At 34.9% G+C, this 68,788-nt stretch overlaps 2 protein-coding genes across 13 annotated transcripts; both read left to right on the top strand.

The window, feature by feature from the left end:
- Positions 1–10,284: 10,284 nt before the first annotated feature.
- Positions 10,285–37,024, top strand: LOC121731036 (alaserpin-like). 12 transcript variants are annotated; one of them, XM_042120350.1, is made up of 10 exons: positions 10,285–10,383; positions 16,701–16,786; positions 19,388–19,531; positions 20,208–20,411; positions 20,900–20,998; positions 21,185–21,325; positions 21,584–21,793; positions 22,288–22,429; positions 32,673–32,791; positions 34,979–35,061. In XM_042120350.1, the coding sequence occupies exons 1-9, from the start codon at positions 10,365–10,367 to the stop codon at positions 32,789–32,791; spliced, it is 1,164 nt and encodes a 387-aa protein (XP_041976284.1). In that variant the 5' UTR covers positions 10,285–10,364; the 3' UTR covers positions 34,979–35,061. The 12 variants fall into 12 exon arrangements, with proteins under 12 accessions (XP_041976284.1, XP_041976283.1, XP_041976279.1 ...); XM_042120349.1 differs by lacking the exon at positions 34,979–35,061 and adding an exon at positions 33,150–33,247; XM_042120345.1 differs by lacking the exons at positions 32,673–32,791; positions 34,979–35,061 and adding exons at positions 29,781–29,909; positions 30,608–30,807.
- Positions 37,025–65,588: 28,564 nt separating this feature from the next.
- On the top strand, positions 65,589–66,485 carry LOC121731204. The gene has a single exon (XM_042120559.1). It carries the CDS (start codon positions 65,589–65,591, stop codon positions 66,483–66,485), a length of 897 nt encoding a protein of 298 aa, XP_041976493.1.
- Positions 66,486–68,788: the final 2,303 nt, after the last annotated feature.

Below are 68,788 nucleotides of genomic sequence, written 5' to 3'. Positions count from 1 at the left end.
CATCCCGGAAAATTGATAAAAGGATTGTCTGACGTCATCTAGTCATAGATATTTTTTCCCACTTTAAAGGTCAAATGACTTTAAATTTATAATAAAATATTAGGTTAGCTCATCACGTATATATGTTGCAGCCAACTGGTTAAATAGCCGTTCAATCAAACAGCTAGCGCTTTGACTGAACAACGCCATTCGATCACAGGGCTATACGTAGTTTAGCTGACCTGTTGACTGCAACGTTCAACACTACAGCTAGACGACGCTTAGCTAACTGGTTAAATGGTATTTTAACCAGTGGACTGCGACATATTATATATTATAACTTAAAGGAAAGTCAAGTAGCTACGGAAGTCAAACGATTTTCAATTTCGAACAATAAATATCAATGTTCAGAAACAGTTTCAGAAAAGACGGTGTTTATTTTTGTTAATATTTATTGTTTATACGAGGATCGCGAGCCCCGAATGTCGATCGAAAGTCGAGGACAATATTTAAATTAGTGATCCCTCGAAAACAATCTGAGGCAGTGTGTTTCAACTAGCGGGTCGCGATCGCACCTCGCCAGAGGATTTGATAATTATTAAAAACACAATAAGGATAAAAATATAAATAAAAGAATAAGTAATATAAAATATATATACTGTATAGTTAAAAAGCAAATGGGGGTCGCGAAATATTTTTACCCGCCATTGATAAAATCGGTCGCATCATTAAAAAAAGGTTGAAAAACACTGATTTAAGGGTCTCACGAAATTTCAAGTATTTTGGTATGACGGGGCCTTCAATTGGTGGAAGATCATTTTAAAATTTGCAAATTCATTTAAAACCCTAAGGGGACGATCGGAACCCTTTCGAAATTGATGTTTAAAATTCTTGTGAAAGAATTTGAGAACATATTATATTACGGCATAAGGCATTATCGAGTCAATAACCATATTTTGTTTATTGAACATTAATTTTTAATTCAACTGGTTAGAGGAATATCTAACCAGTTGAATTAATTATTTGTCTAAAATTGAAAACCATATTATATTATTTACTTGCTTTTATTATTAAATTAAGACTTTTTAAAATATTATTATCACAATTGAAAGTCACCAAAAATCCGTTGGTATGGTGGATGGTACTTTTTATGTAAGTACATTTTATCAGAATTTAAACCTTTATACAAAGTTTGACATCACATCTGGCAAAAACTGTAAGAACCTTTCTTTTCTACCTCAATATTTTCATAAAATGTTCATCTATTAACAAAATATAGTGGCCCTTTGTTATAAAACTTTACCACAAATTAGGCAAAACGTGTGTGGAAAATCGAAGATGTATCGCTTTTAGATAAAATTATAAAAAATGTGAGGAAGTTTTTCGACTTAGAGCTGACGACCAAATCGGTCATGTGGCTTCAGCTGTATTAAAACTTCGAACAACCTTCTCTGATAATCTGCGTGCTGGCAGGCCGTGGGCGGTGGGTGTGGGTGTAGTGGGGAAAAAATGGAAAAAATGTAGGTTCAGCGACTTTAATTTTTTTCCAAACAGTTGCTCTGTACTTTCTGCCTACCTTCCGCGCGCAATTTTTTTTTAAATCGATCGGGTGGTGGGAAGGGGTTGCCAGCGTTAACTAGAAGTACAGGAAAATTATTATTATTTTCATGTGGGTTTAAATGTGTTGGCTTTTTTCCCTTAAATCCAAAAAAAAAATAACCAGACAAAAATATCGGTGGGAAGGTACCGAAAACAATTGTTGAAATCGGCGAATTACGTCCAAATTCAACGTTTACAGTTGATAATTTTTTATATGCCCTTCTCATCGTTTCACTTATTTTTGTTACACCCTGTGTATATATATATATATATATATATATATATATATGTATATATATATATATATATATATATATATATATATATATATGTATATATATATATATATATATATATATATATATATATATATATATATATATATATATATATATATATATATATATACATATATACAAGATATAAGATTTAAGGTACCGGGTAAAATTATTTAAGGTACCCAACAATCATCCAGAATCGTACAAATACTCTACTTTACTGTGAGAATTTAGTAGGTAGATAGAGATTATTAGTAGCAATTCTGTATTGTATTCACCTCTAGTAAAATTATTGTGCACCTACTAAAGAAAAAACAAAGCACCTCAAAATCATCTATGCGGTTGTAAGTAAGGTAAATACATATTCATTCTTAGTTTTATTATTCGTAGTCAATACTATTATCACAAATGCGAAAGTGTATTTTTCTATCTATTACCTACCTCTTCACCATCCAAACCGCTGAACTGATTTTGCTGTAATTTGGTATGTTATACTTTAAGTCCCGGGAAAGGACAAAGAATACGTCTTATTATCCCAAAAAATGTACGGTTTCCGCGCTATAAACTAAGTTTTTCCCAACGGAGTTGCGGACATCACCTAGTCTCAAATAAGCGCTTTTCGCCTAAATGGTTGCATTAAAATTACCAATTAAAGAACCTACTAATTCACATTTAAATATGCAAAGACCAATTTGAATACTACAGTGCGATTTACATATTTTAACTACAGGACAGTTCTACCTTCCATATTTTAATCAAAGATGAAAAATCTTTTCCTGAGTAACAGAAATAAGTGTGCCGTTTCAATGGGCCACTATAATGCAACCAATTTAAAAATGTTATGCATTTACTGCAAAATAAAGCATGATAGAAATGCACATTCATTCTTTAAAATAGTGTTACGTGCTAGGGTTCGAGGATTTGGAGAGAAAGACCTGGTGACTCTCTTGAAGACTTTATTAACACTGCACTAAACACTAGGTCACAACACTTAGCACTAAGTCCAAACACAAATCACTAGGTCCAATCACTAAGCACTATCACTGTCCTAGGTCGTAGCCAAGTCGCAGGTTTCACTGGTTCACTCACTATTGATCACTCCGAAATCGCCTTGATGATCGCTTAGATTGAACTGACTTCCGGGGCTGCCTGCGGCTCTTTTTATATGGCGAGACGAATTCCAGAAATTTCCCGATTCACGTAAACAAGTAAACAACCGTGGGAAATTTCTAGGCGGCTCGGGTATGTACCACAATAAAACTGCCGTCCTTGCGATAAGTGCAGTAAGTTGAATTTAATTTAGACCTTATGGACTCAGTCATAAGGTCTAAATTCAAACACGCTAACAAATAAAGGGTAAACACGTAAACAAACATTGGACCTTTTTAGAAGGTTCGAGTATGTACTTGCGCACCACGTGTCCGTATACCATGTACCGTAACACTACTCCCCTCTTAGAGATGCTCGTCCCGAGCATCATTGTTACTGCCATGGTAACGCGCCAGACGGTTCCTACGACTACTCCTGGTCTGTGGTCCCTTTACAGCAGCGCAAGTAATACATCTGTGGCACCAATCCTGCACATCATCTCTCCAATGCAACCAGAAGAATCGTTCTCGCACTTTCCTTAGCATCCTCTTGACGCCTAGATGACTCCCTGATACGCCCTCATGCATCTCGCGGAGAACATCTGGTACTCTTGCCCTTGGGACAATTATCTGAAAATAGAACTCTCTGCCGTTAGCCTTCTGCCATTTCCGGTAGAGTATTCCGTTTTGAAGTATCAGACTGTCCCATTGCTCCCAGTACGCCTTAGTGACAGCGCCAGTGGGTGCAACCTCACTCCAGATTGGTTTTATGTCACCCCGTTTCTTCCATGTGATGATGTGCCGAAGGTCGTCATCTTTTTCTTGAGCCTTTCTCATAGCTTCATTCTCCATGTGCCCCAAATTACTTGTTCTCTTTGTTCCGCTCCGTGCCTGGGAGGTAACAGTTACCGGGGCTTTCTCCGCGTCATCGAGTACTCGCCCCTTAGTTCTGGATTCTATTCGTTCCCCATGACTCCGGGTAGGGGACGAAACCGCTTGCTTCTTCAACTCCTCCATTTGTTCCTCGATCTTTTTTATCCTTGCCATCTGGGTCTTCTTCTGCGGACAGTTTAGCTGAAGATGGCCCCTCTCACCACACTTATAGCACATGGCTTCAAGTCTTTTCCTCGTAGAAGCCTTAACTTCCTTGACTTCTTCAGAGACCTTGTGGATCTTATGGGTCTGCCGTATGTCATGGCGCACAGCCTCGACTTCCAAAGCATGCGCTAATGCTTCCTTTAGCGAGGTATGGTGACCAAGTCTTACTGCAGCCCTGACCTCCAAGTCTTTGATTCCGTCGACAAATCCTTGAACAATATTTGTGTCGACCATCTTGGTGTCGGCTCCTGGATATGCCTTCCTGACGAGTTTTTCAATTTCCAACGCCCATTGTTGAAGTCCTTCTCCTGAACGTTGGACTCTGTCACGCAGTTGGGCACGGAACACGTGCTCCAGGTGTCGCTCCCCGTATCTGGATTCCAGTGCCTCCATCAGGTCTTGGAAACCATTTCCCGTATGTGGCAGTGCCTCCAGAACCGACACAGCTTGCCCTCTGAGTGCAACAGTGAGAGCGGTCAAGCATTGCTCCTCCGTCCATCCGTTTGCGGTAGCAACAGTCTGAAATTGCCGACGATAAGCGTTCCAAGAAGTAGTGCCGTCGTACGGTGGCACCTTTACTCTTGGTCCTTGCGCCACACCAGTGACTCCACTAGACACCGCAACTCCCGTAGTTTCTAGGCGCACTACTCTCTTCTGTAGTTCTGTGAATCCGGTTTTCAAATTTTCCACAACCGTCTCTAACCCAGTAACTCGTTCTTTCATTACGTCGACATCTTTACGAAGCTTAGTCACCGTGTCACTAACATCCTTTATAGCTCCAAGTGCTTTTTCTTGGAGGTCTTTTTGCTGCTCTTGTGATTCTCGAATCGCTCTGATTTCAGCCTTCTGAAATTCTTGCAAAGCGCCGAGCTTGCGGTCTTGTGACTCCATCATTGCCCTTTGAGAATCTTGCAAAGCGTGAATTAACTCAATTATGCTTTCTAATTGAGGAGCCATTTGAGGGGCCGTAGAAACAACGGGTGTGGCTGGATGGATGGAGCTGGTCGACGGGGCCTGAGCAGGCAGGACTTGAGTAGGTGGAGCCTGGTGGGCGGGGCCAGTGGGCGTGGTCTGAGTGGGCGTGGCCTGGTGGGCGGAGCCAGTGGGTGTGGCCAGAGTGGGCGTGGCCTGGTGGGCGGAGCCAATGGGCGGGGCTTCGCCCAAAGTGGGCGGAGCCTGGTGGGCGTGGTCAGTGGGCGGAGCCTGGTGGGCGGGGCCAGTAGGTGGGGCCTGTCCCTCAGTGGGCGGAGCTTGGTCCCCAGTGGGTGTGGCCTCCGCAACTCCTCTCTCGGAGTCAATGGCAGCAGCTCGCTGCGCCCTTGTCCTGACACTCCCCTTGAAGTCCTCTCTCGGAGTCAATGGCATCTCCAAATCTCACTTCCGACACCAGTTGTTACGTGCTAGGGTTCGAGGATTTGGAGAGAAAGACCTGGTGACTCTCTTGAAGACTTTATTAACACTGCACTAAACACTAGGTCACAACACTTAGCACTAAGTCCAAACACAAATCACTAGGCACTATCACTGTCCTAGGTCGTAGCCAAGTCGCAGGTTTCACTGGTTCACTCACTATTGATCACTCCGAAATCGCCTTGATGATCGCTTAGATTGAACTGACTTCCGGGGCTGCCTGCGGCTCTTTTTATATGGCGAGACGAATTCCAGAAATTTCCCGATTCACGTAAACAAGTAAACAACCGTGGGAAATTTCTAGGCGGCTCGGGTATGTACCACAATAAAACTGCCGTCCTTGCGATAAGTGCAGTAAGTTGAATTTAATTTAGACCTTATGGACTCAGTCATAAGGTCTAAATTCAAACACGCTAACAAATAAAGGGTAAACACGTAAACAAACATTGGACCTTTTTAGAAGGTTCGAGTATGTACTTGCGCACCACGTGTCCGTATACCATGTACCGTAACAATAGTTTTGTCGAGATGAAAAGTTTTTTGTTTTTTTGTTTTCGTTAGAGAACAGAGATACATCCCTTAAAATTTAATTGGTGATTTTAGGGATCCGTACCCAAAGGGTAAAAACGAGACCCTATTACTTAGACTTCGTTGTCTATCCGTCTGTCCGTCCGTCTGTCTGTCTGTCGCCAGTCTGTAGCTCAAGAACCGCTATAGCTAGACTTCTGCAATTTTTACGGATTGTGTATATCTGTTGCCGCTATAACAAAAAATACTAAAAACAAAATAATATTAATATTAAATTCCTATACAACAAACTTGGCCTTTTTTGCTCTATATCAATAATGGCAACAGGTAGGCACTTGAAATTTTCATAAAAGCTTTTAATGTGTTCTTTAACCCTTAACCACTGACATACGTGTGTGTGACCCACGCGGTTTTTCATTCAAAACTCAAAATTTCGCGGGAATTTCTGCGTGTCATTTTTGGTAGTTTCCTAGTTGCCAGTGACGCGTCGAAGGCAGGGGAAAGCGGATACTGTGCATATCTGCAAGCAGGTGATTTCGACGACCTGACGTATGAGGTACGTATAGTCAGTGTTAGTGTGACTTTTTACAAGTAATTACTTTTTGTTTGTTCGTAGATAAAAATGAATTGTAGGCTGTCTTATTCATCTTGGGAACTCTAAACGTCTAAAAAAGGCCAGTTGAATAGAATATTTCCAATAACGACGAACAAATTGAATTGATACCGTAGCTTTCACAAGAGCTCTCTAGTCTTATTGGTTGGCCTTGGCCAACCAATAAGACTAGAGAGGTCTAAGGGTGGTCAAAAAAGCAACAAAAGTCATAAATTTTACACAATTAAAATTTTCCATGTATATTTAAAAGAAAAACGTCGCAGAACCCGAAACTGATGTCAATTGCTTACATAAATCGGTTTGCTTTGCAGTGCTCTAAGTTGACCTGCAACAACTGTCCTTAAAAAGTGTCTTATAATTTGATTTGTGGTGATTGTAATTTTTACCTAATTAATATAATCTATAATGATTAATATAAACCAAAAAAAAGTTCCTATGGTTAGAAAATATTTTTTGTTAATTTTATACATATAAAAAGTATATCCCACTTTGTAAGTCACTAAGGATTTTGTTACATAAAAATTTATTTATAATAAATTTAATATATTTTTTAATATCTTTATGTAATTTATAAGTATCCAAATAAAAAGACTTAAATTGACACCAGAATTAAACTTTATCGACACATCAGGAGGCGTTCATAATTACATACGTATCCCATACGTACGTCAGTGGTAATGTATTACTTAATTGCACGTCAGTGGTTAAGGGTTAATAATTAATAATAATATAATCATATTTAAATATAACAAAAATTGAGCTCCCATACAAAAAACACAATTTTCGGCCTATTTTTGCTTTACAGCGGTACGGAACCCTTCGTGCGCGAGTCCGACTCGCACTTGGCCGATTTTATTTTATATTCAGTTTGATGTTTTTGGTTATTCAATTTCTTAAAATTCAAATGAGGAAAACATGCGTCTAGTAAATACTCAAGTATGTACAATGTACTCGAGTATTTGCTAGTCTTATATTTTTCCTCGATTTTTACGAAGAAATGTTATCATGGCTGCTTGTTTACACTCAATGTTAATAATGTGCAAGGGAAACCCCTGATTTTCATTTATGCTGAAGATGATTACAATCAACTTAAAAATTGGAAATACCATGATTAGCAGATGTAATCAGTGGTGTCAAACTAAAAAAAGATAATTCTATATGATTTAATTATACAGAGTGTTTCAAATAAGGTATACTTAGCCAAAAGGGGGTGACTCAGGCGTTCATTCTGAAAAACTTTTGTTCTATGACTTTTGGATATTCACGAAAAAAAAATAGATTCTCCATAGAAACTTTGTCGGTCACGTGACTTTTACTATGAAAAACTGGAAAAGGATTTTTTTCGCGAATTTCCAAAAGTCAGTTTCTGTTCAGAATGACCCCCTGAGTCCTCTCCTTTCGGCTTAGTATACCTTATTTGAATAACCACCCTGTATAAAACTGTATCTCAAAAATGGTCTTGAGCTTAGCGGTAACTGGTAAGAGCGTTTTATTAAAACGGGCCTAAGCTGTATTTTAATTTTGACCTTACAAGTTGCGATCGATATTAACATTTTTTCTGTTTGTAGGTAACAACAACTTCTTATCACTTCTTGGTGTAATTAATAAAAAACACTTATTATCTTTACAAGTGAATGAATGAATTTATTTCTATTAGTTTTACATCACCTTATATAACGGCATATACACTAATGTATATTACAACACAGAACAGCTTAGTTAAGATAATTTATTTTGTTATTTATTACTTGAAGATTAAAATGTTATTATAGCGAAGAATAGTAACAAGTACAGCTTGTTCCTATCATAATATAGAAATCCCACCAAAAACATTTCTTGTAAAATGTAACCGAGTCGACCACATAAGGTTTACCCTGTGAAAAAGATATGAGATCTCATGTAGAGCCAAGCTCAAGCTTCTGAATCTACACGGCCTAACTCTACCGACCCCTAACTTCAACAAATTCTACATACCAGTAAATACTCGTATGTATGGCTTCGCCGTTTCGCTATCGTCATGAAGGTGATGTGAATATTTAGTTTCTAATCTGAAGTTAGTAACAAAACAGCCGAGCCACACATATTTTACTATACATAATTTAAACAAATTCTACATACTGATATGTAGAATTTGTTTAAATTAGGGTCATTAGAGTAGGCCGTGTAGATTCAGAAGCTTGGCTGTACATGAGATCTCATATCTTTTTCACACGTCACGTAAACCTTAAGTGGTCGTCTCGGCTACATTTTACAAGAAATGTTTTTGGTGGGACTTCAGATTGTTTTGTAAGTTGGTTCATTAAATAAATTAAACCGTTATTTAAGTTTTTAATTTTAATTTTGATAATACATAGTGTCTATTTTATTAGACATTATAAATAGAGAGGTGAGCATAGATGTTAAAAGTAAACTCTTCAATATTGTCATCTTGGCATCCAGGGCTTAACTTACGGGTGTCAAACTTGGTCCTTATCGAGGAAAGATGAAGACAAGATAGTATCCATCAACGCAAAATGGAAAGGAGCATATTTGGCATAAAGATCTCAGACAAAATTAGAAATGAAACTATAAGGAAAAAACCAAAGTCTCAGACGTACTACAGAAAATTAGAATACTTAAATGGAAATGGGCAGGACGTGTAATCAGAATGGACAATGGAAAATGAACTAGTAAAATAACAGAATGGCATCCGCGGGAAGGACAGAGAAAGAGAGGGAGACCTAGAAATAGATGGGAGGATATATTCAAGGAAAAATGTGGATTAGATTGGAGAAGGAAGGTGAGAGACAGAAATACCTGGGGAAGACTGGGGGAGGCCTACGCCCAAGAGGCGACTACCACATCTTAGTGTCTAAACACACTAGGCTGAATAACGCCAGCGTAATTTCCGCCGTAAATGTCAAACGCATACAAAATGCGACGTAATAGTGTGTCACCCCTCGTATTCGGCCCGTATTTTGGATGCAATTTAAACGCGGCGTAAACGCGGCGGAATTTACGCCGGCGTAATTCAGCCTAGTGTGTTTAGAGCCTTAGGTTTATGAAAAATAATAATAGGATATTGTAGAAATAATAATACTATTAAAATCAATAATTTTATTTAAAATTGTACATTTTAAAATTAGTAAGTTAATATTATATTGTTTAAAATAATTGTAATATCAATAACGATTAATGTGTAATTTCAATATAATATGTATTATAATGAATGTAGCAATTTCTAATGCATGATGGTAGAATAAAGGCATTTTTTATTTTTAATACATAGTGTCACTATTACAGTAAACGCGAATGTAACGAAACGGTCTGAGCTAAAACTGTTCAGGCTGCAGAGCGTTTCAAACAATAAACAAAGTATTGTATAATAGTATTCAATACACATTACATTCTAGCATGGTCGTGTAAAATGGCCAGTAAAACATGTAACAACTATACAAGAAACCGATAAAGTTCTTCAATTAAATAATTATATACTTTCCTTGTAATAAATATCTTAAAATAAAGTGGAATAAGTGCAAGGAAAGTGTATAATTATTTAATTTAAGATGAATTTCCACCAAGAAGTGACAGTACATTCAATGTCATAATATGATAAAATTCTTGTTAAAAAAATCACCCTAGCTTTCCACGAAGCAGACCGAATAACATTTATATTATAATCGAAGGTCAAATTAAGCGTAATCTCCGCTGGAGCATACGGTAAATGATTTATTTAGCGGCAACCAAAGGAACTGGTTAGTTGGACACCGGCGGTCGAACTGAGCTGACAACATGCTAAGACTACTTCTTTGTAAGTTTATTTATACTTATTTAACCTTACAGCCGAACTCATATAGGAATAGTTTATCAATCTTTAAAGTAATGAAGATTTTGATTTTTCATACATCTCGTTAAGTGAGCTTTAAATGTCGTCTAATTTCTATATTATATCAAAAATTTTCTAATCTTAAAAAAGGCTCACAAAATAAGTTAAGGGTTTGTTCCATAACAGACGTTTTTTTAAATTGGAATAATAGACGTTAGATGCGTCGAAAAAAATATACCTAACTACAGCAAAGGCAAAAGAACTAGGAATTATTTCGGAATTCTGATTTTATAATTTTTGGTAGTCTAAACTCTTATCAAAACGTCTACTTTATCAAATTGGGTTCAGTAGATTAAGAGCCTATTCAATGCAAAAACTAATTTTTTTCTGTTCATTATAATTCATTTGGCTTTATAATAATAATATTAATGTTTGTTATTATATTATGTAACTAGTAACTATACAATATACATTGCAGTATGACCTCATACTGCGATAACTGACCTATCTTAATATCGTGGAGAATGTTTTGCTACCTGCAACATAAAATGTAAAATTATGTTACGTATATCATTATTTTGGACTCCATTCTGACGTTGACGGCATTGTATCCTGCAGTCGAGGTACCTACTTACATCCCACATCCAATCTATCTTCTTATATATAAAAATGGATTTTCAAATGTGTCAGTCGCGCTAAAACTCGAAAACGGCTGAACCGATTCTGCTAATTTTAGTCTTAAAATAATCCTTGAAGTCCAGGGAAGGTTTTAAAGTGACACGAAGTTCACGGGGACAGATAGTATATATATGTAAAAATGGATTTTCAATTGTGTTAGTAACGCTAAAACTCGAAAACGGCTGAACGGATTGGGCTAATTTTAGTCTTAAAATATTCGTAGAAGTCCAGGGAAGGTTTTAAAGTGACACGAAGTTCACCGGGACAGTTAGTATAATATAATTATTGGTGATACCAAACCTAATAAACTCTGTATACTATGTAAATAAATGAACAATCACACAAAACATAATTTAATAGGTACTTTCTCATATCGTAATAAAAATAGTAGAATTTATGACGATAGTTACATTTTTACACAAAAACTACTGGACAATGCAGCAAAGTCAGTTGTTATCTTCTTCTCTCGACTATTGCTTAAGTAATTTTTTAATTAAGCAATTGATGGAAACAATGGTGATAAGGTAATCGATGTATAATTGAATTGTCCTTCCGTGAAGCTATAAATGAATCACATTGAAACGAGGTAATGTTTTGACACATAAGTAATTTTTAGATTAGTTCTGCTATGTAATAACGTAATCGGGTTCAATTGAATGGAAACCGTAGTTTTACGATTGTGTGCATTGTGTGTATAAGAAAGTACGGCCGATAAAACAGCATTGTTCATTGAACAGTTAAGAGAAACATATTATACTATAACCGAAGGTTCCGGGGGAGACTCCGGAATGAAGCGCGCGTCACGTCGCCGTTAATTCGTGATAATGTGTAGTTGTTAAGTTTATATAATTTTTATGTATGTTAGTCATTAAGGTATATATTTTATGGGCCTACGTAGCCTGATTTAAATAAATAAATAAAAAAAATAACAAAAAAAAATACTATCCCAGACTTGTATTATTGTTTACTGTTTTTTTAGTATTAATCTATTTTTAAATTCACTAAAACGCTAAAAAACACTCAATATCGTCTTACACAATTGATGAAAAAACGTTTTTTTTCAGGTGTACTTAGGTATAATGCTTAATAAACAACTCCAATTCTGTTGTTAGTCTTTAGGGTAAGCAGGAATATTTCCGGCGTAGGACGGGAGTGTGGAGGCGACGCTATGCGAACCTCCTAAGTCTCGTCTAACGGGGCTCCGGGAGAGGATGAGAACCTCCCCGGCTTAGCCAGTCCTAGCGCCGAGGGGAACGCTTCGGCAAACTGAAGCGTTCCCTAACTTTGGTCCGGTCCCTTCTGAGATAGACCGGCCGGTCGTGGAGGGAGTCCTGTGTTTGTTAGATCTGGGACATCCCCGGGACATCATCCTTTATACGGCTGAAGGCGAACTGCAGTTGGTTTTAGTGAGTAAGAGTCTCACATACCCCCGGGGTGCTTCAGCTAACTGAGGCACATACCCAACCTGGGGCACCCATGATGGGTTTCCCCTGCGCATCAAAAAAAAAAAAGCAGGAATATTTGAAAATCATGTACTAGTTGTGTTATTGATTATAACACAACTAGTACATGGTTTTTAAATATATGGCTCAACACACCATGACGAAGTTCCGCGGCAGAAATTCCGCATGATTACGTCAGCAATGTCAAACGCATACATTATAACGCGACAGAATTTCGGCATGGTGTGTCATCGGTAATTTAAAATACATTGCAGGCGGAATCAAGCCGAACTTTCGCCACGGAAATTCGGCATAGTGTGTTTAGACACAAAGTCAAAATAAAGCTAAGTACACGATTACAAAAAATGTTTATCGAACTAACTTATTTGTCAAGTCGCTATTTATTACTCACTTGTTCTTGCATACTAAACAGGTTTTTATCTCCTTGAACTTCCAGAAGTTCAATCGAATTATTACATCACTGTTGTCACACGAATAAGGCCGTTTGTCCACTGCCGTCGTAACCGGCACTTTACCGACAAAAATACAAATAAAATGCCACTTTACGATCTAGGCTAGCACAGAGTAGACATAATTATAGAGTACTAGATGACGCCCGCAACTCAAAAAAATATCTTATGTCCTTTCTCGGGACTCAAAATATCTCCATGCCAAATTTCAGCAAAATTGGTTCAGCGGTTCGAGCGTGAAGAGGTAACAGACAGACAGACAGACGGACAGACAGACAGACACACTTTTGCATTTATAATATTAGTATGAATACCGACTTAGAACTGAGGTTGAAATTTTTAAGTTTGACGTATTATGACAAAAGTCGTCGCTAGGATCGTTACCTACAAATTTAGTTGTTGTTTATATTTTGGCACATGCAAAGAAAACTGTCAGAATTAAATTTCAAAATCTTCATTTTAAAAATAAATTATATCAGCCAGCGCCAGACCTTAACTTATCCTGGCGAAACCCGAAAGAAATGACAGGTAATACACGTCCGTCTCGGATTAACGAATACGGTTTGGCCCTACTAGAGATAGGAATAGCTCACATTAGACATTAGAGACATATATTTTATGTGAGCTATTCCTATCTCTAGTAGGGCAAAACCAGAGATAGATCAAATATTGGGAACGGCCGTTAGCAGTCGAAGTACTGGTAGTTATGTCTAGCGTGGCTGTGGCTAGCGTTTCTCAAAGTAGGCGATAACGCCCTCTTGTGGGCGAAGGCCTAAATGGGGGCGTTATGATAAGAAAGTAGTTGAAACTAATGGGCGCGCTAAAAATTTGTAGACAAAATAAGTTTTGGAACTCCTGATCTAGGCTATAGCTTTCATTTTCCTCTACGCCACTACAAAGCATCGGCGGCATGGGTCGATAGCCTAGCCTAGAGCAAAATGAAACCTATAGCCTAGGTCCTAAAGGGCATTTTATTTGAATTTTTGTCGGAGACGTCCTGGTGACGGCGCGGCGGCAGTGGACAGACGGCCTATGTCAATAAAAGTTTATTAATATATCTCTTTGTTTGTCTGTTTCTATAAGCCGGTGGTTAGAGTGCTTCGTTATCTGTTAGCACCAATTTGTAATAATAAAGTGCGATTTCTATAAAGGCATATTGCTACATGAGGAAAATTGAAAATTGTTTCTTATACTTGTATATTATCGAGAAAATCTTGTTAATAATAATTATTTGTTTCTCGGCAAAGGTTGCGTTTTTGGAAGAGAAAAAAATATATATATACAGAGTGTAACAAAACTAAGCGATAATACTTTAGGGTGTGTAGGTACTGTTTGTGTGTTCCTTGTAGAGAGTTCGTTGTGAAAGTAGCAGCACTGAAAGACCATTTTTTTCACTTTTTAATAATCAAGCGCCCCAGTGTCACGACTCACGAGTTTCCCTTACAAAAGTGAGAAAAAATTGGTCTTTCGGCGCTGCTACTTTCACAGTGAACTCTCTACAAGGAACACATACACACCCTATAGTATCATCACGTCTTAGTTTTGTTACATCTTGTATATCATCAGGGATAAGACATGAGGGATAGTTTTTTCTCTGATAAACCTTGTATTATTGGGTTTTTTCTCTTTCTTTGCAAGCAAAGCGCAGTCTCCCAGTTCGTTATTAAGAAATAATAATACTTCACATACCATAAAAATAATATATTAATACAAAAAATATTAAAACTTTATCAATAAATAACTTTGTCGGGTATTTAATTAAGTAAATGGAATTATTCTTGACCATCAATAACAGAGTCATTCAACTGGTTTCTATTCATTTTATTGTTCGTACCGGCGATGCTCCCTGGGGCTATATTTTTATTTACTGTTTATATCTAGTCATTCCTGTTTGGTATTCATTGCAGATGGTGTTCGATTACAAAAAATTGTAGTCACGTTTTACATACATACATACTTAATATTATATTTAATAGTGTGCTCACGTCGTGTTGGTAGTTTTTTTATTCAAAGGTGGGATAATCATTTTGGTATACAGTCTTGTTTGTGCTCACATTTGATAACAATTATTAATCAAATATTTGCGTGATTTGTTGGCCTTTTTTGCCTAGTTAGTTGCATTCGATAATTTCGACAACAAAATTAAATGTATCTAATTTTATACTTACTTTGCTGTCAAATCCAAGCAACTACTGCTGGCCCTGTTATCTTGATGTAGAATAATGATGATAAGTTGACAGTATTATGTGTCACCGCCATTTTTATGGTTAAAATGTATGCAAGCAAGTTAGATTCAAGGGCAAGGCTAAGTAATAAGCGTAAAAGATTGAGTGAATCATCACTGAAATACACACCTCATTGCACCTATTGTGTTCTTTAGTTTCAAACATGTTTTTGACTTTTGGACAGCACCTAATCGAAATCAATTATTTGTGTCATGAAGCTAGGAATTAAAAAATCGAAGTCTACTACTGTAGGTATAACAATGCAAGATCTGCCTTTTGCCTGACACATCGGAAAAGTCTCATGATGGAAAAAGACAACGCGTAAATATCAACTAAAAAGGAGAATAACGTAGTATAATAATGTGTAATCGGTTGTATTATTAATATCTTAATAACTCGATAAACTTAATTAACAGTCACAAAATTATACCATGAGTCTTGACAACAACAAATGCGATAACAGGTCTTGTCAACATGGGCAAGAGTTCTTAGCAATGTTTTAATTTATCATAGAATTCCCTTTGCTATCTTAAAATAAGAATGTACGCGATTATCATAGGGGCTCCGTACATTTTGCCTCAATAGGAAATAATGGGTAACTTTAAAAATGTTATATATGTCATATTATTTATTTGACGACCTCTGTGGCTCAGTGGTGAGCGCGTTGGTAGCTCAAGCCGGGGGTCGCGGGTTCGAATCCCGCCGACGGAACAAAAAGTTTTCAATGTTCCTGGGTCTGGATGTGTATTAAATATGTGTATGATATAATAAAAATCTTAAATATATGTATAGTATAAAAGTCTTAAATATATTTCTGTTGTCTGGTACCTGTAACAAAAGTCCTTTAGGTACTTAGCACGGGGCCAGACTGACGTGGTGTGAAGCGTCTATAGATATTATTAGATAGATATTATTAATATTTATATCGTTTTGATATTTGGAATACGTCCCCTATACATTTTGTTGCTATAATAAAATATTGCACTCAGCCTAAGGGTCAATTCAGAGCGCAACGCGACGCGTAGTTATGCATTTCTAAATTTGCGGTCTGAATTGACCCTAAAGGCTTTATACGTGGGAGAGCCATGCTTCGGCACGAATGGGCCGGCTCGACCGGAAAAATACCACGTTCTCACAGAAAACCGGCGTGAAACAGCGCTTGCGCTGTGTTTCGCCGCCGAGTGAGTGAGTTTACCGGAGGCCCAATCCCCTATTACCTTCCCTACCCTCACCAATTCCCTTCCCTTCTCATCCCTACCTTCCCCTATTACCCTATTCCCTCTTAAAAGGCCGGCAATGCACCTGCAGCTCTTCTGATGCTGCGAGTGTCCATGGGCGACGGAAGTTTTCCATCAGGTGACCCGTTTGCTCGTTTGCCCCCTTATTTCATTAAAAAAAACCTCTGATGACGTCATGTACTTTCCATCTTCTTTCAACTTTTTCGTTTTTTTTTCTTTCAACAGTGTTAATGATGTTTTGTTTTACAGTATGTACCGTGGCGGTAGCCACCATGGCGGAGGAGAGTGAGCTGCTGACGACAGCCACCAATCAGTTCACGGCTCGCATGTTCTCCGTAAGTTCACAGTTCATTATCATTATTATACGAAACTAGCTGACCCGGCAAAGGGTGTTTTGCCATATAAATTATTTCTATACTGTACTCGGCGAAACATGGCGGTAGCGGTCATTGACTCCCTGTCAAAAACTTGTCATCTATATATATAAAACTCAAAGGTGACTGACTGACTGATTGACATAGTGATCTATCAACGCAAACGCCCAAACCACTGGATGGATCAGGCTGAAATTTGGCATGCAGGTAGATGTCATGACGTAGGCATTCGCTAAGAAAGGATTTTGATAAATTCTAACTCCAAGGGGTTAAAATACGGGATGAAAGTTTGTATATAATAATCCTTCATAACGCGAACGAAGCCGCGGGCAAGAGCTCGTTTTCTATATAAACCGCGATTGAGAATGAAGTGTCAGATGTTGTCAATCGCGGCTTTGTATAGAAAATGACAAGTTTTTGACAGGCCTAACCACGCCTAACGAATGTAAGTACCTCGAAAAATTTAAAACTGAAAAGAAAAAAACAGTCGAGAAAATTTATTCCTAGGCAGTTGAAAGACCAACGTCATTTGGTCGGATCATTTCAAATCAATGTTAATTGTGATCTGTCAGCTGGGTTTGACATAACGCGACCTAACTGCGTAGGACCCCTTAGGATCTGCCTAGGAATCAACTTCTCTGATACACAATTTCATTTAAATCGTTTGAGCCGTTTTGAAGAAGTTCGTGCACAAACACTGTGACACGAGAATTTTATATAATAGATTTGGTATATTAGAACATAGATCGAGAATTGGTTGCCTAAAGAAATTCTGGAAGACTATTTTTTTTTTTAAATGATTCACAAAAACACCCAGTATTGCTGGCAAGAAATCATTTCTAGGAATTAATCGGAGATGGCAAACTTCAGGAAAGTGTGTAGAGCAAAAATCTTAAAAAGCGATACAAAAATAAAGAAGCTTATTTTATTGTTTGCATAAAGAAAATCAAATCAGTTTCACTAACTTCATTAATCTAAGGGTACGTTTTGAACCGTAGGAAAAGTACAACATCACATGTTCTACTTTTCCTTAATAATACGTAAATATTATTGTGATAAGGTGGTCATCTTGATAGTGCCTAAAATATATTTGCACTCGGGTATTTTGGCATAGTCAACATCAGAAGAGTCAACATTAGAAGTAAAACAGATAAGGGAATTAGAAGATATGTATTATGCTATTTTTGCAAGTGGCACATGTAAACGGAAAAAGCCAAATATTTTTATTTTTAAAATACCGATGAAATTTTTATTTTGTTTTTTTTTTATTATCTGTAAAAAAGGGGTTCAAACAATTGTAGCAAATTTTAGGCAGAAACTACTACTTTCGCATAATATATTAATAGAGTAGATACTTACAGCGACCCGCCCCGGCTTCGCACGGCTATAAAATATACAGCCTATATCACTCACCCAAAAAAATGATAAAATTGATGCAGTAGTTTTGATTTATATTGATACCCGTGGCCCGCATTGCCCGGTACCGCCGACTGATATTACGCGCCGTGAGAAGCCAGCATTAGAACCTTAGATGCCTTAGCAACATTTTATTTTAATACAACATTGTATAGATCAACTTTAGCCTGTTTTATAAAGATTGATTAGAACGAGCATGTACCATCGAGGAAATTGATTCCTAGGCAGTTGACGAACCTACGTCATGTGGTCGACTTATGTCAATTCAATGTTAACTCATAGCTGCTGTGATCAGTCAGATGGGTTTGACTTAACGTGACCAAATTACTTAGGCCCGCCATCTGCCTAGAAACCAAATTCTTTGATAGTACAATATATATATTTTTAAGGATAAAAATAATTTGTAAACAGAGCACATAATGGAATTGTTAACTATGTAGACATATTGTATTGTTATGTTACTAATGACATTAATTTATTTGTTTTCAATGCGTGTGATAAAATTACCGGCACCTGGGAACGAAATAATTGTTACGCAGAAAGTGCTAGTAATTTCAAATTAAAATTAATTACAATTCATTAACTGATGAATAAATTAGATGAAAAATTATATTAAATGAAGAACATAACTATACTTCTATATTATATTATAATAAGGTTACTTCAATTTTATACAACGTGAAGAGACTGTATAACAGTTTATCCCATGAAAAAATAAATGAAGATAATAGCACAGAATATATAAGTATATTAGTAGTACCAAATAATAGTAAGTATTTTAAAAGATATAAAACCGAGTTCAAAATTGTATGTAATTAGAAATTAAAATTCTCTATCTCAAAAACTATTGCACAAATTTTGATAAAGCTTGCAGTATTCCCTAAATTGAACAATATCTACCTACAGTTTGGGCCGGAGATGTGCGAACACAAACATAAAAACATACAGACATCTGACATAATATACATAAATACACTTTTGAAATTGGCACATATTTTGTTCAGGCTATTCTAGACTATATAGACTAACATATACGAAATATTACATACATACGGGTCGAATTGATAACCTCCTTTCTTTGAAGTCGGTCAAAAATCAATAACCGCGTAAGAGAAAATGCGCTTAACTTTTTAATATTTGTTACAGGAAATCGTGAAAGAGAAGCCTGACCAGAGCGTTGTTCTGTCTGCGTTCTCCGTGATGCCCCCCCTGGCTCAGCTTGCTCTGGCTTCAGTTGGTGAATCGCACGACGAGCTTCTATCCAACATTGGCATGCCAAATGACAATGTGGTAAGTAGAGATTGTTTTTCTTGTATTTTTCTTGATCTTTCCGTTTTGTGATGATGTATGGTTCATAATATGTTACTAGATTTCGATTATTTTATGATCTACTTTGTCTGCCAATTTGAGGTACTTACAACATAAAATATGTCAATTCTAAGATTAGCAAAACTTTCATGCACTACGTCAAAGAAACGTGCATTCCACAGATCTAAGTTCTACAGTCTAAATCAATCAAACAGTAAATTTTCAAATCCAAGAATTTCTGGAATCAATCCTGTGAATCTTATCAAAGGTGTTATTTACCAGAAAAATATTATTATCGATCTTTGTATGAAATCAATGTCAACCATAGAGTCGTATTATCTATAATTATCATTTACGATGCAAAGATCGACTCAAACCACGATTATGTCTTACAAGATGCCGCCAAGAACAGCGTTGCGCCAAAATTCGTTTATTGCGTGGGAACCGTACATTTTTCTGAGATAAAAAGTATCCTATGTCCTTTCTCGGGACTCAAAGTATCTAAAATATACACGATATACCAAATTTCAGCAAAATCGGTTCAGTAATTTGGGCGTGAAGAGGTAACAGACGGACAAACAGATAGATATACAAACTTTCGCATTTATAATAAAAGTATGGATATGGGCGTTATAATAACACGTCTCCTCAATTCCAGACCAAATCCACGTTCTCCCAACTGAACAGCAGATTGAGGTCCTCAAAGGACATCGACCTGAGGATGGCCAGCAAGATCTACGTCGCCCAGAATTACGAGCTCAACAGCGACTTCGCCGTCGTCTCCAGAGACGTCTTCAACTCGGAAGTCAAGAACATTGACTTCGTGAAGAACACCGAGAGCGCTGCTGAAATCAACTCATGGGTATGTTCCAAATGTATGGCTTAAAGTCTAGAATCGTCAGGTCAAACAAAACGAAACGTTAAGCCCCCAGTTACAGGCCAGGCCAGGCCCACTGCAGGCCATCGTCAACTGTAGACCACGATCACTTGATATTTACACCGTCCGCCGTAATACCATTACCTCGCCTACACAATGTCGATTGCCTGTAGTGGGCCAGCATGGACCATTGTGAAGGGTCACCTTTACGTAGAGCGACATAAAACAGAATCGAAAGGTCTGAAAACGTGAATACGCTTTGCATTTTAATTTTTCATTTCATTTTGGTGTACACTGGCCCTAACAGACTCATTATAAATCAAAATTCTTTACCTTCTGATCAATAATAATTGTTAACTTTATTCCTATTCTAATAATGTTCTATAATAAATTCTAGCTTATTATAGAACATTATTAGAATAGGAATTATAAATTCTAGCTTATTGGCGGAAATAATGATTTATATTGTCCAGGTTGAAGACCAGACAAACCACCGCATCAAGGACCTGGTTGACCCTAGTTCACTGGGAGGAGACACAGAGGCCGTTTTGGTGAACGCTATTTACTTCAAGGTAAGTCACATTAGTCTTTTAGTACATAGTTTTATGTAATATATTAGTCCAACAGAAAAGTGGTCTAAAATGCTAAACTTTAATCTAAATTTTAGACACGTTCATTTTAGAAGTTAAATAGAAATTAATTTTAGTTATACGTATATATTCTAATTTTTTAGATTCAAACTTTGAAATATTTCTCAGGGAACCTGGAAGTATCCCTTCACAAAAGAGGCCACAAAGGAAGACGATTTCCACGTCAGCAAGGACAAGACAGTCAAAGTACAGATGATGTACAACAAGGAGGACTACAAATACGCCGAAAGCGAGGAATTGAACGCTCAGGTATTTTAAAAATAAATAATGGTTAAAAAAACATTTAATAAAAAAAAAAGCTTTGTAATAATAAAAAATCTTTATTCTTCTGCTATATATTAGCGTTAAATGATAGAATAACACTAGCACTGGCTGCTGAGTAAACTACTAGTAAAACCCAAATAAAGAATCTCAAAGATTGTTATTTATTCTGCTATCATCTCCTTCATGCGACCAATCTTGGTTTTTTGAAACGGTCTTACCAACTAAAAAAATGATCCTTTTAAGGTTATCGAAATCCCATACAACGGTGACGAGGCCTCAATGCTGATTGTGCTGCCCAAGGAAGTCGATGGCATCAAGCAGTTGGAGGAAAAACTCAAGGACCCATCTATCTTGGAGGCAGTCACCAAGAAGATGCACGAAAGGGAAGTGGAACTCTACCTGCCCAAGTTCAAGATTGAAACCACAACCAACCTGAAGGAAATTTTGTCAAACGTGAGTTCTTCTACAGGGTGTAACAAAACTAAATGATAATACTTTAGGGTGTCCCCTACAAAGAGTTCGTTGTAAAAGTAGAGGCGTTAAAGTCTAAAGAGTAACTTTTTTTCATCTTTGTATGGAAACATTCATGACGCGGTTGCCCCTTCAAATCACAAAACCAATTTTTCTCTTTCAGCACTGCTACTTTCATAGTGAACTCTATTACAAGGCACACATGCTCAGTGCACACCCTAAATTATTATCACTTAGTTATGTTACACTCTGTAGATGTAAAAGTTACTGTATTATTTATAAAAAAATAAATGTGAAATGAGAGCCAAGTTCAAGGACAGCTTTGACATTATAAAGAGGTTATCTGTTTTTTATTATCTTCTTATATTCTTTGAGCTTGAACTTGGCTGACACACACCGTATCTAGATATCGAAAAAAACAACAACACGTTTTTAATTATTCTAAATTTATTAATTTTCTATATTTTTTGTTATAGATGAACATCAAAAAATTGTTCTCTGGCGCTGCCAGGTTAGATAACTTACTGAAAGGAAAGAGTGGACTATACGTCAGCGACGCCATCCAAAAGGCTTTTATTGAGGTCAATGAGGAAGGTGCTGAGGCTGCTGCTGCTAACGGTATGTTCATACTTTACGTATTTCTTAGATATTTGAGAAAACTACCAAAAAAGGTTTAGGGCCAATTTCACCAATGTCTGTATAAGTTATTTCTCGGATTAGTTTCACGTTATCTCTTTCGTTTTTCATACCAATGAAAGAGAAGACATAACTGTTTAACAAGCCATTAAAACTAACAGACGTTGTTGAAATTGGACCTAGTAGAGTATAGGTTTCCGTAACAGTATATCAATTTTACTTTTCTTTAAATTCGTATTATTATTATCATCAGCCCAGCAAATATACATAATATTGCGTAATGTGTATAAAAAATTCCATTTTTTGAGTTTTCTAAACATATTTTTGTCACCACAGATAAGTTGTGCAGTAATATCGTTTTGATCTATTTTGTTATAGCTACGTTTAACACATAATCTATAGAATAATATTATGTTTTAATAGTTTTATCCGAAACAATATTACGGTATGAATAGTAAAAAAAGCTTATCTTCTTTACTTCATCGTCATACCTACTTTTGTGTTATTAGTACGATATATTTTTTTAAAATAATATATTTAATTGACGTTATTGTTCTGGTCATTATCAAATTCACAAAAAACTGGTATACATAATATCTTGCTCATACTATCGCCAGTGCCGGTTTTAACTCTACCGGCGCCCTGGTCGATATTTCTTCGGCGCCCTTGGTGTGGTAGTTCTAAAAGACGGAGTGCCCACGACATCCCTTTTTATCCGGCGCGGCGTACTAAGGGGTCGCTTAGCGTCGCCCCTCCTAACGCTGCTACTGATTATCGCCTTATTTTATTTCTTAAATTTTTAGGTTCTATTACATATTATTTTTCTTTAACACACGTTTCAGCTTTCTTGATAACTGAGATGGCATATTTCCCTGCTGTTCCAACACCTGTATTTAAAGCAGATAGGCCTTTCTACTTCCTTATAAAAAACAAGTCTTTGACTTTGTTCTCTGGCGTTAAAATCCAATAGGTAAATGTTTAATTTGTGATCTTATATATTTTATCGATAATGTTATGGTAGTAATTAGTGCATGATAGCAACTCACCTTGGCTCTTTCGTTCACAATACTAATTAATTAATAATAAAAAATATTTTAAAAGTTTGAAATAATGATTTATAAAACACAGAAATTTTAATACCATTCAATGCCTTAATATAAACTATGTCTAAAAAGTATAATGTAAAATTAACATGTATTTACATAATATATTTAATTTACACACACACACACACAAATATATATATATATATATATATATATATATATACTTTTTTATAATAGTGAATTTATTATTTGCACATACTACTTCTACCTAAATATTAACAGCTATAATAATGGGCTATAAATCATGATGCTCCGACACTTGACTAAAAATATGAATTGCACATTTAGGTTGGGTTTGGTTAAAGTTAAATATGGCGTCCAAGGACGCCATATTTAACCTTCGCTCATACGTATATCTGAAAATTTACTATGTTTTACAGTGTTATATTTTTCCTGACAATTTTTACGTATTGTTATTTTTTTTAATACCCTCAATCCCGTTACCTGTAGCTTCAATAAAAAAAATAAACGCAACAGACATCTGTGAAATTCTCCGGTTAAAGTTAAGGTTAAAGTTAAAGCTAAATGACGCCATATTTAACTAAAACTGTAACTTTAACTTTAACCACGCCTCTGGTGCAACCCAACCTTAGTACCAAGTTTCTTATAATTATGTTAATCAGGTTCACGTTTTTATTCCAGATTTTCAAGTATTCTATTCAAGCTATAAGCCCAAGCGAAAAGTATTTAAAGTAGATCATCCATTTTATTTCTCGATTAAATTCAAATCATTAACACTGTTTACTGGAATTAAAAGCAATTAAACGTGGAGAAATCTGCAAAATGAGTTAATCTTACTCCAATAGTTAAATATAATTGTGCAAAAATATTGCATTTTTTTATTTTCCCGATAAATCACAAAGATACTTAAAGGTTCTGTGGTATAACAAAATCAATTGAGCCTGGAAGTAAAACATAATATTGTACATTTTGTTCTATTTCGCTATAACAGCATGCCATTGTACCATCGAGGAAATTGATTCGTTACTTAGGTCTTTCATCTGCCTAGGAATCAACTTCTCTACCTAGTGCTAGCAGATAGCGCTCAGATATTTTCTTTCGAAAACATTAAAATTACTGAATTCTACTAATATTATAAAGGCGAAAGTTTGTTTGGATGTATAGATTTATGGATGTATGGATGTTTGTTACTCTTTCACGCAAAACTACTGAACGGATTTTAATGAAACTTTACAATATTATAGCTTATACATCAGAATAACGCATAGGCTACAATTTTAACCGACTTTCAAAATGGGGAAGGTGTTATGTTCGTTTTCTTATATTCAACGATTACTCCGCCGTTTGTTAACTGATTTTCAAAATGTTTCTTTTAGTATATAGGGTATCATCCCAATTTGGTCTTATATTCTCAAAAGTGGTGATCTGATGAAGGATTCATAAGTAATCGAGGGAACTCCTCAAAATTTATAGGGAAACATGTGGTGACTTCGGTTTCATGAGAAGTATTCTAAGCATATGCTACCAAAAAGTAAGATTTTGCACCGAGGTATACCTGGTATACCGTTTTTTTTTGTTTTTGCTGAAGGCTGGTTAAGTGGCCATGATGCCACTGCGACCCTTGAGGATCTATTGTGACTCCTTGCTCAATGCTGCTCATAAATTAAACGATGTGGTTGGGGTTGGTGCCACGAATTTCCTCGGTGGATGTGTATTCGTAGCAACCAAGGTGTCTGTTCCTGCTGTGTAGTAGAGCAGGGCAGCCAAGGAGAAGGTATATAGATGTTTCATCATCCTCCTCGCAGAATCTGCAAGTCATTGAGCTACTAACACCTATTCTGTTAAGGTGCTTATTGAGCTTGCAGTGCCCAGTTAGGTTTCTGGTAAGGATTCTTAATTTAAATACCCATGGTATACCGTGGTTCGGAAGGTGCTGAGAGAACTCCTAATTCTTTATAGATACAAGTTTGGGAGTTTCAGCGTTGTTTTAAGAACGGAAAGCATATGCTACTATGCAAATTACATTCATCATCATCATCATCACTACCATATTATACCATGCATTGTCCCATGGTTATGACTTACGAGCCTATATAATGTTATTGGTACTTTTCATAATCTTTGAGATCAAGTTTGTCAAGCGATAATTAAGTATAAAAACTTATACCTACCTTAATATTATAAACCTGAAGAGTATGTTTGCTTGAACGCGTTAATCTCAGGAATTACAGGTCCGATTTAAAAACTTATTTCAGTGTTAGATAGCTCATTTATCGAGTAAGACTATAGGCTATATATTATCACGCTAAAACTCATACGACCGAAGAAACTTAGGAAAATATGGGAAAAACGGGGGAAATATTAGAAATTACGAACTACTGGAGCAATTTTTATGGCAATATTTGGCACAGATCTAGAGTAGACCAAGTGAAGGGAGTAGGGACATAAGCTATTTTTATGGGAAAATTACGGTTTCCGTAAAATTCCTAATTTACGCGGGCGAAGCCGCGCGGGACATCTAGTCTATACATCTTACATTATAAATAAAATTGGAGTGTCTGTTTGTAATATTGAAAGAATTTTACTCAATGCATATGAATGTATATAGGGTACAGACACCAAAACAATTTTTTTTACTATTTTTGTCTGTATGTCTGTCTGTCTGTCTGTTTGTTCCGGCTAATCTCTGAAATGGCTGGAGTGATTATGACGGGACTTTATTAGGCACATAGCTGATGTAGTAAGGAATAACTTAGGCTACTTTTTAACCGACTTCTGAAAAGGAGAAGGGTATATTTCACTGTTTAAAGTGAAATATACCCATATTTCACTTTTTTTATAAGTAACTTAGGAACCCTAAAAAGGGGATTTTGTTTCTCTTTTTTATTATCTTTGTTATCACATTTTGCTGATGCGGACGAAGTCGGGGGCAACAGCTAGTAATACATATAATAATGGAACTTCTTTTTTATAAATCGTCAATTTAGTTCAGCTGCAATCAAAAGTGTACATAATTTTGATCAATTTCTCTGATTTCGGAATTATTATACATTGGATATTATGTAAATTCCTTTTAGGATATTAGATGATCTACAAGGTGTAACAAAAATAAGTGACAATACTGCAGGGTGTGGATGTGTTTCTTATAGAGAGTTCACTGTGAAAGTAGCAGCGCTGAAAGACCAAAATTTTTTTTCACTTTTGTATGGGGAAACTCGTGACGCTCGGGCGCTTGCCCACATAAAAAAGTGAAAAACGAAATTGGTCTTTCAGCGCTTCTACTTTCACAGTGAACTCTGTATACGGAACACGTACACACCCTAAAGTATTATCACTTATTTTTGTTACACCCTGTATATGTAGAAGTCGTGTAGCACGTTACTCCATCATATTTTTCAGAACTTATGCTTCACAGACGTAGTATAAACAGACAGTGTCTTAAATGACCTATTCTGTTCGTGTTTTATTTATGACTTTCATTTTTCTATTCCAGTTCTGAACTTTGTGCCAATGAGCTTAGCAAGACAATTTATAGCTGATCACCCATTTTATTTCGTTTTGAAAATTAATTCAGTACCACTGTTTACTGGAATTAAAAGATGCTAAGTGCGGGGAAACACATTATTGAAAAATTAAACAATAAGTACTTATAGAGCTGATGACCAAATATATTTTTCAAAAACATTGTTTTTTATTTTTTCAACAAAATTACAAATCCGCAAAATTTTCTGTGAAGAATTGAAATCGATTACACCTTGAGTCAGAAAACTGTTATATTAACTGCATAGGGCACAAAAATATTTGCCATACCTACTTGTAAAAAAATTATATGGCCGAGTTTGCCTTTGAATGAAAAACCGTCACTATGATAATTATGAAGGCAGTATATTTTTCAAAAAAGAAGTATCGAGTCCGGTATTTAAACTATTTGTCTCTGTAATTAATTTAATTATTTTAAAATTCTTAAAAATCCTTACATTCCAATTTTAATTTTATTGTTCGTACTTATATTGTAAAAAAAAAATCGTTCGGCTAACTCTGAGTAACAAAGAATATAAACTGATAATTGATAAGTAATTCTCGTTTCAGAATTCGCAATTGTCGGCTACTCACTCCTCGTTTCTTCCGTGCCAACTCCAGTATTTAAAGCGGATAGACCTTTTTACTTTGCCATAAAATATAACTCAAAAACCCTGTTTTCTGGTGTAAAAAGAAATTAACAATTTCTGAGTATATGCTCACTTTGAATTGTTGAACTATTTGCTGGTTTAATTTATCGTTTAGATCTTTGTTATTGTTATATTGAATTTTTTAAATAAAATAATCTTTTACGACATAAAAAAATGTTTTAATACTTATACCACTTATTAAATTTTAGTAACATAGTGGGGGAAATTAAAACTAGTCTTGTGGTGTAATTTATTTAAAATATTTTATTTATCTAACATCTGCTTCGTATGCATGGCCTCATTAGTGTCATTCAAGTGGCACAGGATACTTGTAGATCATTTCTTTTTAATTAAATAACTATACACTTTCCTTGCACTTATTCCACTTTACTTTAATATAATATTTATAAGAAAATTGTAAAATACATCGAAAAAATCATCATCAGGAGTAAATTTTTTTTCGGAGTAATAGGTGCGATTAATCCGCTGAAAGCAAGGATTAAATCCCATGTTGTTAACAAACTACGTACTTCTCGTTTCATTTTACTCCGCTTACTTCGAAACACCACAAGTATTCAAGGCATACTTTGTCATTAAAAGTCGTTCTATACCCTTGTCTGGTGTCAAAGTTATCGAGTAAACTGCGTTCTGGTTAATAAAATATATTGTTTGAATACCCTCGGTACAGACTTGCCAAAATTGTACGTACAGTACAATGTCAAAAGAGAATGTTTTTAAATGTATGGAGTCTGGTCCAAATTTCCACCACTAACGAGACCTATATAGTAAAAATGTCTACTGAATACTGAGTCATTATAACCAGACCGCAATCGAAAATACCCTGTCAGTGAAAAGTTATGGCTGAATGAAAAGTCATGTTTATTACCATTTTGTATGAAAAATATTGTGGATGTAATAAAAATGTATTGAGTTTTGAGCAAATGTCCACAACCAATTACACTTACGTAATGGTCTGCTAAATACGGAATCATTATTACTGAACCGCAACCAAAAATATCCTGTTTATGACGGAATAAAAAAGTTTTCTACCATTTTATTACATAAAATAGTATTTATCCATTGCAATTTTGAACTATTCAATCTATGTTATGTGATGTCGCTTGGCATTTCCTATTAGGTTTTTACTGAAATAGATGAATATCAACATGAATATTTTCACTCAAAAAATATTTTTCATATGGTCATAACTTTTTACTGACAGCTTATTTTTAATTTGTCTCATAATGAAAGTTACTCTATGTTTAATAGACAATAAGTCAATATGAGTCTCGTTGGTGGTGGAAATTTGGACCACTTTAATTATTCTCCTTTGGCCAGAAAGACTTTGTAGGCGAATTTTTGCGAATGTTAATCCCCTACGTCAGATAAAAATAGCTTATTTTCGTAGCTCTTCCCAATATTGCCCGATTAGAATGTCACACGTGTAACTTTAGGGGAGGGGGCCAGGCCCCCTCATTGTTTATCTCCAAACCAACTAGCAACAGACTAGTTATAGCCACGATTAAACTACCATGGTCTTAACCAGACCAGTAGCTTAGACCCTTTCGAAAAAAAAAGAAAAGAATGTTAATATTTTTTTAAACAAATAACGAAGGACAACAATTTCTTTTTTTATTTAAAAGCTTCAGTATTTAAATCTATAGTTATTACAAGACGGGAAATTTTGACGTCAGGTGGTCATATTATTAAAACTTCTTTAGACGCGTTGAGAGTGAAATTTTAAGGTTGCATCATAAAAAAGAGCGTCGAAATAATAATTTATTTATTTCTTTATTAGACTCGCCAACAGCAAAACACAGAAATACATTTAAATATACTTAAACTTAAACATGCACTTATGTGTAAGCCAATTATAGGCGTGTACAGCATTCATTAAGGACAGTAGATATTATTTCTTAAATCTAATAATGATTACAAAGTAATATAATAACGTCGAAATAATAATAATATTGTGACAAGTCGCCGCACCGTCATGATTTTTGACAGAAGTTTTATTTTTTACAAAAGTAGTCAGTAGTCAGTACAGTACGCTCTTTTAGTTTTGAGTTATTAACAAGAACCTATTTCTCGTTTCAGTTTTCGCAAATGCCCAATCTTTACCAGATTTTGTCCCACCGACAGTATTTAAGGCAGATAGACCGTTCTACTTTATCATAAAAAGTCGTTCTATCCCCTTATTCTCTGGTGTCAAAGTTACCAAATAACGTACGTTCTGATTCTGATAAGATTTGTGTTAAGAGAGTGAATAATGACCGCTTGGTGTTTAAAGTACTTTGTCATTTTCTAACAAAAATTACAAACAACTAACTCATTATAATTCTCATTTACCTTTCGCATAAAATATGTTACTATGTATAAAATAGTTGCATAGTTTGGTGGAGGAAAACAGTAAGTGATATTTTTAATATTACGAGGGTTTTACAATGAAAATTTGGTTTCTGCTTTAAACACAATATATTGGTGCTTGGTACACGTTGCTAATTTTATGATATCACTCTGTTATCCCTTACATTTTTAAATAATTTATAAAATTAAATAATTGGTATCTTGTTCCCACACACTTCACATTTTTAAAGATATTAATATGTTAGATAATATCGGTCTTACCACAAAAAACGAAACATCTGTTGAACAGTTGTTTTGAGACCAGTTTGTACTGAATTTTTCTCTAATTAACTGTTCAACAGGTGTTTAAATCTTTTGTAGTAAGACCGTATATTTTTTATTTTTAATTAACAACACATTCAAAGAGTTAACGTTATGTGATACTAAAATATCGTTAAAACGCACATGTTTTGTCATCTTTAATAACTATTTATAATGAATATAATTAACATTTTATTTTTAAATATGGTTGTAGGTTAATTTGTATAGATTAAAACACGTTGTTATTTTAATTTCAGTTTTCGGTATAGTTGCTACCAGCCTGATCATCAACCCGGTACCGACACCAGTGTTTAAGGCCGACCGTCCCTTCTTTTTCGCCATCAAAGTAAAGGGACTTACCCTCTTTAACGGAATCAAGGGCAACGATGACATCATCATATGAAATGTGTCCCGTCCATTGTAATAAGCGACGAACAAATAAATTCCATACATTCTCTATTTTCTTTTATTTCTTGCGCTTTCACTGTAATATTAGTACTTTATGTAGGTATGTACGTGGAAGGGATCTTGAAAGTCATTTTATTAACACGGTACACGCTTTTATAAGCTTGGGCTGTATGTATGTAACTTCTCTGAGTACGATTTTTACCTATATCCAGTAGTCTAATTAATTTGAAACTTTGCATACGTATTAAGAGCCAATAATAATGCAATTATTTGTTAAAATTCTTGAAACAATAAATAAAAAAGCATGTTTTTTGTTTTTTGTTTTGTTTCACAATATAAAATATCAACTAATGATGAAATTATATTAAATTATGAACGTTCGATTTATTTTACATTGCATTTAGCAGTATTTTAAAAACGTAAGAAAAAAATTAGGTACTTACTCAAGATTTCAAACTTATAGCAGGGTTAACTTACGCATAGGGCCTAGAGTTATGTTACAACTTAAATAGAGCCTGCCTACATTATCCAGACTATTCATTTTTACGAATAATTACGAATTCTTCATCATAACCGGATCAGTACGATGAAACTAACATAGATTTACTACGATGAAACCAAAATGGTTCCTTCTCGCTTCTCCTCAGTTAAAAAAGCATGTAGCAAGCCTCAATAATAATAGAGGTTAACCTTATTAGACAGTATTTTATGAACTACAAGCAGCCAGCGCTCAATGGAGACCTCAGCCGTTGGCATTTAGAGCTGATCGTCCGTATTGCTTCCTCATACAACTGAACAAACTAACTCTCTTTAGCGGAGGTAAAACCGATTAATGCCTATCTCCTATATATTGTTCATGTTTTAAACAAAAAAAAAAAACAATTACGGGTATATTTATGTATTTGTTATTGAATTAAAGTGTCAAATCTAAACAGATTTGATATGCTTTCTGCTCTAATTCTACTGTAATCTTAGACAATCCTTTTTTAATTAATTTAATTTTAAGATATTACATATTATATTATCTTAATCGTTTGGGCTGATGATAATAATAATGTCAAAATTATTTCTAAAATAATTTTTTCAATACAATTACCGTTGGAAATTATTAAACCTATATTAGATATAGGAATGTAATAATTATATGAAAGTTTATGGTGGTGGAACAACAATTTAAGATTTTAGTGTCTTAGTTCTCCTAAGAATTTAAAAAAGAAACAAATTATTCTAATACTTAAAATATTAAGTACATCACTTGTTTGTTAACAATTTGTTTAAAAATCACGTATGCAACGATTTTTTACATACTATACAGGGTAGGGTTGCATTTATCCCATTTCAAAACTTTACAGAAAGAGCACATTCATATAAGCAACTTTTTATATAGAAACAACAGCAGCTGATTCATTCTTATCACTTTTGTATGATGTATGATATTGATTGTAATGCGTATTCTTGGTCGGAATTCATATTTAGGCGCAGCGCAGACGACAGACTATCGGCGACGCACTTTTATTGTAGTCTGTGGAAATAGAACCTATGCAGTAACGCACACGACGCGCAGCGCAGACGTGTGCGTTACTGCATATAATTGCATAAGTACGTTCTATTTCCACAGACTAAAAAGTGTGTCACGGATAGACTGTCGTCTGCGCTGCGTTTTAATATTATTTAAACACACTTTTCTTACACTATACACATCACACACACTGTAATGTATTTCGCTAAAAATTTGTATGAAACAGTAGATTTCAGCTATAAAAGTCACAGAAAAAGTTATTATAATATACTTATATTAGTGTATTCGTTCTGAAAGATGTAAGTCACAGAAAGAGTTATTATAATATACTTATATGAGTGTATTCGTTCGCTCGACGGCTTAATTTTTGTATATAATATTAAAAATGTTTGCAGAGTTCCAAGTAAACCGCCTATCGCTAATACGAGTAAACAGAGTCAGAGCCGACCACCCCTTCTTATTCTATTTGCACCTCGGCGGTAGAGTTTTGTTCAATGGCGTCTACAAAGCTTAGGTATTTAAATAAATATTTAATAGTTTATCCATTAAAACATCACTTGAACGATTACGATAGGTCTTTTCATGGATTTAGAATAGAACCCTTAGTTTTGCGAATAATCTCTTTAGTATACATAGTTTCATGAATGATAATTATTGTAGCTTTCATTTAATTTACGATTTTTTAAATATTAGTAGATACTTGAAATAACTAGTTCTTTCTCTATTCATATAAACACTTGTTTACTTGCAAGTGTTACAGTTTTTTAAACTTCACCTTACACACTTTAAAATTGAAATAGTCTAATACACAAAATGTTAAACATAATTTATTTGTTATATTGGTAGATTTATTCAAAATTATTTTCTTTCAGAATTTCAAATAATACCGCCAAGTGCGCCTCTGCCGGGTACAAAATTCAAAGCAAATCATCCGTTCTTTTTCCTCGTAACAATGAAGACACTGCCTTTATTTAGCGGAATTTATTCAAGTCGTTAAAAAGTTTATTTGAGATTATTATCGAATTATTCCTACTTGTACCTCATATTATGAAGATTTTAAATACATACTTTTGTACTGAAACCTCTTTTAATTTTCAATCAAAGCTGCCTTATACCATCAATTCAGTTGTCTTTTACGAAACCATTTTCTTTGAATTTAAAAAATAGCTTTTACTAAATTTTATATTGAATATATAAAGTATATTTTACTCGAGCAAAGTAAATAATATTTTATCACAATAATAAAATAATTCTTAATAATTTATTAATGTAATGCCTACGCGACGCTACGCTACGAACGTGGTAGACAGTAGTGCTACGAAGGCGTAGCGCGGCTGAATTTTCTGTTATTATGGTTCTTTAATACCACCCAAAGCTTGAATCCTGCAACCTGTAGATTTGTCTTCAAATCAACTAGCAACAGACTAGTTATAGCCCCGATTAAACTACCTAGGTCTTAACCAGACCAGTAGCTTAGACCATTTAGAAAAAAGAAAACACGAAGATATCAACGTAATATGACGTAATATCAATTATTATTATGGTTATTGGAACTCTAATTGAGTCCAAAATATTGATTTTAATGAATTTCACTCTATTATTAACAAATAATTAATAATAGAGTGATTAATAAATTTAAAAAATGTACACATTTTTCGAACAATAATAATTGTTATTATACTTGGTCAATTACTGTATGCCTCCAAGAAATTTCCGTCTAATTATTGGACACCAATTTTATTTTTATTGATTTTATTATTGATAAAATATTCTTTCCATTTGTATGCTACATTTATTGCAATAGAAGTTACATTATGAGTCATTCTACGAATAATAAAAACTAGAGTCATTATAATATTAGCTCTAATATTAAGCAACAAATGATTCCTAACGCCAAGAACAAAAGAGCCCAGACAATATATATTTTTTAATGCAATAATCAAAATGGCGGAAAGCTAGATTTTTGAATGAATATTCCTGTAATATAATTCTTAACTATTTCTTTATAACACTTAGAAAGTTGATCGATTCGAGCGCCACTAGACAGACGCTCAGGGTTTCGAAACTATTTTCAGTAGTTATTACGTTTTAATTTTAAAAGATTAAAACGAAATAACTACTGAAAATAGTTTTTCATCAATCAATATTACGCAAAGGTTGGAGCAGAGGGTGCTAATAGCATGTTCATTATATAATCCCACCAAAATCCGACACGTCATATTAGAAAATTGTTAGAAACGTTGTCAAACGCCGAACAAAACTATTTGAATCCTGTTTATACAGGTACTGCCTCTAGCATGAAAACATAGCAGTAATATCCATATAATATATTTGTACGTGGTAGAGCCATGCTTCGGTGCGAATGGGCCGGATCGACCGGAGAAATACCACGGGCTCACAGAAAACCGTCGTGAAACAGCGCTTGCGCTGTGTTTGCCTTGCCAAGTGAGTGAGTTTACCGGAGGCCCAATTTCCTACCCTTCCCTATTCCCTTCCTTCCCTCCCCTACCCTGTAATCCTATTACCTATTACAAGGCCGGCAACGCATCTGCAGCTCTTTTGATGTTGCGTGTGTCCATGGGCGACGGAAGTTGCTTTCCATCAGGTGACCCGTTTAATCGTTTGCCCCCTTATATCATAAAAAAAAACATTTGACAATAATTGGGACATGCCATTGACGTAGATTTTTTTTATTTCTCAGCATTCGGAGTGGTGTACATAGCCGCCCTGCCACCTTCAGTTCCGATCACCTTCAGAGCTAATCGTCCCTATCTCTTCTACATTAGACACAAAGGGGTCTCTCTCTTCAATGGAGTCTATCATTCTTAATAAAGAAGAGAATTACGTAGAGAAGAGTTTAACAGTAATTTGTTATAACTCTGAAGATATTTTTAATACTCACGAGTGTATTTAATATAATTATACTCAAAAACTAAAACCTTTTTTTATTAAAACCCCCTTACAATGTTATACTATTACTACATTGTGTGTTTTAACATGAGATAGAGTTATTTTACACAATATGTTAAGTGTGTTTTAACATGAGATAGCGTTATTTTACATACTATTATGTTAAAAAGGCGCATATTTGTCTTTCCTTAATTTAAATAATACTAAATGAATATGGACGTAATTGAGTATGGTAGTTTGGAGCAAAGATAAAAACATAGGTTATTTTTTATTAACGTAATTACGCAGGATTTAGGAATAAGATAGTTTCCAAATAAAATAAAATATTATAATTTTAGAACCACTTTAATGTACTACGAAAGCGTAGCAGCGCTACGCAGGCGTAACGCGCGGATTAAACGATAGCTTCCCAATGGCTTTGTCCACACCGTGCCTTTTTCTGTTCGTCAAGGGCATGCGTTTATAGCGCAGTCAACACCGAACGTGAGGCATGCTCGCGACGCATGCCCTCTGACAGTATCCAAAACTTCAAAAATGACAATATTGGCGTTGCGTTTCTTGACATATTCAATTATTGAATGCGCTAATATGAAAGTTGATGATGAAAATTGATGATGACAGTGCACAGTGTGGACATAGCTGATATCAACCTACTAGCATGTGGGTACTTAGCATTATACTAAGTACTCACATGCGGTTTCGCTCGATAGTTTTACTCCAAATCGAGCAATAATTACTGTGTGGACCGCAAAACTCACAGCTCGAAGGCTCGCATCGGCTCGATGGAATTAAATATATCGATTAAGAATAAAACTATCGAGCAATGCTGAATGTGTGGACGAAATCCCGAGCCGCGGGTTTTGCTCGACGTTATCGCTCGATCGAGCAAAACCGTATGTGAGTACTAGTAGTAAGTCGTAGTAGTTCTTACTTATTATATTAGTCTTGTTAAAATGACAACGCCAAATATAAAATATCCAGGAATCTCTTTCTCTCTGTTCCTGTTTCTCGTGTTGTATATCTGCACGTGTTCTATACAATTATTTTGCATTGCGTTGCTAATATATTATTTGAAGGAAAAAGTTTGCTTACACTTAAATATCCCGAATTTTATTTGACCCAGACGTTCCAGACTCTCGAAATTATCATTTTATAAAGTTCTGAATCACTTTTATTGTCAAACTTCACGAAATATAAGTGATATCAATATTTTACCAAATATTTGGAAATGTCACCGAGAGTGCCCTCGGTTACAACTTACAACTCAGTTTGACTCTAATAAATAAGTTTCAGAACCTCAATATTGAACCTACTAAGTTGGTCGTATCTGCGTTGGATTTCTTTCATTACTGACAATTTAATATTACTGATTCTGATTCTATATTATTAAAAACAAAATAGAATAATTATTATTCTTCTCGGAGTACTTTAGTATCTATCTTCTACGTATAAAATTACTTTTATTACCACTTAAACTATGTAAGACTGAGTTATGTCGATTTTAATGTCAAAAACCCAACGAAGTATGTACTATAGAAGATAGAAGCTCTTAATAACCAGTAGTTAAATATCCTCTTTTATATCTACTATAATATTATCTTTTATGTCTAGTATAATATATTATACTATATTATATCCTCTTTTTCGCATGCATTAAAATAATATTCTTTTCTTTTCAGCATTCCAAGTCACCTACAGCTTGAGCGTCTATGTACCGTTGGAACAGTACATATTCAAGGCTGACCATCCCTATCTCTTCTACATTAAGCACCAAGGAATGACTCTATTCAGCGGAGCCTATCATGCTGAATAAAAGTCATGTGTTTTATAAAAAATGACAATGATTGTTTTACTAAAGTTTTTGTTTTACTTTATTTCCCTGCAGGGCTAACAGCCCACTTATAATATTTTATTATGTGGTTTCTTAGTTAGGAGTGTAATATTACGAGAATTGAGTCGTGGTATAAATTTGTAATTATTTTGTATACCTTATAATAATATAACCTTGATATTGAAGGAAGCTTCGGTAGGGCAACAAGATGGCAACCTTATCACTTACTAGCGATATATTTTTTCCGTTAGCAATTTCATTTCGGCTTCAACGAGAATGCTTTCAATTCGTGGATCAAATAAGACTTTGGGACTTCTGTTGTTACTTACATAGCACACATTTAAGCCTCACTAAGTTAGGACCAATCCCCTGCTACATACCTTCATAAACCGATTATATTGAAGGTAGCATAATAATAATAATAGCTTTATATCCCAACAAGTTCACTGGGATATATCCCTATTGTTAATAATACTACCACTAGTTTTTAAATGTTGTTTTCCATAAGCTTCGAATTTTGTATTTAATCCTGTTATTATACTATTGAAATAATAATACAAAAGTTTTTACAGACAAAACTCAACGAGATCTTAATAAATTTTCTTCTATTTACAAACAGACTTAGTAAATAGAAGAAAATTTATTAAGATCTCGCTGAACAAAGAAAATCAAATGAAAACGAACATAACATCTCCTTCAAAGGAAAGTCGGTTAAAAATGTAGCCTATGTGTTAATCCAGGATGTCAGCTACCTCCTTGTAAAATTTTGTCGAAATCGGTCCAGCCGTTTAAGCGTGAAGAAGTAACAAACATACAAACTCACAAACTCACATACTTTCGGCTTTATAATATTAGTAGGACTATTAAAACTTTTAACAAATTACACGACCGGTTTCGACATAAATCATCAGGTATAATATTATATATCTTAATATAGTGGAAAAAGTGCACGAAAAATTGTGTTGTTAATTGAATTGAACATTAATAAAGTGTTCAATTCAATTAACAACAAAGTTAGCATTAGTTACCTTTTAGCAATCATATAACAAAGATGGCGTGAAACTACGGGAAAATAATTATTATTAATCCTTTCCTCCCCTGTCTCATTAACAGGACAGCATTACAAAGGAAGCGCTCGTAAATTTCCACTGACAGCTGTTCTACCCTTCTTTGCCTGCTCGTATTCCTCGTATTCTTTTCTTTCACTATAAAAGTGCAATGCTGTCCTTTGCTAAATCAAATAATAAGGAAATATTATTTTAGTTACCGAATACGTCAAGGTATTTTTTGTTCGGAAGAGGGAAATGAGATGTTCAGTGTTCCAACGACTTTGATTAATGTTCAGGATGCTCTACCAGTCATCCTGAAAGAATAAAGCAAATAACATCAGCACTAAAACTGCAGCTCTGTCATTTTAACGCTTCCACCGGCAATCAGCTGAAGCAAATTAAAACTATATCGTCGCTTAACGAAGACGTTAGCGAGTCGGGGCACGTCGCAATGACTGGTACATTAGTGGTTAGTAGCGAGTATTGTCCGAGGTCCGGCATTACGGCTTTATTTGAGCTACGGAAACTCACTGATAGACTTCGCTTTTGTGCCCTAATGAACACTGTCAGAACAAACCTTACACCGTTGTGAAATTAATGCGCCTTTCACCCTGCCTCGTTATCTTTGCGGCCATTGTTTCGTGACGTCATAATATTGTTCCGTTATTAGGCCACGTTTACAGTCTTAAATAGTCCCGTCAGAATTTGATACGTAATTACAATTTCAGCCTCTGAGCGATGATTTGATTAAGGTGACGCCGCGTTAAAGTAAAAAACCGTGTTTTAGATTGCTTATTTTCTATAAGAGGCCGGCCCGGCCTCTCATAGAAAACAAGCAATGGAACAGCAAAAAAATTGAAAGCGCGTAAGAGACAAAATTGTCTTTGTCGCATGATTTAAGAACCATAAATACATTTCATATAAGCTATAGGTAAATTAAAGTGTATGCTTGAACCAATCTATGTACAAATTTTGGAAGCTTAAATCAGTCTCCTCTGTTGGCAAAATAGGAATCATTTTTTTTTACAGAGGTCTTTTTGATTGATTATTCTGTGTTAAAAAAGTTGACCAATCGTGTTATGCTATAAGTAATTCAAATACAAAGACATGATGAATACTGACAGTGAACTTTAATTTATTAGCTTTAGTAATTGCTGAGAAAAATCGATATCGTTACAGCCAAATTATCAAGGCGTCGCGTCGCCTTAACGAGGAACGAGAATCTTAATCTCATGATTCATTAGTAAACATACACAAAATTATTATTTAAGAAAGCTACAGTTGAATGGAAATACATAAATGGCGATACCAAAGTTATACCGTGAAAGAAAATATGAAAAACGCTACACATTTTGTACGACAAAACGAAGATATCGGAAGTTTCAAAGGACGGGTTTCCTTTTAATTATATTATCATTAATTATTGGGTTTGCTCCTAGCCGCTACAGTCTGCGGCTGCACTTCAATTAGGGAACAATATAGAGAATTCTTAACAACATTTTCTTGTTCCTGCACCATGAAAGAAGCAATTAGCCTCTAAAGTGATTGTTAACACAAAGGCCACACACTTACTAACGGCACTCTCTAATGTAAAGTGATTCTTAGATGTAGTACAATAGCTATTATAAGAACTATCATGGCTATTTTTAACCGACTTCAAAAAAAGGAGGTTATCAATTCGATGGAATATTTCCAAAACTGCCCAGTTTTCGTATATATAATATATAAATGTGCCAAATTTAAAAAATGTATGTATGTATGTATGTTTTTATGTTTGTGTTTGCATATCTCCGGAACTACAAGTCCGATTCAAGTGATTCTTTTTTGTTGTACTAGGTATTGTTCAACTTAGGGAATAGTGCAAGTTTCATAAAAATTGGTTCAGTAGAGTTGGAGATAGGGTTTTAATTCTCAATAACATACAATTTTGAAGTCGGTTTTATCTTTTTAAAATACAGTTATTATAAAAATAATATGAAGATGTCTAATAATTTTCAGGGAAATGGAGAATAACGATGGAAGGAAGACGGAATCTCAAGGACTCATTTCAGACACATCAGACAATATTTTTTTTTACTTTCACAAAATATATAATAATAGGAAGTAGAAGGATTATTTTTTGTGAAGGTTAAAAAATATATAGTATTATACTTTATGACAAAAAAAAATATAGGTAAGTTTGCGTACTGCTACATCACCGGGCAACAAGTAATTTTGTGAAGTGAGATACAGAAATATTTTCGTAGCAGACTAGACTAAATGAATAAGATATAAAGTAAACCTGAGACAACACTAATGAAATAGGTGTCGCATGTGAATACTGAAGTAGTTTGATTAAGAGACAATTTAATAAACGTACCTAAGTAATGAAACACTAATTTGGGAGACAATCAATTAGGGCCTAGAAAATAATTAACAATGATAATTTCGAAAGCGAAGCAATCAAATATGACATACAAAACACATGGCTTCTGAAAAAAAATCGAATGTGATTTGACTACGTTCCCTGTTTCTTTTGGTAAGTACCTGAAGGGCTTGTGTTACGGGTACCAGACAACGGAAATATATTTAATATTTTTATACTATACATATATTTAAGATTTTTAAATCATACACATATTTAATACACATTCATGACCCAGGAACTTTGAAAACTTTTTGTTACGTCGGCGTGATTCGAACCCGCGACCCCCGGCATGAGCTACCAATTACAGCCCACCAACTAGCCAAAGAGGTCGTCGAGTGATAAATGATAATGCTCAATAAAATTGATCGTCTAAGCGCCCGCTAAAAGCTATCCAATAGCTTCAAATAAACAAAACATTTCGACCAAGGTACAGCCAGAGCTATATATATACAGATATTTCCATACCATATAATATTCCAACATAGACGTGGCACGGTCTCTTGTCATTAAAATTTCAGGCGGCGTCATACCCCCATATACCGCTACTCGGCGCGGCGGCCAAATTGAACCAAATCGGTCTCTCGCCACCTAACCGAATACATATAATAATTTACACGTGAAATATTTTAAATATTCATCATTAGCTATTAGGGTGCTACTAAAACGATGCGAGTTTTGACGATGCATTAAGAGCAACACATAATTCAAAATTCGAAGTGTGGTATCGGTATAAATGGGCATCGTCGCTGTGACCCTTATATAGAACTAGATGACGCCCGCAACTTCGTTGCGCCAAAATTCGTTTATCACGGCGGAATCATACAGGAAAAATATTTTTCCGGGATAAAAAGTATCCTATGTCCTTTCTTGGGTCTCAAAGTATCCCCATATCAAATTTTATCAATATCGGTGCAGCGGTTTGGGCGTGAAGAGGTAACAGACAGACAGACGGACAGACAGACACACTTTCACATTTATAATATTAGTATGGAAGTATGGATTTATTTGAAAATCGCCTAGCAATTCACCGCGACAAGCATGAGAAATGGTCATAAAAAGCGACTATCTTGACACCACATATTATAACACTGTGTCGCACTCTAACACCTACTCGACTCTAGATGAGGCTTTAAAACACGTCTTGAGAAAGTCTGGCTTTTATGAAAATATGAGACTTTTTTTCACGTCGTATGAAATGGTCCTGAAGAACCTTATTGCCTAAAATATAACCTGAAAACGGTAAAGAAGGCGGGGCATATCATACCCAGTAATGTAGTACTTTGAGACGTTCTACTATTAAAAGGTTTGAAAAGGTAAACATTTAATATTGTATGACGAAAAATCTCTTAACTATGGGAGAAAAAAGTTAACGAGGGTAGAAGGTAAAAAAATATCGAAAAAACCCTATCTATATTATGGTTGGTAGTGAGCACGTACTACGTAGTGAGTATTGATCCAATGTTTCATACATTGCTTCGTCTATGTTTCGGCTATCGTTCTATAACTTATTATACTATCATAATACATAATAATTATTTATTAAACAAATTGTTTTATTTGCGGGGGAACCATACATTTTTCCGGATTAAAAACTATTCAATGTCTTTTCCCGAGACTCAAAGTATCTCCATAACCACCACAGTAAACTAAAAACATAATGGTGCATTATTTAGAAAGTTGTTTGCTGTATAATGAATAAATACTGAACACTATAAAATACTAATTTCGCTGCAACACCAATTAATACAAAATGCTTACTGCTTAAACAGTCTCAAATAGTTTGCACTTAAACACGAAATCGCAAGTGCGCGATTTGCAATGCAGATTATGCTCAGCTTCAATATATTTGTTTTTATTTTATCTCTGTATTGATTATAATGATAGTTAATATTTGCCGCTTTAGATAACATGCATTATATAATTTTTCGAGAAGTTCAAAAGCAAAAATGTATGATATACCATATTTTTTGCAGTAGTGCCTGTGTACGTATAGGTATGTATACAGGGGAAACTCGTGACGCTCGGACCCTTGCCTATACAAAAGTGAAAAAAAAATTTCGTCTTTCAGCGCTGCTACTTTTACAGTGAACTCTCTACAAGGAACATGTACACACCCTAAAGTATTATCAGTTATTTTTTTACACGCTGTATAAATAAAAGTATTATAAAGCTGAAGCGTTTGTGTATTTCGACGGGTGCAAAGTAAAAAGAGTCATCTACAAAACAGCAACTTTTCAGGAGAGCGCATAATAGGAAAAAATGCTCCCATTTTGTCAATTTCCGATCAAATTTATTGAAATTTTCATCATTGTTTCATTATTTATTAATGAATCCACATGTATATTTAATTTCTTCTAATTATGTTTAATTTACGAGATATTGTAGTTGTCTGCATCTACATTGCGCTTGAAAATATGACAACTGAGTTAACTACCACTTGGTCGTTTCTACGTGGGAATTAAAAATTATACTTATTAAAGTATTTTTACCGATTACTAGTACGATTATCAGTAACTACGTAAAGTGTAACACTTTATATTATTATTAAAAGTAAGTTATATTATTAAAATATGTAGTTAAACGTTTTACATCTTAAACACACCAAGTTCAGAACATAATTGCGTAGATATCTTTTTCTACGTTGTCGATTCGGTGCAAGGTACACGATTTAGAAGGAAGTTAAAATATGAAATACTAGCTTTTGCTCGCGGCTTCGCTCGCGTGGAATTTGAAAATCGCGTAAATTGCAAATATTCCCGTAAGCTCCCTTAGAAACATGATGTTTTTCCAAGACCAAAAGTAGCCTATGTTACTTTTCATCCTTTCAATTAAGTTTATGCCAAAAAACAATACGATTTGTTTCTTCGTTAGAGCGTGAAGGAAGGACAAACAAACAAATAAATAAATAAACATACTTTCCCATTTATAATATTAGTATGGATATACTTAGGAATCATTCATTTACTTTCGTAAAAATCGTATTTTCTCACAACAAAAATGAAATTCTGTGTCAATACTTTAATTATTTTAAACTAATTTAAAAATTATTCAGTATCATTATCAGTACAGGAACTATGTTGTAAATTATTATAATTTAGGCAGAGGCTTATTAAGTCTTTGTACTTGGCACTTGTAAGCATGATGGGTTCATTATAACATCATAAGCATCGCCGGACATTTTACACCATCGGAGGGGTGCATACGATTCTTCAGAACACAAAATGAAATTTTATTTCAACGATTTCTCAATTGCTTCTCGTGATCACAGAGATCCCAAAACCGGTCAAAGATAAGTTAATAGAAAAACTTCGCGAGAACTTGCAAATGCCGGGATATGATGTTACGCAGGTTGCAATTTACCATTTCTGGACTGATGTAATTGTTTACCTAAATTTTGTCGTAATTTACGTCTCGTATCAATACACGTGTCTTTATTTCTCAATCGCCTTTTCTTTAGATCAATATTTAACTGACGTCTTTTTCTACCGTTTAACGAGGAAGGCGTAGAACATTCACTTGATGCCTCCACTGCCGAAGAAGCATCAATGGTGTTGTCTATAGAAGATTTAAAGTTTGAGAGGGACAATATACTCGATGGCCTGTTTGAGTTAATAAACTCAAGCAGGTCATAGATTATATGAGATCAAAGTATCTGTTTAATAAAAAAGAATATATAATATTTTGATCTAATACTGATAATGGACGCGGCGGACTTGAAATGATGAACTGTATTCTGAGGGTGTTGGCGTATTTGTTAATTTGCTGAGATCGACAAATTTTCAAAATCATTTTATATTTCAGACTGAGAGTGAACTGGTGTGACTGGCCTAGACTATTCAGATCATGGGGACTTATCTTACAAAGTTAACTTATATTCATTTGTCTTCATCGGTGACACATCAAGGTTTTCTATAAGATGTTCAATAATTTCATCGGGCAACACAGTATTTTGCTCTATAAATCTATCACTTATGTTCTGGAAACTTTCAACTTCTTTAAAAAGTCGTTTTGGACTTTCTGAACATGAAAAAACAGTAAAAAATAACAGTAACAAATTAGAAGTCAATTAATATAGCTAACAATAAGAATTAACATAAATAGGTACTCATAAACATAATAAACAATACTAATTTGCAAAAGTAAATTGAGACATCTAAATCACAATCGCAACGTAGAAAAAGCTATATGGCAGATAGCCGCTTATGCCGCATAACATGACCCCCGCGCGTCCCGCGTATAGACGACCAGCGGTAGTTATCCGCATCTACATCGTGCAATTTCACAAAACAAGAGTAGATGTCTTCTTTTACGTGACAAAAGTACCAAAAATAAGGTGATATTTGAATTTTTGTTTTTGGTATGTTGTAGAACATGATATTTTAAGCTAGTTTCTACAAAAAAACGAAAAACTCAAAATTGCAGATGACTTTTTTTACTTTGCACCCGTCGATTTGTTTGTTTGAACGCGCTAATCTCAGGAACTATTGGTCCGATTTGAAAAATTATTTCAGTGTTAGATAGCCTATTTGTAGAGAAATGCTATAGGCCAGGGGCTCCCAATCTTTTTCAGCCTGCGGCGCAGTTACACGTCACAATATTAATTTATCACGGCACCCTACTCTACCTAGCTATTAGAAAAAGAATACTTTGGGAACTCCTGCTGCTATAGGCTACATAACATCACGCTGCGACCAATAAGAGCGAAAAACAGAGGAGAATGAAAAAAAAACGCGGAAAATTATTTAAAAGTGCTTATCTCACAAACTACTGGAGCAATTTTTATGTTATTCAGCACAGATATAGAGTAGAAAGTAGAGTACGTGGAAATATATATTTAATTTTTGTTACATTATAGAATATGTACGGTGTTTACAGTTGTAACTGTATTTCCATTCCATTTCTCCCAAACATGAAAATATAGCCATAAAAAACAATATTTCAATTTTTTTCAGTCCACTCCCTAGTGTGTTAGTTGTTACGCAATACTTCGGTCGATTGCGACCGTCCATTTTGACGAACTTTTTGGAATTCCGCAGCCAACGGCAAACAATCGGTATTGTAATCTGCACCAATTTGCAGCTCAGTAAAAGTTCCGAATGGCTTCTGTAAATAGTTACTCTGAATAGCCGAAGGGTTAGTTTTTTATTTAATCAAATGTAATCTGCATCCTCTATCAGTTGTATCACAGGGAGTGCTCTGAAGAATTGTTCGGAATTAACTCCTGCAACTTTTCGCCATCGCTCTAAATATACCATCCTCATCACCTTGATGAGTTGCCACTCATCAAGGTGATGAGGATGGTATATTAGTCTTCCACCGTGCGTTTTTCGCGTAACTTTCTGCCGCGCACTGTAAAACTCTCGAACGAACTCTTACCATAGGTCTAGAAATACTGCTGTATTTCTGGACTTATACGACCTGCAAACCTTCAAGAAAACAGCGTATTCCCTCTTAAAAGGCCGGCAACGCACCTGCAGCTCTTCTGATGTTGCGAGTTTCCATGTTCGACGGTATTTGCATTCCATCAGGTGACACGTTTGCTCGTTTGCCCCCTTATTTCATAAAAAAATATCCAACATTTTGGTGCACACCCTGTTGCTAAAAACAACCCATCGAAAGTCATAGAGTGATAGAGTTTTGCTGTGATGCACATGTCTCGACTCTCGTGTAATATTTTACAATATTTCTCAATATTTTTTAAATATCAATCAATCTCTCATGACCAAGAGTTTAATTACAACTCCATTACGAGTATTTTAAGTAAGTATCGCAACTTGCCATTAATTTGGCAAATCGCAAAAGTTTTTCCACATTTTTGAATTTAACCCTCCGCAAGACATGGGGTTATTAAAAATAACTTGAACAATATCGAGTGAGCACGCAATTGAACGATTAGCCCATTACTAAATGCATGTTTAATCTGTAATCAATGGACGTCGGATCGAATGATTTATGTTGCCGGCACACGAGCGCGCCTTTTTAACCACTAATGAGTATTTTAGTCAATAATTACTTTACAGGTGTAAATTTTGTCGGCACTAATTTGATAGATCAAGCCAGATTAGGATATTAAATTACGAAAGGGTTAAAACGGTAATTAGAAAAAATACTTTTCTTTTTAAAAAGTTTAGGTACCTACGTTGCATGGAACTAGTACTCTAGCTAGAATGTATAATATAATCGAACCCCAGTTTTCCATCAATCTATCAATAATTCAATCCTCCTGAAACTAAACAAAAATATGGAAAAATAACTTAAATAACATAACAAATCTCCATTTGTATCAGCTTTATTGTTCTCTCTTGGTGGCTACAAAATAACTCACTTCAATAACATTATAATCCGATAGAGTTAACCAATTATTATTATTTATTTGGCGTTAATTGCAGTCAAACATCAAGCGAGCTTGTTATTAATTATAAATTTAATTGGGAAACTTAATGAATAATGCTGTCGTTATAGGCTAGGCGATTGCTTTTACGGGTTAATGTTGGACTGATAGAATTTTACAGTGTCATTTATAAGTATTAAATTCATATGGATGATATGAAATTAAAAAAGTGATTATGGATGGTATATGCAGTATTTCCTGTCTTTCGTCAATGATAATAATTGTTGCAACTAACATTATACGTTCTTTATAAAATAATGTACGTATGTGATATTCTGTAAAGTAGCTTGTATAAAAAAGATGACCTTCCTACCTTTCATCGCACATATGAGCTTCATTCAGCAACTTACTTTCCCTGAAAATTACAAAGGAAACTTTGCAGTAAAATAAAATCAATTGTTCTTATTTCTTTATCTAAACCCAAAACGGAAACGTTTTAGTGAGAATTAGTGTGAAAAGTGTGTTTAGAATATGTAAGACGCGGAAACTTTCCCTTCGAATAGAAGAAATAAGAACAATAAAAGTAAATTGAACTTGGATAGAATTTTCGCTTCGCGAGTTTTAGTGGTCGATTTGCCGTAACGAGTTTTTACCGCCTAAAACTTCGCAGGCCCTGACTTAACTTGCGACAATTTCTCTCGGTGTTTATGTGTTGTTTCATTATACATTCCCGCCGCTTTCATTGATCATAAAAACATCGATTATTGTACATTTAATTCATTTGTGTTTACAGGATTGAATTTACAAAGATTAGAGCCTTAATTCTCATTTTAAAATCTCAAATCAGCCCACAGATTAAAGTCTTTTATTACTTTCTTCCTCTATACCCAAGAACATATGCGATGTCTCCAGCTTAATCTATACATCTATACAGTATACTTACATATAAACATATAAATAAAATTGAAGTGTCTGTTTGTAATATTGAAAGAAACTTTTTTACTACATGCATATGAATGTACCCAAATAGCAATTTTTAAAATTTTTGTCTGTCTGTATGTCTGTCTGTTTGTTCCGGCTAATTTCTGAAACGGCTGGGGCGATTTTTACGGGACTTTTTTTGGCAGATAGCTGATGTAATAAGGAGTAACTTAGGCTACTTTTTAACTGACTTTCAATAAGGGGGGTGGATATTTTTTTATATATATTTTTTCGCGGATAGGTCCGGCGTTTATGGACCGATTTGTAAAACTATTTTGTTGTTGTATAAGATATAATCCAAATCTAGGTTGTTGAGATGTAATAGCCTGATATTGCCGCGGACGAAGTTGCGGGTAACAGCTAGTCTAATATATAAAAATAAGTCGGATTTTCCTTCCTGACGCTATAACTCACGAACGCACGAACCGATTTCCATGGTTTTACATTCGTTGGAAAGGTCTCGGTCTCCGTTTCAATTAACTATAGAAAAAAATCAAAAAAAACTTCAAGAGAAAAGCACGAAAAAAGGATTTCTTTTATGGCAAAACAACGTTGCCGGGACAGCTAGTGCAACATAAAAACTTCGTACCTATCTCAGAACTATGCGTTTTAATATTATATTCGATTTGATTCTAAATTATTCTCGGATAAATTAGTGGATAGACTGAAAATCGTAATTGGATGTTCAGGGCGGACCTTTCGTTAACGACCATCCGCATCTGTAACTTCATATTGATTTAATAAAACTACAAGTGCCGAATGTTAATTGAAATATATTTTTGCTGTATGGATTAATTAATTTTATCTCCATTCACCGTTATGGAGTATCGGTAGAGTAGGCAGGTAATATTCAACTGTATTGCAAACGCATGGAAATGTGGTTGCCTATATTATGTTGTATACCTGGTTTATACAGAAACTCATTACTAGATTAAAAATTAATGTTTATTTCTATGTTTAAATGTTTTAGAAAATTGGTTAAAACCACAAGCTTAATATTATATTTTAAGAGGTCATATTTGATTCAAGTAATCATCAATTATGATGTAAATGCCGAAAATTTGTAGTGTTTCACCACTTCCTAATAAGTGCCTAGGCTATCCACCACTTAACTTTACAGATGAAGGGAGAATCTGTCAAAAAGCTATGAATAGCCTATTCGGCACTTTATCAGAAAGTGGTAAAAGAGGCCCTATGTAGCCTTTATTTAAAGAATAGTAATAATAATATTTGACTTTATAAGAACTGAAATCAACGAGAGTTTATATTGACCGCTCGCTAAAACAAGATGCAGTTGATATTGCCCCCACATATAATATGTGGAGTGGCAGTTTTTCCATTAGGATACTTTCCTAGTATTTTCCGAGCGCTTTTACCAGGGATTAGAGATTTAAAATACTCGGTCTAGTCTCTGGGCGGGCCGTGAGTGCAGGCAACCCAACTTTAATGTGACACCGCAATAAGACTTGTTTTGGCCTCTACTTGCATTTCAAATTTGTCGTTATTAGATTTTATGACATGGCGTAAAATTTACATAATATATAATCACTAGCGACCCGCTCCGGTGTCGCATTGAAAAAATTATTGAAATCGATAGCCTATGATCCTTCACGTAGTCTGCTTCTTATCTGTGCCAAATAACATAAAAAAATGCTCCCGTTGTTCACGAGAAGCCCTTTCAAATAATTTCACCCGTTTTTTCCACATTCTCCTATTAGTCTTAGCGTGATAAAATATAGCTTATAGCCTTCCTCAATAAATGGGCTATCTAACACTGAAAGAATTTTTCAAATTAGACCAGTACTTCCTGAGATTAGCGCGTTCAAGTTAGCCCTTTCAAATAATTTTTCCGGTTTTTTCCCAGTTTCCTTTATTCCTTCGCTTCTATTAGTCTTAGCGTGATAAAATATAGCCTATAGCCTTCCTCGATAAATGGGCTATCTAACACTGTAAGAATCATCAAAATCCGTTGCGTAGTTTTAAAGATTAAAGGGAACAAAGGGACATGAGGGAAGAAAAAGCGACTTTGTTTTATAATTATGTATAGATTACCCATGAAATACAATTTAAAGGATATCCTCGATAAAATATTATGTAATATTAATCAGATAAATTTAAAAAAAAAAGCAAATCATTGATGGCGTGTTACGCAAAATCTCAAAATGGTAATAATAACATAGTTAATTGAAAACATTGTAACTGAGATATTATTGTTGTACTGACCACTGTATTAGTTTTGAACCATAATTACCTAGTGGTCAGTATAGCAATATCTCAGTTACAATGTTTTCAATTAACTATGAATTTTGTTAGTCGTAAACTTACATTTGGACCTGTGTAAAACCGGTGTTAGAACGGGTATATAAAGTTTGTCCCCAGAAAAGTTATCACACCACACAACTAGTGACACAGCTAAATATACAATTGCATAGTTAAATAAGTTCATTAACAGTTGAGCTCAGTGCCATCTGACACTATAATTGGTTCACCACAATCTCTAATTCTGGATTATTTTGTGCTATCCAAATTTGAACTTTATTCAATCTAAATAACGCCAATAATTTTGAAAACATAAAATCAAATCGCATATTTCTAGTTTTTAAGAATAACAAATATTTTTAGCTTTATACTAGACCACGATAAAAAATTGGTTTTTGAATCTACCTCCTTGTGAACTCTACGGGTTCAGCCGAGAGTATAACTTAGAAAAGCATAATATTGTTACTTGTTTTTATTAACTAGTACAGAGTTTTCAATAAAAACATAATATAAGTAAACCAATCTTTTTCACAGCAAAAACTTAAGTAAAAACTTGCTTATTCAAACATACACAATATTAACTTTAAAATACAGTCCAGGTAATTACTAATACAGCAAGCTGTCGAACAACAGCGATACTATTTTATTGTTGTAATTTATTCACCACAATAATGCATATTTATCAAATGGGGGAATAGTGGACCGTTTCTACAATGACGTGTATATTCGGCGTCACTGCAGCCGTCCAGCCGACCGCAGCTAATAATTTGCGTATAGGTATTGTAAAATTATTCACATTTGGTTCTTTATCAAATTTGAATCGAATTGGTTATCTATAATATAAAAATGTGTTGCTGAACGGATTGGGCTAATTTTAGTCTTAAAATATTCGTAGAAGTCCAGGGAAGGTTTTAAAGTGACACGAAGTTCACCGGGAGTCTTCTATATACACCACTATTTTTTAGTTAGTACCAATACTTTAGGGGCTTATTAGGTACCTGTAACTGATCATATTTATTTAGTTAAAACATAAAAAAACGCAGACCCAAAATTGTCCACGAAAATACGTAATATTTGGTAAATTCATAATTAATTCAATGACCGAAGCGCGCCTCTAGATACTAGTATGTGTAGTAAGTTCCTATTGGTTAGCGTATGCGCTCGCCGCATCCCATTGATAAATCTTCGGCAAACTCGCGTCGATGCTCAGCACCCCCCTCCTCCCCTGCGCCCGCATTGTGCCCCGCGGTAAAACAAAAATGAGTAAGACAGAATACTATCAATGAATCAGTCAATGGATAGTAAAATGTGTCCATAATTTTATGGTAGATTTATTAAAAAAAGAAATTGCAATAACTTTGTTATTTTTAGATATTATAAAATTATTTCTTCACATATATGATAATAATGGCATGCCTGATAAGCCCCTAAAGTATTTGTACTAATTAAAAAATAGTGGTGTATATAAAAATGGATTTTCAATTGTGTTAGTAACGCTAAAACTCGAAAACGGCTGAACGGATTGGGCTAATTTTAGTCTTCAAATATTCGTAGAAGTCCAGGGAAGGTTTTAAAGTGACACGAAGTTCACCGGGACAGCTAGTTTAATATACAAGTAAGTTATAGAACTAAAAATAGTAAGTAGTAAATAATGTTTAAAGGAGTTGCGAGCTCATTTAATTTTAAAATTGTCTATATTATAATGATTCCTCACTGATCTATATTATTATCTATAATACAATTGTATCGTTCGACAAAAAAAAAAATAATATCTATGGACGCTTCACACCACGTCAGTCTGGCCCCATGCTAAGTACCTGTTGGACTTGTGTTACAGCCTACAGGTACCAGACAACGGAAATTATTATTTAATACTTTTATACTATACATATATTTAATATTTTTATTATATCACACACATATTTAATACACATCCAGACCCGGGGACATTGAAAACTTTTTGTTCCGTCGGCGAGATTCGAACCCGCGACCCCCGGCTTGAGCTGCCACACACTCAACCAATTGAGCCACAGAGGTCGTCAATGTCTTAATAGAGCGAGTAATAAACAGCACAATAAACTATAATTCTGTCTACTCTGTAAACAGTTTAATCAGTTTTTTGTAGGGGTTTAACTCCTTTTTTTGTTCAGATCATAACATAATTAACTTAAGCGAGATGTTTAACAAAGTTGTTAACCCCCCCCATAAGTTCGTTGACCTTTATCAACTTTTATGGGAAATGAGTTCTGCTACCTTTTTGGCCAACATTTAACAAATTTCTTTGAAAATTTCTTGCTTGGTTAATTATATTAAGTCAATTGAGAGTTATTCAATACAATTTATATGCAGTCAGTGAACTTAAGGTATGAGATAGGTCTGTTAAAGCGCTCAAGTAAAGACATTAAATTCCGAAGTTCCGAAGACGAAGCTAGTACAGTTAGTTAAATATAAATCTGGCGGTCTCGACTCGAACTCTCTCAGGCACAAAGTTATGGTACGTGCCAATAATATAGTAGGTACAGTACACTGTACAGTCACACTGACGATAAGCGTAAATTCCTTTTTGTATTGGTCAAATTGTATTGGTATAAACTTTAATGCAACATTCCGCCACAAAATACCCATGAATAATAAATACTGTATTCTATTTCAATTCCTTTTTACTAATCAATGTAAGGTTATATAATTTTTGAAATATAAAATATTTAAAACAACTTATTGTTAGGTACATTTCAGACTTAAAATAATTTGTTTTAAATCTTTTATATTTTAAAAATTATATAACCTTACATTGATTAGTAAAAAATGAATTGAAATAGAATAGAGAGATCTAGAAAACCTAGAACTTTTCTTCATGTTCATAATATAATCTATACATATTATGAAACAAATTCGCTTTCAAAGGACGGAACAGCATTAATTCTTATCCAATAAAATAACTTAAATAAATGTATTTAAGTTATTTTATTTATATATTTAATCAACAATGGTTGATTTAATGTAGATCTATTTGGCCCTTTACATCAAGATTTAATTGAATATTTTCGAAGATATAACAGATTTCAAAATTGCGGGACGTAGCTTTTGCGGCGGTACCGACCAATACGAGTAGTAATCTATATCTTCTTCTTCTTATATATAAAAATGGATTTTCAAATGTGTTAGTCGCGCTAAAACTCGAAAACAGCTGAACGGATTGGGCTGATTTTAGTCTCAAAATATTCGTAGAAGTCCAGTGAAGGTTTTAAAGTGACACGAAGTTCAACGGGACAGCTAGTAATGAATACAAGTCAAAACTGCTAAATCGATTTTAATCATTTTTTCAGTGGCTATATATTTTATACCCGATGCGAAGCCGGGGCGGGTCGCTAGTTAATAATAAACTGTACTCGCAGAAGGCGCACTGCTGTAAGTTGTAACGTATCAAAATTGTTTCATCTTTGATATTATGATAGCCTTAGGCCTACATTTCCCCTACACAAATACTATCAACTTACATTAGAGCAAATATTTGAGTAGGATTTAAACATACATATTATAGAGTAACATTCCAATATAAATTGAGTCAAATATTACTGTTTGGCGTAATATCTGCGATGCAATGGCCAAGTGTCGTATTTGCCATACTGGTGGCGCACGATAAAAGGTTTAGAGCTGTGTGCCTATATTTTGAAGGTTCTAACGTGTGAGTGTGTGCGTAGGTACAGAGGGTTAACTGTTAACTAATTTTGACTCGGAAAGAAGGAAATCTTTTAAAACAAAACGGCATTTATTGTTTGAGCATACAAAATAATATCTATACCTACTGGATCACACTGGATTTTAACGCACTTTATCAAACACTATACTGTACTCGGCGAAACATGGCGGTAGCGGTCATTGACTCCCTGTCAAAAAACTTGTCATTTTCTATATAAACCGTGATTGACAACATCTGACACTTCATTGTCAATTGCGGTTTACAGTAAAGTGTTAAGATAAATTGTCCAGTTTAATTATCAAATTAGTGTACTAAAGTTGTCTTTCTGTAAATTATGCTACAAGTTGGTTAACCTTCGGGGGTCAATTCCAATGACTCGAGTCGCTTCGAGCGCAGTATGTCTCACTCACGCACAGTTACTGCTATCTCACGCGCGATACACAAGATCGTCGCGACGTTCGAAGTATGAGAATTGGGCCTCTGTTCGCTACGTAGTCGTGCGGCTGCGGTTCTAATCTGCTATTTCGGGCGTCGACTGTACGTTGTACGCCGCCTAATGAGCGTACATTCACACTGACGCACACCGCACGATTTGCGTATGCATTGTAATTAAGGCCCTGCGAAACTGACACAAAGGTGTTGTGGTTTTTCTAAATATTTCACCCTTTATTCAGTTTAAATTCTTTTTGATCTATATTTAAACAAAAGTATATATTTTAAGGTTTTTTCGCTCGTAATTAATAATGATACAGCTAGGCACTTGAAATTTTCACAAAATCTTTAATTATATTTGTACTTTAATAATTAACTAGCTATTTGACCGAGCTTTGCTCGGTGTTCGTTAAAACACAATTAAAATGACATTTTCTATAAATGATTCCTAGCTAGATCGATTTATCGCCCCCGAAACCCCCTATATCTATACTAATATTATAAATGCGAAAGTATCTCTGTCTGTCTGTCTGTCTGTCTGTCTGTCTGTCTCGCTTTCACGCCAAAACTACTGAACCGATTGCAATGAAATTTTGTACACAGTTATTCTAGAGTCTGAGAAAGGACATAGGCTACATTTTGATGTGGGAAAATATCTTATTTCCATGAAAATATCGATGAAAATTTATTCGCATTGCGCAGGCCAGCGCTCATCCCGGGGGTCCTGGGTTCGAGTCCCGCAGGCGGAACAAGTTTTCAATGTTCCTGGGTCTTGGATGTGTATTAAAATAATATTTCAAAAATCTTAAATATATTTTATGTATAATATTATAAAAAATCCAGAAATATATCGATGCAATTTAGTTCTAATACGATTCAACAGATGGCGTTTTATTTTATTTTAGTTCTAATACGATTCAACAGATGGCGTTTTATTTTTTACTTAAATATATTTTATGTATCTATACTTCTATACTAATCCATACTAATATTATAAATGCGAAAGTATCTCTGTCTGTCTGTCTGTCTGTCTGTCTCACTTTCACGCCAAAAACTAATATTATAAATGCGAAAGTATCTCTGTCTGTCTGTCTGTCTGTCTGTCTGTCTCGCTTTCACGCCAAAACTACTGAACCGATTGCAATGAAATTTTGTACACAGTTATTCTAGAGTCTGAGGCTACATAGGCTACATTTTGATGTGGGAAAATATCTTATTTCCATGAAAATATCGATGAAAATGAATTCGCATTGCGCATGGCCAGCGCTCATCCCGGGGGTCCTGGGTTCGAGTCCCGCAGGCGGAACAAAAAGTTTTCAATGTTCCTGGGTCTTGGATGTGTATTAAAATAATATTTCAAAAATCTTAAATATATTTTATGTATAATATTATAAAAAATCCAGAAATATATCGACGCGATGCAATGAACATTTTAGTTCTAATACGATTCAACAGATGGCGCTTTTTTTTTTACTTCGTTGGAACATAAAACTAATCATACTTATTAGTTATTATGTTTTTGTTTATAGTTTTTAATACGTTAGAATATTATGTTTAATAATATTATCACTTGCTATAATAATAATCAATCTATCTTATCTTATAGAACTCCTACTGCATTTCTAAGGAGTTCGAGTGTGTTGTGTTGTGGCCTATATTCCATCCAGAAAATATATCAATTTAATTCTAATATATGAAAACAGATGGCGCTTTATTTTTTACTTCATTATTATAACAGAACTAATCATACGGTACCTACTTTATTATATATTATTGTTTTTATTCATAACTAGCTGTTGCCCGCGACTTCGTCCGCGTGGACTTTAGTTTATAGCGCGCGGTGTCAACAAAATTTGTGTCAAATTTAAAAACTTTTTAAAACCCTGGTAAGTGGTACCCCTCTTAGGGCCGCGCTACACCGGAATGGCAGCGCTGAAAGTGCTTGCCTCGCCGCTGCCATTCCGGTGTAGCGCGGCCCTTAATTAATCAAAATACCCAAAAACAGCTGTGCAGTGTGCACATAATCTGTACTAATATTATGAATGCGAAAGTATCTCTGTCTGTCTGTCTGTCTGTCAGTCTCGCTTTCACGCCAAACGCCAAAACTACCGAACCGATTGTAATGAAATTTTGTATACTGATAGTCTAAAGCCTGAGAAAGGACATAGGCTACTTTTTTACTGGAAAAAAGGGTTGTAAGGGTCGTAAATTTGTTCAAAAAATTCATAATAGATGGCGCCGTGCGTCTTCTACATCGCGCTGACGCTTGCTCAAAAGTCTTTCTATAAGAGGTGGTATCATCCTACATTTAAGTCTCGATTTTTTTAGATTGTTATATCTATTCTACGGTATTAAATAACTCAGTACTTTATCTGTGCAGGCAGTGACGTAACCTTAAGACCAAATTTCACCAACGACTGTTAAAGTTAATGCTCGAATTAGTATCACGTTAGCTGTTTTGTTTTTCATATGAATGAAAGAGAAGACAGGATATTTTAACAAGCTGTTAACACTAACAGACGTTGGTGAAATTGGGGCTAAACCTATCAATGATAAATAGTTTATGGGTAAAGTTGTGTAATTGGGGGGCTAAATAAGCTTTAAAATTTGGCATAATATATAAAGTTTAACATACAAAAATGAAGTACTTATTGTTTGCACACTGCACAGCTGTATTGATTTAAGGGGTACCAGGGTTTTTTTATAAAAGCTTTTGACACCAATTTTGTTGACATCGCGCGCTATAAACTGAAGTCCACGCGGACGAAGTCGCGGGCAACAGCTAGTACTAACTAAATTTCATGAAAATCGTTGGAGCCGATTCCGAGATTCCAAATCAGATTTTTTATAAACTAGGTGTTTATAAAGAACTAGCTGTTGCCCGCGACTTCGTCCGCGTGAACTTTACTTAAATTTTGAAAATCGGTCCACAAATGGCGTAGTTGTCCGAGAACAAATACAAAAAAAGTAAAATTTATTATATCCTCCTCCTTTTCGGAAGACGGTTAAAAAGTAGCTTAAGTTATTCCTTACTACATCAGCTATCTGCCTAAAAAAGCCCCGTCAAAATCGCTCCAGCCATTTCAGAGATTAGCCGGAACAAACAGACAGACATACAGACAAAAATTGTAAAAAATGTTGTTTCGGTGTCTGTACCCTATATACATTCATATGCATTTAGTAAAGAACGGTTCTTTCAATATTACAAACAGACACTCCAATTTTATTTATATGTATGTATATGTATGTATGTATGTATAGATGTATAGATATATAGATATAGATGTATAGATAAAAAAATTATAATTTTAGGTTGCAATGTAATATTTCTAATATTGCATTGCAGACAAAATTTGTTTGCAATGCATTAATGACAAAAAATCGTTGCCCCCCCCCCCCCCAACCCTTGGTACGCCTATGAATAATATTGTAGATGTTAGAAAAACCTCGAGGCCACTTTAACTACAACTTACAAGACGTATTTGCGAAAGAATAATAAAATAAAAAGTTATAAGAAATTTATCAGAGGTAACCTCAAACTTTTAATACTTACCAAATAACAAAAATTAAAGTAATTTTATCAGGGTCGTGACTTTTGTAATCGCTAAGGGCGTCTGTTGACTTAAATATTACTTAGGATTTATATAGTTTTATTGTACATTTTTAATAAGAAATTTTCACTGTTTTATAACCTATAAAATCTTATCGGAGCATTGTAAAAATCACTTTCATTAGAGTGCTATTAATAAAAATGTGGCGTACAATTTTAAGGTACGATCTTGGAATAATTATCACGATAAAGGCCCTCGGGGTCGTTATGAAGTTTACCTATTACAAAGAGATAACGCGCTGCCAAAAACATTCTCCATAAAGTTATTAAGAAGAAACATAACTCGTCGCGAGTTGTAAAAATAAATTGATATCGGTTGAATACTTTGAGCTTATTGGAATTTGTTTAATAAGAAATTGCTTTTTTAGGGTTCCGTACCCAAAGGGTAAAAACGGGACCCTATTACTAAGACTTCGATATCTGTCTGTCTCCAGGCTGTAACTCAAGAATCACTATAGCTAGACATCTGAAATTTTCACAGATTAAGTATTTTTGGTGCCGCTGTAACAACAAATACTAAAAACAAAATAAAGTTAATATTTAAGGGGGGCTCTCATTAAACAAACGTTATTTTTTATCTTTTTGTCTCGTAATCCATAATGGCAACATGTAGACACTTAAAATTTTCATGAAATTTTATATATAATTATAATTGTATGTGAACTTTAATATTAAGTAATAAATTTTAATATAAAATAAATAATTACGGGGGGCTCCCATACAAAAACACATTTTTTTCTATATGATATTGAATGTACTGTCACTTCTTGGTGGAAATTCATCTTCAATTAAATAATTACTTATACACTTTCCTTGCACTTATTCCACTTTATTTTAATATATTTATTACAAAATTGTTAAATACACGACACGTTTCGAAAAAATCATCATCAGGTGTACTGCAGGTAATTTCAAATTTTAAAAAAAATTGTAAACAAAAAATGGGTTGTCAGCATCACAAATTTTTTCTATCATTCAGTAAAATTTTTATACCATAAACAATATTTTCTACCAAAAATCACAAATTAAATTTTAAATGTATAAGTACCTATAACATTGATAAACTAATAACAAATAATTACATTAAAAATATCAGCAAATCAATTATATGTCATATAATATATAATTAAATGTCATTTATGGATTGTTACTATAATTAATAATACAATAATAATAACAATCCATAAAAATACGTCAATCTTTAAATAAGTCAATAATGTCACAAAATAATAAATTGATAAAAAACATGTCAAAGTAATGCCAATGTCAGTTTATAAAATCTCTAATAACTAAATTAATAAATGTCAAATGTAAAATAATGTCCTAAAATAAATTTTAAATGTCCTGTAATAGTACCGAATTTGAGAGGCATGTCTGATCATTTAAAAGGTTCCTATATTTCTTGTGTTTGTTTATTTCCAGTGCTTCTAATGCATCCATCTTCCTGCTTTTCGGCAATACATGTAGATATTCGATGTTTTTATGGGGATCGAAGTGATGTCCATTGGTATTTAAGTGTACATTTTTTTCTCTATTTTCGTTCTATAACGGTACGGAACCCTTCATGCGCGAGTCCGACTCGCGCTTGGCCAATTTTTTGTAACTAAATGACGCAATCGTTTACTGTATACAACTCCAGTGCGCCAAAATTCGCTAACCGCACGGGGACCGTACATTTTTCCGGGATGACAAGTATCCTATGGCCTTTCCCCGAACTCACAGTATCTCCATACCATTTCAGAAAAATCAGTTTAGCGGTTTGGGCGGAAAGAGGTAACAGGCAGGCACACTTTCGCATTTATAATACCCATCGATCGTGGAATAACGAGACACAATAGCTTATATATTGTTATCGCGGCCGGATGCGGCCGCTTAGGGCTTCATGAATTAAGTATAGATTATGAGCTGTTATAATTTTTTTTATTTTGTTTTATGTATTTATTCAAGTATTTTACAAAATTGTTTCCTTAGTCTAAAAACCGCCAAACTGCATATTAACAGTTTGTTCGCGATATTTGTAACACATATTCTATATCTAGTCGTACTATGTTGTAACAAAATGAAAATACCTACTCTCCCTGATAATAAACTAAAATTAAACTATAAAATAATATTTTAAAAGAATCTACAATACCCACGTTTCTTACTTGACTAGGGTCTAGACTCTAGGATCTTCCAAATGGCTCAGCTCAGTTTATGCAAAGTATCTACTCAGACTCGTATGACCAGTTCATCACAGGATTAAAATAAACTATCGGAGGGCATTCCCTCAGGTGGTAAATGCAAATCGCAATTGGATTCACGTCTACTAATTGATTACAAACATACAGAACAGGGTGGTCAAAGGTTCAAAGAGCTGTTGGGAAGATCATTCTGCCTACCAATCGGTCCCTTTAAATCTACACGGTGTAACATAAATAAGTGATAAAAGGGGATATTTTATTTATTTACTTTTATAAAAATAAATAAATGAGTGTTAAAATATGGTTGATAATCGTATGGGTAAATTAATTATTTAAAATGAAATTAATTATTTTAATTCTTATGATTTTAAATAATATGTTTTGTTATTATAATATTATTGCTTAATGGTTTTGCATTCATAATAATAGATACCAAAATTAACATACTGTCTGTCTATCGTAATGTTTCTGTAAAGCAAGAAATAAAATGTTTTTTTTAAGAATTATTTTTGGACATTTATTATATAGGCACTTCTCAAATTATAAGTCAAAACTCTTTTTGCGCTGCACCTTGCAGAGTGCACAGTGAACTCTTTAATTACTCTGCATAGTATTTTGTTTATCTATACAACTATTGTTTTAATATAATTTATAAGTGCATATTTGATAAACTTTTAACTGTTTTTAAAATTAAAGATTTAAAATGTAAACGATAGACACAATATACAATAATTATGCTAACATAGTTGTAAAAAATACATATCTTCTCAATAATAATAATATAATACCTAATAATATTAGGAACCTAAATTAAATAAATAAATAAATAAGTAAATAACTTTTAATTTTACTTATTGATTAGCAGGTGATCGAAATGTTACCTAACCTCCAATCAAAAAATGTTGATAAATACCCATTTATGAGCCAACCCTGCAGTATACAGTGGGGTATTTTTTGCCGTATCCAGGAGTAAGTTCATTAATTACTGGGACGTATTTTTGTCGTTGTCCATTAGAGGATACGTCGCGCAGCCATTACAGGAGATTAATGATGTGGATAGTGAAAACCCGACGCCACTTTACCATTTTGCTGAAACGAGTTGCAAGTGCTATGCAGAAAGGCCAATGTTAGCGTTAGGATTTTTTTCTGAAGTAAATTTTTATGTATCATGGTTGGAAAGTAATATTATACCACCCTAGTCTAGTTTAATGATGCGACAACCGCAATATTTTTTGTTTGTTTATGTGCACTTCAATACTATACAGCTACGTGTATAATTTGTTTCAAATATTATACATGAAATTCAAATGGATACATGTTAAGCATTATGATTAGCGTGTGGCCGAAATCAGAACTAACGTCGCTATTATGAAATGTGTCACTTGAGACCTATTTTACATCTATGCCTGGTATGAAGCTAAAGTAGCTGGAATTTATGAATTACAGTTACTCCAACTGTAATTCACAAATTTCAGCTATTTATCAGTGACAGCTATTTTATATAACCTCAAAATGTCACGTTAAATACCACGAAATCTTTGTAGGTTTGTAAATAACCACTATAAAGTGGTAATATAAAGTGTATAAAATCAGCAGTAAAACATATCACTGATATACTTTCCAACGGTGCAATCTGCACCACAGGGTATTCAAAAATATCGCAAGTTTCGCAAATATTAATATGAAGCTTATCAACAACCTACGTTATTTTCGATAACAGTTTCTCAATACAAACAACTTCCCATTTCCTCCGTATCGTAAATTTTGTCTCTTTACTTCACAAGCCATTTGCAATTGAAAGCGTTCTTTATAACGGGATATGTCCGTCCGTACTTTTACGAGCTGGTGTACACTGTACAAGCGCCGTACAAAATACGGTACGAGCCGAGAATGAACCATTTTCACTCGATAGCAGACGTAGGGTTATATTTTTGTACGAAGTGCGTACTGTCCATACTGAGGCCCGTATTTTTGGTCAGTATATATATATATATATATATATATATATATATATATATATATATATATATATATATATCGACGGGTGCAAAGTAAAAAGAGTCATCTACAAAACAGCAACTTTTCAGGAGAGCGCATAATAGGAAAAAATGCTCCCATTTTGTCAATTTCCGATCAAATTTATTGAAATTTTTATCATTGTTTCATTATTTATTAATGAATCCACATGTATATTTAATTTCTTCTAATTATGTTTAATTTACGAGATATTGTAGTTGTCTGCATCTACATTGCGCTTGAAAATATGACAACTGAGTTAACTACCACTTGGTCGTTTCTACGTGGGAATTAAAAATTATATTTATTAAAGTATTTTAACCGATTACCAGTACGATTATCAGTAACTACGTAAAGTGTAACACTTTATATTATTAAAATTATTATTAAAAGTAAGTTATATTATTAAAATATGTAGTTAAACGTTTTACATCTTAAACACCCCAAGTTCAGAACATAATTGCGTAGATATCTTTTTCTACGTTGTCGATTCGGTGCAAGGTACACGATTTAGAAGGGAGTTAAAATATGAAATACTAGCTTTTGCTCGCGGCTTCGCTCGCGTGGAATTTGAAAATCGCGTAAATTGCAAATGTTCCCGTAAGCTCCCTTAGAAACAAGATGTTTTTCCAAGACCAAAAGTAGCCTATGTTACTTTTCATCCTTTCAATTAAGTTTATGCCAAAAAACAATACGATTTGTTTCTTCGTTAGAGCGTGAAGGAAGGACAAACAAACAAATAAATAAATAAACATACTTTCCCATTTATAATATTAGTATGGATATACTTAGGAATCATTCATTTACTTTCGTAAAAATCGTATTTTCTCACAACCAAAATGAAATTCTGTGTCAATACTTTAATTATTTTAAACTAATTTAAAAATTATTCAGTATCATTATCAGTACAGGAACTATGTTGTAAATTATGATAATTTAGGTAGAGGCTTATTAAGTCTTTGTACTTGGCACTTGTAAGCATGATGGATTCATTATAACATCATAAGCATCGCCGGACGTTTTACACCATCGGAGGGGTGCATACGATTCTTCAGAACACAAAATGAAATTTTATTTCAACGATTTCTCAATTGCTTCTCGTGATCACAGAGATCCCAAAACCGGTCAAAGATAAGTTAATAGAAAAACTTCGCGAGAACTTGCAAATGCCGGGATATGATGTTACGCAGGTTGCAATTTACCATTTCTGGACTGATGTAATTGTTTACCTAAATTTGGTCGTAATTTACGTCTCGTATCAATACACGTGTCTTTATTTCTCAATCGTCTTTTCTTTAGATCAATATTTACCTGACGTCTTTTTCTACCGTTTAACGAGGAAGGCGTAGAACATTCACTTGATGCCTCCACTGCCGAAGAAGCATCAATGGTGTTGTCTATAGAAGATTTAAAGTTTGAGAGGGACAATATACTCGATGGCCTGCTTGAGTTAATAAACTCAAGCAGGTCATAGATTATATGAGATCAAAGTATCTGTTTAATAAAAAAGAATATATAATATTTTGATCTAATACTGATAATGGACGCGGCGGACTTGAAGTGATGAACTGTATTCTGAGGGTGTTGGCGTATTTGTTAATTTGCTGAGATCGACAAATTTTCAAAATCATTTTATATTTCAGACTGAGAGTGAACTGGTGTGACTGGCCTAGAGTATTCAGATCATGGGGACTTATCTTACAAAGTTAACTTATATTCATTTGTCTTCATCGGTGACACATCAAGGTTTTCTATAAGATGTTCAATAATTTCATCGGGCAACACAGTATTTTGCTCGATAAATCTATCACTTATGTTCTGGAAACTTTCAACTTCTTTAAAAAGTCGTTTTGGACTTTCTGAACATGAAAAAACAGTAAAAAATAACAGTAACAAATTAGAAGTCAATTAATATAGCTAACAATAAGAATTAACATAAATAGGTACTCATAAACATAATAAACAATACTAATTTGCAAAAGTAAATTGAGACATCTAAATCACAATCGCAACGTAGAAAAAGCTATATGGCAGATAGCCGCTTATGCCGCATAACATGACCCCCGCGCGTCCCGCGTATAGACGACCAGCGGTAGTTATCCGCATCTACATCGTGCAATTTCACAAAACAAGAGTAGATGTCTTCTTTTACGTGACAAAAGTACCAAAAATAAGGTGATATTTGAATTTTTGTTTTTGGTATGTTGTAGAACATGATATTTTAAGCTAGTTTCTACAAAAAAACGAAAAACTCAAAATTGCAGATGACTTTTTTTACTTTGCACCCGTCGATATATATATATATATATATATATATATATATTAAAGTTGGAATCTCGGCTCTCGGCTCCTCCAACGATTTTCATGAAATTTAGTATATAGGGGGTTTCGGGGTCGATAAATCGATCTAGCTAGATCATTAGGTATTATATTATTATTTTTGAGAAGATATGTATTTTTTACAACTCAGACTCGTATGACCAGTCAGACCAATCAAAAGTTACTTTTCTCGGTTACACAGTTTCTGCAGAAGGCATTTGCCCACACGCGACAAAGGTGCAGGCTATTCAAGATTTCCCTCAGCCGAAAACTGTGAAGGAGTTTCGACGATTCCTGGGGATGGTAAACTTTTACTGTCGCTTTATCCCCAAAGCAGGAGCTTTTCAATCACCGCTAAACGCCTTTCTAGCGGGCCCGAAGGTCAAAGGTTCGCAACTCATCAACTTCACTGCTGATCAACTGCAAGCTTTTGAACTCTGCAAGAAGAGTTTGTCAGAGGCTGCCATCCTGTCATATCCAGACCCAAGGCTCGAGCTAGCTATTCAAACTGACGCTTCAGATAAAGCCATGGGAGCTGTACTGCAGCAGAAGTCGGAGAAAGGCTGGCAATCAATAGCTTTCTTCTCCAAGAAGTTTAGCCCAGTGCAGACCAAGTATAGCCCGTATGACCGCGAACTGCTGGCAATATATCAGGCCATACGGCACTTCAGGCACATGGTGGAAGCAAGGACGTTCACAATTTACACGGACCACAAGCCACTTACCTTCGCTTTCACTACACGCCGTGACAAGTGTTCTCCTCGCCAGTTCCGGTATCTCGACTATATCAGCCAATTTTACACTGACATCAGATTCATCGGTGGAACGTAGAACTGCGTGGCTGACACCCTCTCGCGGATTGAAGAGGTTGGACTGACTCTTGTCGACTACAAGTCGTTGGCGAGAGATCAAGAAAGCGACCGGGAACTCCAAACCTTGCTGCAGTCTGGATCATCGTTCGTCTGGAGAAGATGAACGTGCCTGGCACTGATGTCGTCGTTTACGTACGTACGTTTACGTTGCGACACGTCAACTCCACTTCCTCGGCCCTATATCACACCATCGCAGCGACGTCATGTGTTCGAGACCTTGCACTGCTTGAGCCACCCAGGAACTAAGGCGAGTGTCCGCCTCGTCACGGAGAGGTTTGTTTGGCCTGGGGTCAAGAAGGACTGTCGGCAGTGGTGTCAAGAATGCCATGAGTGCCAATCTAATAAGGACGGCACACCTCTGCTCCTCTCAAGCAGCTTAGATTACCGACAGCACGTTTTCGCCATATTGACATGGACATAATTTCCATGCCGCTGAAGAATGACTTCAGATACTGTCTGACAATTGTCGACAGGTTCACGCGTTGGCCAGAGGCTTACCCACTACGTGACATCACCGCGGAATCCTGCGCAGCTGCATTCATAGCTGGCTGGGTCTCCCGTTTCGGATGTCCCGAGCGAATCACGACTGACAGGGGACGTCAGTTCGAGAGTAGCCTATTCAAGAATTTGGCAAATCTCCTAGGAGCTACTCATCACACCACGACGGCTTATCACCCTGCTGCCAACGGACTCGTCAAACGTCTTCATCGGCAGCTGAAATCGGCGATATCTTGCCACTCTACAACCAACTGGGTCGAAACTTTGCCGATAGTGCTTCTGGGCATTCGGACCGCCTGGAAGGAAGACCTGCGTGCATCATGCGCAGAGTTGGTTTACGGAGAACCTCTTCGCTTGCCGGGAGAATTCTTCTCAACGAGAAACCCCAGCACCTTGGAAGACCTATCGGAATTTGGAAACCGTCTACATAACCACCTCAGTAGACTGAGCCCTCAAGCAACATCATGGCACGGGAACCGTACATTTTACGTACCGAAGAACTCGAAGGATGCTACCTACGTCTATCTTCGCCAAGGTCCGGAACGCAAGACTCTGCAACCAGCTTATCTTGGTCCCTTCAAGGTCATAAGAAGAGGTAGTAAGGCGTACGTCATCGAAGTTCAGGGACAAGAGCAGACCGTGACCATCGATCGCCTCAAACCAGCCTACGTGACATTGGAGGGGTCAACACCTTCAGAGAAAACGTCATCTCCAGCTGAAGACACCACACCGATGACCACGACGACTCCAGAGCCAAAACGCACCAGAAGCGGTCGAAGGGTTAGATTCCCAGACTACTATCGTCGGTAATCAACGGACTCAGCCGGGGAGTACTGTAGCGATATTTGTTATATGTACGGCAAAATCGCTACGCTTATCGCTTCCGCGCGGCGTGTGTCCGTCTCCCTTACAATCGGTCGCCGAGCGCGCCGGCTTCCAGAAACGACGAGCGCACACGCCACTCCGCTGTAGGCTCTCATACGCACCGCCTGTGTCCCTGCTACTTAGACTATCTGTGCTTACGTAGCTAGATCATAATATCATTTCCTATAATTTCACTTCATATTTTCATTTGTGCTTTTTCATACTGTTTTCTGTGCTTTTTCTCACTCTTGTCATTTCACTGTGCTTAATCATTTCTGTGTTATCATCTTCATAATAAATTTCATTCTGTAAGTATTTCATCTTGTTTCCTTTCATCTTTCATATTCACTTAGTATTAAGCGCTTCACGCATTATATATCTATCCTCCTTATTATTGCTTACACATCGGGTTCGAATCCCGATAGCGGAGTATTTTATAATTATATGTAAGCCGTAGGGGATAAATATTGTCAGACATACAGACCGACAAATTTAATTCCGAACTTAAGTACAGACAGACAGATCGACAGTTAGGTGGGGTAAATATTCTTTAGGATATTTGCCTCAATCCTACAAAGTATACCACATAAGTGCTCAGTCACAGACTGATTAAATATGTATATATTATATATAGGATAAATGATTAAAGCATTTACTTAGGTCAAGGGATATACTCAATTCTTTTTTCACGAAATTTATGATATCGTAAATAAACTTAACGGAATCGTGAACTATCAAGATAAAGATATCACGCGATCTCATACTTTAATTACGACATTAAATGTTAATTTTTTTAAGCCTCATGTCAAGATATTTAGGAGGCTAACCTGTTACTGTACTTTTTTAACATACTATTTTTGTATATTAAAAAAAAAAGCAGTCGTTTAAGATGTACGCAAATTATTTTTCGTATTTATATAAATAACTATGATTTTCGGGTATATATTATTATGGACACAAGATTAACCTTAGCATAGCATTTATGCTAGTCTATAGCCCGTGACAGACTTAGCTATAATATATATTAATATACCGTTCAATTATATATATTATAGTAGCTACCAGAAATATATATTGTAGCCGAATGTGCGGTCACGCGAAAATTAGTATAGAAAATATATAGTAACTATCTGTCCCGGTGAACTTCGTGTCACTTTAAAGCTTTCCCTGGACTTCCACGGATATTTTAAAACTAAAATCAGCGCAATCCGTTCAGCCGTTTTCGAGTATTAGCGCGACTAACACATTTAAAAATCCATTTTTATGTATAAGATATGCCTAGCTATAAAAATAATATTAATATATATTATAGTAGCTACCAGAAATATATATCATAGCTAAGTGTGCGGTCACGCGAATATTAGTATAGAAAATATACAGTAATATGCCTGGCTATAAAAATATTAATATATATTATAGCTAAGTCTGTGACGGGCTTTATTTGTCAAAAAATCTCAAATGCAGGTATTGTCAATCATCTGTTTTAGTGGTCGCGCTATCGGGCACTTTTTTGGCAGTCACAAAACAAAAGTTTTCGAACGCGGCTTTACAAATTCAATCGTCCCGCTATAATATGTTCCAACTTTTTGTGCTCGATTGACTCACTTACTTTTAGTTCCGTAAAAAAAATATTCGTCCAATAGCATAACAGAAAACTGCTGAAAAACTGGCCTATTCGATCTCGATTCGGTTCCAAATCAAAAATTGCCTCGAGCATCAAATTTATTTGGAAAATAAATTTTGAAAATTTTTATTGAAATGTAGAAAGGGCACACGGCGACTGAAAATATTATTCAAATATACGGAACATATTACAAAATTATTACGATTTATGGACAAAAGTTAAAAAATATTTTTAAAGCAGAACGACATAATATTGACCTATTTAATGAATAAATGAGTCAAAAAAGAAATCTTTGTAAAATACAGAAGAAAATCGCAATTCTTTTACAAAAATGTTGCTCTGTTACTTACTTTCAAAAATATTATATTAATTACTTAATTGTTAAAATATTTCATTTGATTACAACTGTAAAAAGGATAAATATTTGCAACTAGGCTAACGTTGTCAAGTATTGACCTCTATAGTCAGTCGCTAAAATTAATAATTGTTGAAACATTTGTGATCATTTTTATCATTTATGTCGTTTACAAAACACATAATATCACTTATTTCAAATCGTTATAATAACATTCGAATAATTGAAACCTACTAAACTCTTTTACAAATTTAGGGGGAATATTTTGCT

Source organism: Aricia agestis, chromosome 10, assembly GCF_905147365.1.
Source record: "Aricia agestis chromosome 10, ilAriAges1.1, whole genome shotgun sequence".
NCBI lineage: Eukaryota > Metazoa > Arthropoda > Insecta > Lepidoptera > Lycaenidae > Aricia > Aricia agestis.
The sequence above is the reverse complement of the archived record's forward strand: the minus strand, read 5'-3'. Positions and strand labels throughout refer to the sequence as shown.

What these genes read in the sequence shown, in the direction of transcription:
- LOC121731036 (XM_042120340.1), top strand. An exon ending in TCACGGCTCGCATGTTCTCC is followed by an intron (nt 16,787 to 19,387) that starts GTAAGTTCACAG and finishes TATTTGTTACAG; the next exon opens with GAAATCGTGAAAGAGAAGCC. An exon ending in GCATGCCAAATGACAATGTG is followed by an intron (nt 19,532 to 20,207) that starts GTAAGTAGAGAT and finishes CCTCAATTCCAG; the next exon opens with ACCAAATCCACGTTCTCCCA.
- LOC121731204 (XM_042120559.1), top strand. Translation starts at nt 65,589, where the DNA reads ATGGACATAATTTCCATGCCGCTGAAGAATGACTTCAGATACTGTCTG.